General features: G+C 43.1%; 2 protein-coding genes and 1 long non-coding RNA gene across 5 annotated transcripts; 1 reads left to right on the top strand and 2 right to left on the bottom strand.

The window, feature by feature from the left end:
* Window positions 1-19,086: 19,086 nt before the first annotated feature.
* LOC118367211 (P2R1A-PPP2R2A-interacting phosphatase regulator 1-like) lies at window positions 19,087-31,250 on the bottom strand. 2 transcript variants are annotated; one of them, XM_035750377.2, is made up of 12 exons: window positions 30,946-31,250; window positions 30,177-30,430; window positions 29,589-29,667; window positions 29,421-29,474; window positions 28,585-28,628; window positions 28,336-28,390; window positions 28,156-28,215; window positions 25,947-26,048; window positions 25,743-25,828; window positions 25,554-25,618; window positions 21,474-21,582; window positions 19,087-21,279 (listed from the first exon to the last, which is right to left on the bottom strand). In XM_035750377.2, the coding sequence occupies exons 2-12, from the start codon at window positions 30,284-30,286 to the stop codon at window positions 21,135-21,137; spliced, it is 909 nt and encodes a 302-aa protein (XP_035606270.1). In that variant the 5' UTR covers window positions 30,287-30,430; window positions 30,946-31,250; the 3' UTR covers window positions 19,087-21,134. The 2 variants fall into 2 exon arrangements, with proteins under 2 accessions (XP_035606270.1, XP_035606271.1); XM_035750378.2 differs by lacking the exon at window positions 28,156-28,215 and having other exon boundaries at window positions 30,946-31,233.
* A 1,092-nt stretch (window positions 31,251-32,342) lies between these two features.
* On the bottom strand, window positions 32,343-46,097 carry LOC118366512 (uncharacterized). Of its 2 annotated transcripts, none has more exons than XR_004821973.2 (5): window positions 45,787-46,097; window positions 35,690-36,708; window positions 35,340-35,448; window positions 35,121-35,213; window positions 32,343-35,028 (listed from the first exon to the last, which is right to left on the bottom strand). It is a non-coding gene; the product is annotated as an uncharacterized LOC118366512 (long non-coding RNA). The 2 variants fall into 2 exon arrangements; XR_004821972.2 differs by having other exon boundaries at window positions 35,305-35,448; window positions 45,787-46,096.
* Window positions 44,790-56,656, top strand: LOC118367210 (ER membrane protein complex subunit 5-like). Its single transcript, XM_035750376.2, has 5 exons — window positions 44,790-44,887; window positions 44,987-45,151; window positions 49,798-49,850; window positions 49,986-50,089; window positions 51,809-56,656. The coding sequence occupies exons 2-5, from the start codon at window positions 45,073-45,075 to the stop codon at window positions 51,963-51,965; spliced, it is 393 nt and encodes a 130-aa protein (XP_035606269.1). The 5' UTR covers window positions 44,790-44,887; window positions 44,987-45,072; the 3' UTR covers window positions 51,966-56,656.
* The last annotated feature ends 6,580 nt before the right edge of the window (window positions 56,657-63,236 follow it).

Raw genomic sequence — 63,236 nt, 5'->3', positions numbered from 1 at the left:
CCAGACCAACATTTACATTTACATTTAAGTAATTTAGCAGACGCTCTTATCCAGAGCGACTTACAAATTGGTGCATTCACCTTATGACATCCAGTAGAATAGTCACTTTACTATAGGGCATCTAAATCTTAAAGGGGGGGGGGGGGTGAGAAGGATTACTTATCCTATCCTAGGTATTCCTTAAAGAGGTGGGGTTTCAGGTGTCTCCGGAAGGTGGTGATTGACTCCGCTGTCCTGGCGTCGTGAGGGCGTTTGTTCCACCATTGGGGGGCCAGAGCAGCGAACAGTTTTGACTGGGCTGAGCGGGAACTGTACTTCCTCAGTGGTAGGGAGGCGAGCAGGCCAGAGGTGGATGAACGCAGTGCCCTTGTTTGGGTGTAGGGCCTGATCAGAGCCTGGAGGTACTGAGGTGCCGTTCCCCTCACAGCTCCGTAGGCAAGCACCATGGTCTTGTAGCAGATGCGAGCTTCAACTGGAAGCCAGTGGAGAGAGCGGAGGAGCTGGGTGACGTGAGAGAACTTGGGAAGGTTGAACACCAGACGGGCTGCGGCGTTCTGGATGAGTTGTAGGGGTTTAATGGCACAGGCAGGGAGCCCAGCCAACAGCGAGTTGCAGTAGTCCAGACGGGAGATGACAAGTGCCTGGATTAGGACCTGCGCCGCTTCCTGTGTGAGGCAGGGTCGTACTCTGCGGATGTTGTAGAGCATGAACCTACAGGAACGGGCCAGCGCCTTGATGTTAGTTGAGAACGACAGGGTGTTGTCCAGGATCACGCCAAGGTTCTTAGCGCTCTGGGAGGAGGACACAATGGAGTTGTCAACCGTGATGGCGAGATCATGGAACGGGCAGTCCTTCCCCGGGAGGAAGAGCAGCTCCGTCTTGCCGAGGTTCAGCTTGAGGTGGTGATCCGTCATCCACACTGATATGTCTGCCAGACATGCAGAGATGCGATTCGCCACCTGGTCATCAGAAGGGGGAAAGGAGAAGATTAATTGTGTGTCGTCTGCATAGCAATGATAGGAGAGACCATGTGAGGTTATGACAGAGCCAAGTGACTTGGTGTATAGCGAGAATAGGAGAGGGCCTAGAACAGAGCCCTGGGGGACACCAGTGGTGAGAGCGCGTGGTGAGGAGACAGATTCTCGCCACGCCACCTGGTAGGAGCGACCTGTCAGGTAGGACGCAATCCAAGCGTGGGCCGCGCCGGAGATGCCCAACTCGGAGAGGGTGGAGAGGAGGATCTGATGGTTCACAGTATCGAAGGCAGCCGATAGGTCTAGAAGGATGAGAGCAGAGGAGAGAGAGTTAGCTTTAGCGGTGCGGAGCGCCTCCGTGATACAGAGAAGAGCAGTCTCAGTTGAATGACTAGTCTTGAAACCTGACTGATTTGGATCAAGAAGGTCATTCAGAGAGAGATAGCGGGAGAGCTGGCCAAGGACGGCACGTTCAAGAGTTTTGGAGAGAAAAGAAAGAAGGGATACTGGTCTGTAGTTGTTGACATCGGAGGGATTGAGTGTAGGTTTTTTCAGAAGGGGTGCAACTCTCGCTCTCTTGAGGACGGAAGGGACGTAGCCAGCGGTCAGGGATGAGTTGATGAGCGAGGTGAGGTAAGGGAGAAGGTCTCCGGAAATGGTCTGGAGAAGAGAGGAGGGGATAGGGTCAAGCGGGCAGGTTGTTGGGCGGCCGGCCGTCACAAGACGCGAGATTTCATCTGGAGAGAGAGGGGAGAAAGAGGTCAGAGCACAGGGTGGGGCAGTGTGAGCAGAACCAGCGGTGCCGTTTGACTTAGCAAACGAGGATCGGATGTCGTCGACCTTCTTTTCAAAATGGTTGACGAAGTCATCTGCAGAGAGGGAGGAGGGGGAGGAGGATTCAGGAGTGAGGAGAAGGTGGCAAAGAGCTTCCTAGGGTTAGAGGCAGATGCTTGGAATTTAGAGTGGTAGAAAATGGCTTTAGCAGCAGAGACAGAGGAGGAAAATGTAGAGAGGAGGGAGTGAAAGGATGCCAGGTCCGCAGGGAGGCGGTAGTTTTCCTCCATTTCCGCTCAGCTGCCCGGAGCCCTGTTCTGTGAGCTCGCAATGAGTCGTCGAGCCACGGGGCGGGAGGGGAGGACCGCGCCGGCCTGGAGGATAGGGGACATAGAGAGTCAAAGGATGCAGAAAGGGAGGAGAGGAGGGTTGAGGAGGCAGAATCAGGAGATAGGTTGGAGAAGGTATGAGCAGAGGGAAGAGATGATAGGATGGAAGAGGAGAGAGTAGCGGGGGAGAGAGAGCGAAGGTTGGGACGGCGCGATACCATCCGAGTAGGGGCAGTGTGGGAGGTGTTAGATGAGAGGGAAAAGGATACAAGGTAGTGGTCGGAGACTTGGAGGGGAGTTGCAATGAGGTTAGTGGAAGAACAGCATCTAGTAAAGATGAGGTCGAGCGTATTGCCTGCCTTGTGAGTAGGGGGGGAAGGTGAGAGGGTGAGGTCAAAAGAGGAGAGGAGTGGAAAGAAGGAGGCAGAGAGGAATGAGTCAAAGGTAGACGTGGGGAGGTTAAAGTCGCCCAGCACTGTGAGAGGTGAGCCGTCCTCAGGAAAGGAGCTTATCAAGGTATCAAGCTCATTGATGAACTCTCCGAGGAACCTGGAGGGCGATAAATGATAAGGATGTTAAGCTTGAAAGGGCTGGTAACTGTGACAGCATGGAATTCAAAGGAGGCGATAGACAGATGGGTGAGGGGAGAAAGAGAGAATGACCACTTGGGAGAGATGAGGATCCCGGTGCCACCACCCCGCTGACCAGAAGCTCTCGGGGTGTGCGAGAACACGTGGGCGGACGAAGAGAGAGCAGTAGGAGTAGCAGTGTTGTCTGTGGTGATCCATGTTTCCGTCAGTGCCAAGAAGTCGAGGGACTGGAGGGAGGCATAGGCTGAGATGAACTCTGCCTTGTTGGCCGCAGATCGGCAGTTCCAGAGGCTACCGGAGACCTGGAACTCCACGTGGGTCGTACGCGCTGGGACCACCAGATTAGGTGGCCGCGGCCACGCGGTGTGGAGCGTTTGTATGGTCTGTGCAGAGAGGAGAGAACAGGGATAGACAGACACATAGTTGACAGGCTACAGAAGAGGCTACGCTAATGCAAGGAGATTGAATGACAAGTGGACTACACGTCTCGAATGTTCAGAAAGTTAAGCTTACGTAGCAAGAATCTTATTGACTAAAATGATTAAAATGATACAGTACTGCTGGAGTAGGCTAGCTGGCAGTAGCTGCGTTGTTGACACTACACTAATCAAGTCGTTCCGTTGAGTGTAATAGTTTCTGCAGTGCTGCTATTCGGGGGCTAGCTGGCTAGCTAGCAGTGTTGTTTACGTTACGTTGCGTTAAAAGAACGACAATAGCTGGCTAGCTAACCTAGAAAATCGCTCTAGACTACACAACAGATATTGTTCTCCACCAGAGTCAACAAGGATGGCCCCCTGATTCACAATACATTTTCTATCAGTTGTCTCCCCTTTCTCAAACTTGGCCTCTAATCATTAGGATTTAAAGATTTATCATATAACTTATGTCTTCCTTTCTTGGATGAAATTAAAAATGCGGCCATTAAATTAGCTAAAAAGCCTACATTAGTCTAAATGATGAAGGCAAAGTGCTAGCTTACTTGAGCTGTAATTATTTCCTTAAGTTATGTACTGATTATTCAATACAAGATGCAAGGTAATGTTCATAATGTCTACTTCAGCTTGCTTACAGCTTCATTCAGTGCATATAGTGGTTCTTCCTGTAAAAGGTGTACGTCGTACTGCACCTTGCGGGCTGCCACAGAATTCTGTGGCGCGTTATTTGTCAGCCATAGGTTCCATTAATGCCATTTACAAGCATTTTGCTACACCTGCAATAACATCTGCTAATCACGTGTATGTGACCAATAAACATTTTATTCAATGCTAGTTTGACCACCAGAGGGCATATTTGAGAAGCATTTGACTGTTTTAAATAGTGGCTGCACTAGAGAATAAGAAATGTAGCTTAATTAATTTGATTAATATGGTGTTTCTATTCCAAGAAAAATTAAATGAAAACCTCAGGGTTTTTGTCAAGAAAATATGGCGCTGCACAACGTGACCGGTAGGGAGTAGGCTACAGTACTAAAAGCTAAATAATCCTAACATTTCCACACCCTAATTGTTGTCTAACCAATAACCAAATGATTTATCAAGACCAGTCCCCATGTTTGTCTCAGCAGCATGAAACAGAGCTGGAATAGTTGACCACACGCGGGTAGGCTATTGCTTCAAATCCTATTGCTTCCATCTTCAATTAGCTTTAAATTCCACAATGTCACATAATTGAACACACACAATTCTTAAAACTCTGAGAAGGGTAATAGGAAGTTATCTGCACTGCATATTAAACTTCCATTCTTATTGCTATATCCACGTGTTACTGTGTGTGTCCGATCCTCTCTCTCTCGCTCCCACGCACATGCTGTCTTGACCTCTGAATGCTATGAAAAGCCAACTGGCATTTACTCCGAAGGTGCTGACCGGTTGCACCGGTGATTATTAACCCTATATAAAAGGCATTTTGTTTATCACAAGCGTAGCAGGCTGTGAATTCTGCAAACAAGCCAACCTAACTAAGAAATACATTTCGTTGGTTGCCATGGTGAATAATACATAGATATATTTCAAATGTATTTCTATAGCCCTTCTAACATCAGCTGATATCTCAAAATGCTGTACCGAAACCCAGCCTAAAACCCCAAACGGCAAGCAATGCAGGTGTAGAAGCACGGTGGCTAGGAAAAACTCCCTAGAAAGACCAAAACCTAGGAAGACCCAGTCCTCTTCTGGCTGTGCCGGGTGGAGATTATAACAGAACATGGCCAATATGTTCAAATGTTCATAAATGCCCAGCATGGTCAAGTAATAATAATCACAGTAGTTGTTGAGGGTGCAACATGTCAGCACCTCAGGAGTAAATGTCAGTTTGCTTTTCATAGCCAATCATTAAGAGTATCTCTACTGCTCCTGCTGTCTCGAGAGTTGAAAACAGCAGGTCTGGGACAGGTAGCACGTCCGGTGAACAGGTCAGGGTTCCATAGCCGCAGGCAGAACAGTTGAAACTCGAGCAGCAGCACTGCCAGTTGGACTGGGGACAGCAAGGAGTCATGCCAGGTAGATCTGAGGCATGGTCCTAGGGCTCAGGTCCTCCGAGAGAGAATTAGAGAGGATACTTAAATTCACACAGGACACCGGATAAGACAGGAGAAGTACTTCAGATATAACAGACTGACCCTAGTCCCCCGACACAAACTACTGCAGCATAAATATTGGAGGCTGAGACAGGAGGGGTCAGGAGACACTGTGGCCCCATCCGATGATACCCCCGGACAGGGCCACCAACTTTGCCAAAGCACAGCCCCCACACAACTAGAGGGATATCTTCAACCACCAACTTACCATCCTGAGACAAGGCCGAATATAGCCCGCGAAGATCTCCGCCACGGCACAACCCAAGGGGGGGCGCCAAACCCAGACAGGAAGATCACATCAGTGACTCAACCTACTCAAGTGACGCACCCCTCCTAGGGACGGCATGGAAGAGCACAAGTAAGCCAGTCACTCAGCCCCTGTAATAGGGTTAGAGGCAGAGAATCCCAGTGGAGAGAGGGGAACCAACCCCTATATTTGCATTTTTTTGTTGGGGCAAACCTGTTTTTAGAGTACTTAACAATGCACTTGGTGGACTTGGTATGATGGACTCACTGATGGTTGAAGATGATGAGCGATCGGCAAAGGCAATCAACATCGCTCTAATCACATTCAGACGACAGTTGAAACTTGAGTGGACTTATGGAAAGGCTCTAAGACTATAGATACACATAATATATGCATTTTTTTCCCCCAGAACATTAACCATGTGTGTTCTCTTGTCTTGTACTGTTCTGTATTTGTTTCGACCCAATGATTCGGCTGACAAACAAAGAGCCTTGCAGGCCCAGGCATGGATCAAAGCTGGCGAGACATTCAATGAGATATGCTGTACCCTGTCAGAGAGGTGTTTTTGGGACCACATCGTGTCTATTGTCCTGCTTAATAGCCCTTGTGGAAAAACAAGTGTTTGAAATATTTTTTTCCACTTCCACTTGCCTCATTCATTTTTGCAGTAATGCTGCAATTAGTTGGTTGTAATTTTGTGTATAGCAGACATTTCCATATTTATGTTAGCTGCATGTGTGACAGGTCCACCAGTCCTATTTATGATGTAATTTACAAAGTGTTACCTTTCTAAAAAAATAAAAAAAATAAAGATTTTGTAAAAATGTTAATATATGATGTTAAACCACAATATTTGTTGTATTATTTGTTCTGTCTTCTGGTGGATTAAACTGAAATTGGAACCAACTTTCTATGGCTTGTTTAAAAAATAACGATGTTTTCGAGATTTCGATTTCAAAGACCCGGTTCACCAGCAACCCCTGATCCCCTTCGGACGCGGCCGTGCCTAACGGGGAAAGGGGGTGCGCCATGCGGCCGTGCCTTATGGTCAAAGGGAGTGCCTCATGCGGCCGTGTCTAACGGGGAGAGAGGAAATGGAGCCGGTCGGGGGCAACCCAGGCAACATGGAGATGCGGGGAACCGAGCTCAGGTGAGAGCCGAAGAACCCTGCGCAGAGGGAAGGTAGAAGCTTATAGTGTCTGCGCCATCTGTGGCCGCAGAGGACACACTGCCGGTCGGTGCCGTATTGGTTCCTCTGGGAGTTGAGGCAACAGGCAGGGCACTCTGGCATCACCCCAGGTGAGTTTGCACCACACTCATCCAGAGTCCTCTGTTGATCAACTGTTTATGCCTGTTTGTTTCCCTGAGTTTTCCCCACATTCCCAGCATAAGGAGCTCGCCGATACAGGCGCAGCTGGGAATTTTATCGACAGAGCATTAGCCATTAGGTTAGGGATCCCCATTTTTCCTACAGTTAGACCCTTCCTGGTACACGCTCTAGATAGTCAACCATTAGGGTCCGGGCTAATTAGGAAGGCCACTAATCTCCTTGGCCATGGTCAGAGGCCACCTTGGCCATGGTTATGCAGGGGAATCATGAGGAGAGAATCAGTCTCTTTCTCATTGACTCACCTGAATCTTCCCTGGTTAGCTCTGCATAACCCTACTATTTCCTGGCAACAGACGTCTCTCACGGGGTGGTCGCGAGAGTGCTCAGGGAGGTGTTTAGGGGTTTCTGTTGATGCTACCACGGTAGAATGTCCAGATCAGGTATCCACCGTGCACATCCCCCCAGAATATGCCAATTTGGTTCTCGCCTTCTGTAAAAAGAAGGCGACTCAACTACCACCTCATCGACGGGGGGATTGTGCAATAAATCTCCTGGCAGACGCTGTGCTTCCCAGGAGTCGTGTATCCCCTGTCGCAAGCAGAGATGGTGGCTATGGATACATATGTCTCTGAATCCCTGCGTCAGGGGTACATTCGGCCCTTACTTCACCTACCTCCTCGAGTTTCTTTTTTGTGAAGAAGAAGGATGGAGGTTTACGCCTGTACATTAACTATCGAGGTCATAATCAAATCACGGTGGGGTACAGTTACCCGCTACCTCTTATCGCTACGGCGATTGAGTCAATGCATGGGGCGTGCTTCTTCACAAAACTGGATCTCAGGAGTGCGTATAACCTGGTGCGTATCTGGGAGGGAGACGAGTGGAAGACAGCGTTCAGTGCCACCACAGGGCATTATGAGTGCCTCGTCACGGGTTGAAGAATATTCTATCAGTTTTCCAATCCTTTGTAGACGAGATTTTCAGGGACCTGCACGGGCAGGTTGTAGTGATGTATATCGATTACATTCTGATTTATTCCGCTACATGCGCCGAGCATGTGTCCTTGGTGGGCAAGGTACTTGGACGACTGTTGGAGCATTACCTGTATGTCAAGGCTGAGAAATGCCTGTTCTTTCAGCAGGCCGTCTCCTTCCTAGGGTATCACATTTCTACATCAGGGGTGGAGATGGAGTGACCGCATTTCAGCCATACGTAATTGGCTGACTCCCACCACGGTAAAGGAGGTGCAGGGATATTTAGGGTTTGCCAATTACTACCAGAGATTTATCTGGGGTTTTGGCCAGGTTGCTGCGCCCATTACCTCATTGCTGAAGGGGGGTACTGTAAGGTTGCAGTGGTTGGCTGAGGCGGACAGGGCCTTTGGACAGCTAAGAGCTCTGTTTACTTCGGCTCCGGTGGGCAGCGTTGGTGCCCTGGGCCGAGATGGCACAGAACTCGCTTCGCCACTCCTCTACTAACCTCTCCCCCTTTCAGTGTGTATTGGGGTACCGGCCCATCCGGATCCCTCTTTGGCATTCAAATCAAATCAAATTTTATTTGTCTCATACACATGGTTAGCAGATGTTAATGCGAGTGTAGCGAAATGCTTGTGCTTCTAGTTCCGACAATGCAGTAATAAACAAGAAGTAATCTAGCTAACAATTCCAAAACTACTACCTTATAGACACAAGTGTAAGGGGATAAAGAATATGTACATAAAGATATATGAATGAGTGATGGCACAGAGCGGCATAGGCAAGATACAGTAGATGGTATTGAGTGCAGTATATACATATGAGATGAGTATGTAAACAAAGTGGCATAGTTAAAGTGGCTAGTGATACATGTATTACATAAGGATGCAGTAGATGATATAGAGTACAGTATATACGTATACATATGAGATGAATAATGTAGGGTATGTAAACATTATATTAGGTAGCATTGTTTGAAGTGGCTAGTGATATATTTTACATCATTTCCCATTATTAAAGTGGCTGGAGTTGAGTCAGCGTGTTGGCAGCAGCCACTCAATGTTAGTGGTGGCTGTTTAACAGTCTGATGGCCTTGAGATAGAAGCTGTTTTTCAGTCTCTCGGTCCCAGCTTTGATGCACCTGTACTGACCTCGCCTTCTGGATGATAGCGGGGTGAACAGGCAGTGGCTCGGGTGGTTGTTGTCCTTGATGATCTTTATGGCCTTCCTGTGACATCGGGTGGTGTAGGTGTCCTGGAGGGCAGGTAGTTTGCCCCCGGTGATGCGTTGTGCAGACCTCACTACCCTCTGGAGAGCCTTACGGTTGTGGGTGGAGCAGCCCGACAGGATGCTCTCGATTGTGCATCTGTAGAAGTTTGTGAGTGCTTTTGGTGACAAGCCGAATTTCTTCAGCCTCCTGAGGTTGAAGACGCGCTGCTGCGCCTTCTTCACGATGCTGTCTGTGTGGGTGGACCAATTCGGTTTGTCTGTGATGTGTACGCCGAGGAACTTAAAACTTACTACCCTCTCCACTACTGTTCCATCGATGTGGATAGGGGGGTGTTCCCTCTGCTGTTTCCTGAAGTCCAGAATCATCTCCTTAGTTTTGTTGACGTTGAGTGTGAGATTATTTTCCTGACACCACACTCCGAGGGCCCTCACCTCCTCCCTGTAGGCCGTCTCGTCGTTGTTGGTAATCAAGCCTACCACTGTTGTGTCGTCCGCAAACTTGATGATTGAGTTGGAGGCGTGCGTGGCTACGCAGTCGTGGGTGAACAGGGAGTACAGGAGATGGTTCAGAACGCACCCTTGTGGGGCCCCAGTGTTGAGGATCAGCGGGGTGGAGATGTTGTTGCCTACCCTCACCACCTGGGGGTGGCCCGTCAGGAAGTCCAGTACCTAGTTGCACAGGGCGGGGTCGAGACCCAGGGTCTCGAGCTTGATGACGAGCTTGGAGGGCACTATGGTGTTAAATGCCGAGCTGTAGTCGATGAACAGCATTCTCACATAGGTATTCCTCTTGTCCAGATGGGTTAGGGCAGTGTGCAGTGTGGTTGAGATTGCATCGTCTGTGGACCTATTTGGGCGGTAAGCGAATTGGAGTGTGTCTAGGGTGTCAGGTAGGGTGGAGGTGATATGGTTCATAGTGGAGGTGGATGCGTCCGAGGCTGGGATAGGAGCTGTGCTCTCATAGCGATCGGGCACGCCACCGAAACTCCGCCCCTGTGCTTTATTCTCGAAGAAGTTCAGTCCAGCGGAGTGTAACTATGATGTTGGGGACCCTGGAGTTGTTGGCTTTGGTTAAAGCGTTGAAAGCGTGGAGATATTGGCTTGAGGGGGCTAAACACCCTTTCCTCATCTAGACTGACCACCGCAACCTGGAGTACAACCGGGCCGCAAGGAGACTGAATCCTCGTCAGGCAAGGTGGGCCATGTTTTTTACTCGTTTTGTGTTTACCTTATCCTACAGACCAGGTTCCCAGAATAAGAAGGCAGACGCACTGTCCAGACTTTATGACACAAAGGAGCGGCCCATGGATCAGACTCCCGGCCTCCTGCCTGGTAGCGCCGGTCATGTGGGATCTGGATGCGGACATTGAGCAGGCGTTGCTAACGGAGCCCGCTCCCCTCCAGTGTCCTGTTGGGCGTAAGTACATTCCGTCTGCTGTCCATGACCAGTTGATCTCTTGGGTCCACACATCTGCCTCCTCTGGTCATCTGGGGATCGGTCCTACGGTGCGCTGTCTTACTGGGAAGTACTGGTGGCCCACTTTGGCAAAGGACGTGAGAGTTTGTTTACTCCTGCTCAGTGTGTGCCCAGTGTAAGGCTCCGAGACACCTGCCCAGAGGTAAGTTACATCCCTTACCCGTTCCACAACGACCGTGGTCACATCTGTCAGTGGATTTTTTAACAGATCTTCCTCTCTCACAGGGAAATACCATGATCCTGGTCGTTGTGGATAGTTTTTCTATGTCCTGTCGTCTCCTCCCTCAGCCTGGTCTCCCTACGGCCCTACAGACTGAGGAGGCCCTGTTTACACATGTCTTCTGGCACTACGGGGTGCCTGAGGATATAGTGTCGGATCGGGGTCCCCAGTTCACGTCGAGAGTTTGGAGGGTGTCCATGGAATGTCTGGGGGTCTCGATCAGCCTTACCTCAGGGTTTCACCCCGAGAGTAATGGGCAGGTAGAGAGAATCAACCAGGATGTGGGCAGGTTTCTGCTGTCCTATTGCCAGGACCGGCCTGGGGGAGTGGGCAGTGTTCGTGCCCTGGGCCGAGATGGCACAGAACTCGCTTCGTCACTCCTCCACTAACCTCTCCCCCTTTCAGTGTGTATTAGAGTACCAGCCGGTTCTGGCATCGTGGCATCAGGGTCAGACCGATACTCCTGCGGTGGATGACTGGTTTAGGCGCGCAGAGGAACATGGGAGGCCGCTCTCGTCCATCTCCAGCGAGCCGCGCGTCGTCACCACAGTGAGACCCCTGTGTTCGCACCGGAGGACCGGGTCTGGCTCTCGACCCGTAACCTGCCCCTCTGCCTGCCCTGCCGGAAGCTGGGTCCACGGTTTGTGGGGCCATTTAAAGTCCTGAGGAGGGTGAACGAGGTATGTTACAGATTACAACTTCCCCCTGATTATCGTATTAACCCCTCATTCCATGCGTCTCTCCTCAGGCCGGTGGTGGCTGATCCGCTCCAGGATTCTGAGGTGCGGGAGGTCCCTCCGCCCCCGTTGGACATCGAGGGGGCCCCGGCGTACATCTTTCGTTCCATCCTGGATTCGAGGCGTCGGGTAGGGGGCCTTCAGTACCTCGTGGGGTGGGAGGGGTGCGGACCGGAGGAGAGGTATTGGGTTCCGGTTGCAGATATTTTGGATCCTGAACTGCTGCGGGAGTTTCATCGTCGGCGTGCCGAGGGAGGCGCACTTCAAAGGGGGGGGGGGTACTATCACAACTTCTGCCGAAGTTGGCTCCTCTCCTTGTTCGGGCGGCATTCAGCGACCGACGTCACCGGCTTTCTAGCCTTCACTGCTCCATTTTTCATATATCCATTTGTCTTGTCTTGTTTTCATACACACCTGGTTTGCATTTCCCCAATCAATCTACTTGTATTTAACCCTCTGTTTCCCATCATGTTTTGTGTGAAATTATTTTCATGTTATGTTGTGGTTGTTAAGCGCTTTACTTTATTGTTCCGTTTTTTTTTAGCGCGTTTGTTTTCGTTGTGCTCCCGGTTTGGAACTATAATACAGTGCGCTTTATTTAATCATACTCTGCTCTCCTGCACCTGACTTCACCTTCATACACAGCCTGACAGTCGCTCCAATCACAGTCAGAAGACAGTTGAAGAAACTTGAATAGACTTATGAAAAGGCTCTGTAAGACATACATGTGAAATGGCACCGGAGCAGAAGGCAGACGTTTTAAGTGCCCCCAACCGTTTGTGTTTTTTTGTTTGTTTATCTGCGTTGTTTTGTAACTTTTAGATTTTTTTACTATTTTTGTGCATAATGTTGCCGCTTACCGTCTGACTGAAAATAACTTCATCATCAGGACTGTGATTACTCACCACAGACTAGCAGAATCCTTTTTCTTCTTTCACGACTCTGACGAGCCCGAGGCGAAGGATATACAGCTCCCTCGGGAACAGAACCCATACCCAGTCATCTGCGTTTCGAGGAGGCGGAGAAAGAGAGGCCGGAGAGCGGGCTGCCTTCTGAGGAGTAGGAGGCGATCAAATAAACCCACTCGCCTCAATTCTGCTTGCAAACATGAAATCTTTGGACAATAAATGTTTGAGTTATTGGGAAGATTAAACTACTAACGGGACATTAAAAATCTAACATCTTATGCTTCACGGAGTCGTGGCTGAACGACGACAATATCAACATACAGCTAGCTGGCTGGTTATACGATGTACCGGCAGGATAGAATAGCGGCTTCTGGTAAGACAAGGGGCAGCGGTCTATGTATTTTTGAAACAGCTGGTGCATGATGTCTAAGGAAGTCTCGAGCTACTGCTTGCTTGAGGTAGAGTTTCTCATGATAAGCTGCATTACCACATTACCTACCGAGAGAGTTTTCATCGATATTCTTTGTAGCTGTTTACGTACCACCACAGTCAGAGGCTGGCACTAAAATAGCATTGAATGAGCTGTATTCCGCCATATGAAAACAAGAAAATGCTCACCCAGAGGTGACGCTCCAACTAGCCGGGGACTTTAATGCAGGGAAACTTAAATCAGTTTTACCTCATTTCTATCAACATGTTAAATGTGCAACCAGAGGGAAAAGAACTCTGGACCAACTATACTCCACACACAGAGATGCATACAAAGCTCTCCCTCGCCCTCCATTTGGCAAATCTGACCATAATTCTATCCTCCTGATTCCTGCTTACAAGCAAAAATTAAAGCAGGAAGCACTAGTGACTAGATCAACAAAAGAAGTGGTCAGATGAAGCAGATGTTAAACTACAGGTCTGTTTTGCTATCACAGACTGGAATATGTTCCGGGATTTCTCCAATGGCATTGAGGAGTACAACACATCTGTCATTGGCTTCATCAATAAGCGCATTGATGATGTCGTTCCCACAGTGACTGTATGTACATACCAGAACCAGAAGTCATGGATTACAGTCAGCATCCATAGCCGAGAGCTGCCCAGTGACACCAACCTACCGGACGAGCTACTTCTATGCGCGCGTCGAGGCAAATAACACTGAAACATGCATGAGAGCACCAGCTGTACCGGAAGACTGTGATCGCGCTCTCCGCAGCCGACGTAAGACCTTTAGACAGGTCAACATTCACAAGGCCGCAGGGCCAGACGGATTACCAGGACTTGTACTGCGAGCATGCGTTGACCAACTACCAAGTGTCTTCACTGACATTTTCAATCTCTCCCTGTCCGTGTCTGTAATACCAACATGTTTTAAGCAGACCACCATTGTCCCTGTGCCCAAGAACACTAAGGTAACCTGCCTAAATTATTACTGGCCCGTAGCACTCACGTCTGTAGACATTAAGTGCTTTGAAAGGCTGGTCATGGCTCACATCAACACCATTATCCCAGAAACCATAGACCCACTCTAATTTGAATACTGCCCCAACAGATCCACAGATTATGCAATCTCTATTGCACTCCGCACTGCCCTTTCCCACTCCACACTGCCCTTTCCCTGGACAAAAGAAACACCTATGTGAGAATGCTATTCATTGATGACAGCTCAGTGTTCAACACCAAAGGGACTAAACACCTCCCTCTGCAACTGGATCCTGGACTTCCTGACGGGCTGCCCCCAAGTGGTAAGGGTATGTAACAACACATCTGCCATGCTGATCCTCAACACAGGGGACCCTCAGGGGTGCGTGCTCTGTCCCCTCCTGTACTCCCGGTTCACTCATGACTTCACAGCCAGGCACAACTGCAACACCATCATTAAGTTTGCCGAGGACACAACAGTGGTAGGCCTGATCACCGACAACGATGTGACACCCTATAGGGAGGAGGTCAGTGACCTGGCCGTGTGGTGCCAGGACAACAACCTATCCCTTAACTTGAGCAAGACAAAGGAGATGATTGTGGACTATAGGAAAAAGAGGAACGAGCACGCCCCCATTTTCATTGACAGCGCTGAAGTGGAGCAGGTTGAGAGCTTCATGTTCCTTGGTGTTCACATCACCAACAAACTAACATGGTCCAAGCACACCAAGACAGTTGTGAAGAGGGCACGACAAAACCTATTCCCCCTGAGGAGACTGAAAAAAATTGGAATGGGTCCTCAGATCCTCAAAAGGTTCTACAGCTGCACCATCGAGAGCATCCTGACTTGTTGCATCACTGCCTGGTATGGCAACTATTCGGCCTCTGACCGCAAGGCACGACAGAGGGTAGTGCGAACGGCCCAGTACATCATTGGGGCCAAGCTTCATGCCATCCAGGACTAGCGGAACACCCACGACAACATTCTGCTGAAAAGGCAGTGCGTGAAATTCAACAACAAAAAATCTGAAAAATGTAACTTTCACACATGAACAAATCCAATACAGCAAATGAAAGATAAACATCTTGTTAATCGACCCATCGTGTCTGATTTCAAAAATGCTTTCCAGCTAAAGCACAACATATGATTATGTTAGGTCAGAGTCAAGTCACAGCCATTTTCCAGCCAAAGATTGGAGTCACAAAAAGCAGAAATATAGATAAAATTAATCACTAACCTTTAATGATCTTCATCAGATGACACTCATAGGACATCATGTTACACAATACATGTATGTTTTGTTCAATAATGTGAAAATTTATATCCAGAAATCTCAGTTTACATTTTACATACATGTTTTGATTCCAAAACATCCGGTGATTTTGCAGAAATACTAAAACATTGATAAAAGAGACAAGTGTTATTCACAGAATTAAAGATAGACTTAAGGACAATAAAAGTCAAGGTATTGGAGTGGCCATCACAAAGCCCTGACCTCAATCCTATAGAAAATGTGTGGGTAGAACTGAAAAAGTGTGTGCGAGCAAGGAGGCCTACAAACCTGACTCAGTTACACAAGCTCTGTCAGGAGGAATGGGCCAAAATTCACCCAACTTATTGTGGGTTCGCTTGTGGAAGGCTACCCGAAACGTTTGACCCAAGTTAAACAATTTAAAGACAATGCTACCAAATACTAATTGAGTGTATGTAAACTTCTGACCCACTGGGAATGTGATTAAATAAATAAAAAGCTGAAATAAATCATTCTCTCTACTATTATTCTAACATTTCACATTCTTAAAATAAAGTGGTGATCCTAACTGGCCATAAAACAGGGAATTGTTACTCCGATTAAATGTCAGAAATTGTGATTTGGCTAAGGTGTATGTAAACTTCCAACTTAAACTGTACATGTCAATCTCTCCTGGCTGAAAGTGGAGGAGAGACTGACTTCATCATTACTTGTATTTATGAGAGGTATTGGCATGTTGAAGACAGCTCGGTGCATATCTAAACGACTAGCACACAGCTTGGACACCCATGCATACCCCACAAGACATGCCACAAGAGGTCTCTTCACAGTCCCCAAGTCCAGAACAGAATATGGGAGGCATAGAGCCATGACTACATGGAACTCTATTCCACATCAAGTAACTGACGCAAGCAGTAAAATTAGATTAAAAAAAAACAGATTAAAAAAACACCTTATGGAACAGCGGTGGCTGTGAAGCAACACAAATATTGGCACAGACACATGCATACACACACACACATACGCACTATACATACACATGGATTTAGTACTGTAGATATGTGGTAGTGGGAGAGTAGACCTGAGGGCACACATTGTAATGTTTTAAAATTGTATAAACTGCCTTAATTTTGCTGGACCCCAGGAAGAGTAATGGGGTCCATAATAAATACAAAATACAAATACTTGAACTCTGTGAAGCATTTATTTGGGCTGCAATTTCTGAGGCTGGTAACTCTAATGAACGTATCCTCTGCAGCAGAGGTAACTCTGGGTCTTCCTTTCCTGTGGTGGTCCTCATGAGAGCTAGTTTCATCATAGCGCTTGATGGTTTTTGCGACTGCACTTGAAGAAACTTTCAAAGTTCTTGAAATGTTCCGGATTGACTGGCCTTCATGTCTTAAAATAATGATGGACTGTTGTTTCTCTTTTCTTCGCTGGTCATGGCAGACCACTGACATTCCTGTTTTGCAAAAGAATCACATACAGAACGAGCAGTATGGCTGGTGGCATTGTCATGACAGGATGAGCCTGCAGGAAGGGTACCTCATGTGGGAGGAGGATGTCTTCCCTGTAAGATTGCCTGCATTGACAACAAGCTCAGTCCGATGATGCTGTGACACACCACCCCAGACTATAACGGACCCTCCACCTCCAAATCAATCCCGCTCCAGAGTACAGGCCTCGGTGTAACGCTCATTCCTTCGACGATAGACGAAGTCTGACCATCACCCCTGGTGAGACAAAACCGCAACTCGTCAGTGAAGAGCACTTTTTGCCAGTCCTGTCTGGTCCAGCGACGGTGGATTTGTGCCCACAGGCGACGTTGTTGCCGGTAATGTCTGGTGAGGACCTGCCTTACAACAGGCCTACAAGCCCTCAGCCTATTGCGGAGTCTTGAGCACTGATGGGGGGATTGTGCGTTCCTGGTGTAACTTGGGCAGTTGTTGTTGCCATCCTGTACCTGTCCCGCAGGTGTGATGTTCGGATGTACCGATCCTGTGCAGGTATTGTTACACGTGGTTTGCCACTGTGAGGACGATCAGCTGTCCGTCTTGTCTCCCTGTAGCGCTGTCTTAGGTGTCTCAAAGTACGGACATTGCAATTTATGCCTCCTTGCAGCATACCTAAGGCACGTTCACGCAGATCAGCAGGGATCCTAGGCATCTTTCTTTTGATGTTTTTCAGAGTCAGTAGAAATGCCTCTTTAGTGTCCTAAGTTTTCATAACTGTGACCTTAGTTGCCTACCGTCTGTAAGCTGTTCGTGTCTTAACGACCGTTCCATAGGTTCCATCATTGTTTCATTGAACAAGCACGGGAAACAGTGCTTAAACCCTTTACAATGAAGATCTGTGAAGTTATTTGGATTTTTACAAATTATCTTTGAAAGACAGGGTCCTGAAAAAGGGACATTTCTTTTTTTATTGAGTTTACAATAATACAAAAAGGTTTGACATATGACCAAAAGAAAATGTCCTCTTCCCGTGAAAGACAATGGTTTACTTGCTGTACAATGTCAATGTTGTTCCATCAAATCAGCACAATATCAGTAGTAAGGCCATCTCCTTTATACTATTCTAAATAGTGATCAGTTCACCTACTCAGCATTTTCCTCTAGCCCAAGACTATGTTCAGTATATTGAGAAAGTATTCAGACCCCTTCACTTTCTCTTAAAAGGTATTAAATTGTTTATTTTCCTCATAAATTGTCAGTCAGAATATGAATGTCATCTGTTACTAGCAAATTATTGATTTTATGAACCTTGTTTCTTAAGCTGCCTGTTAACATGGGCTGTTTTTAACACTTTTCTTTGAGGATGCTTCATTGCTTTACTGGGAAGCTTAGCAGAAGTAGATATGCTAATGTTATTTATGTTAGTGCAGGGTGAGCTGCACACAGTGGACTTCCTACTCGGGCACACCACCTCAGTGCTAACAGTATAAATCTGGTTTATAGACACATGATTACTGCATACAATAACTATGGGATCAGCAGTCATTCAGGGCAGTTGGAGGGACATTTATTTAGGTTATTACATTGTGTCTACCAACTCCCCTGGGATAATGTACATTTTCTGAAGCATTATGACAGCTCTGCATCACAATGGTAGGGACAAGCTGAGTTGGGCTTGGGTCATTGATAAGTCATTGTCTCAATGCAAGCCTTATAATGCCGTGAAAGTATCCAGGAACCCAAATTATTTGGGTGGATTTTATCCTTGTAAATCAAAATTATATCAAAATTGTTAACACCCATTGAGCTACAATAATCACATAGCCAGTTGTGAAGAGAAAGAATCCTTCTAAAGAGTTCAATGCCACGATTCAGAGGGCACAGGAGCAGTGCCTTTTACTGAGGAGTACCTACAGTCTGGCCACTCTACCATAAAGGCCTGATTGGCGGAGTGCTGCAGAGATGGTTGTCCTTCTGTAAGATTCTCCCATCTCCACATAAGAACTCTGGAGCTTTGTCAGTGACCATTGTCACCTCCCTGACCAGGGCCCTTCTCTCCCAATTGCTCAGTTTGGCCGGGAGGCCAACTCTAGCAAGAGTCTTAATGGTTCCAAGCTTCTTTCATTTAAGAATGATGGAGGCCAATGTGTTCTTGGGGACCTTCAATGCTGCAGTATTTTTTGGTACCATTCCTCAGATCTATGCCTTAACATAATCATGTCTCTGAGCTCTACGGACAATTCCTTCAACCTTAGGGTTTGGTTTTTGTTCTGCCATGCACTGTCAACTGTGGGACCTTATATAGACAGGTGTGTGCACCTTTCCAAATCATGTACAACAAAGTTGTAGAAACATCAAGGATGTTCAATGGAAACAGGATGCAGCAGAGCTCAATTTAGTCTCATAGCAAAGGGTCTGAATACTTTAATACAACAATTTAATACATTTTAGAATAAGGCTGTAAGGTAACAAAATATGGAAAATGTGAAGGGGTCTGAATACTTTCCGATTGTACTGTGTTGCCAGTTGAGTTGGGACTTGCTACAAGGCCATCAAATGCATTATGACTAGATGGGCAGAAACAACTCCACTCTTCCGACCAATTGTCAATCCAATGGTTTATTAAGAGGGGGAAATATATATATATATATATATATAAAAAAAACATTAAGTCTATCAACAACAAAGCAAAACAGTCATTGCATGGAAATATTAGACAAACGTATTTACCCTTTCCTGTTTAGATGTCTTTGATATGAAAGGATCACAGGGGAAATGTTTCATTCCAGCAAGGGTCACGAGCAAAGGGTTGGTCTGTCTACACCCTCCCATCACGTACATAAACACTTTGATTTACTCTGCCCATCTCATGCCTTAGACATATTGCAGACATTGAAAAATGAACAGGACAAAATAAAACATCATGGACAAAAATAAATCACACCAATCATATTGACAGCAGGGCAAGCAGACCTGAATGACCCGGCTTGCCATTTTTGTATTCAAAACTTAATTTCAGAAAAAATAGATCAATGACTTACTTCCATAAAAAGGATTTACAATCACTCTTGCTTACTTATGACAAAGTGGAGTTTCACACTCCGTAAGATGGCACACCTTGTAATAAAACAGGAAAAATAACTAAGAAATCAATTTAAGAGACCATTCAAACTGGATTAACCGAAATGACTAGCCCCCAAATGTTTTACAATGGTCTAAAATCACATTTGTGAATCAGTGTACAACTGGATTTTCAGAGAAAAACTAAGTCTGCCTTTACATTTCCCCTGGTCAATCTTTGGTATTGCTTACGAATGTTCATTGCACATGTTATTCATAAACAACACATCCAGTGAAACATTTTGCACTAAAAGCTATGCCAAATGTTGACCACACTATATGGACACAACCATGTCCCTTTTTTAAATATAATGGCATGATTTTGTTCCATGCACTACAGTGCGTTTGGTTTAGGACATTCTATTGATTTCATTTCAGGGTAAAAAGGAGAACAAGATGCGCTACTGTAATATTTAGTATCAACCAATGCAATTATGTAGGCAAAAATCAATTCAATTTACAAAAAATGGCTCCAACAAACAAGAAAACAATTTATTTCATAAAAAGGTTCTGAAGTGAAAACTTGGCTGCACGTCTATGGCAATGTCTAGGCAAAGACACAGGATTCAGCGATCGGAGTCTACCGTGTTCTAATCCTGACAGCCCCCTCTTGTGCTGTTCCCCTCATACAATCTGCAGGGATGATGGGTGGACGTGACACTACCCAACTCACTGGCAACTATAGTTGCAGCATGCCAGTGAAGGACTAGATTAAGGGCTAACCAAAGGGTAGAGCATCAACTAGAATGACAGTTCCTTGATCCCCTACATCTAAGTACTACGGAGGATAACCATTTTCTTCTCTTACAGTACAAGGACGAGTAGAGAACGACCATATTCGCACCCCTGGAAGAGTAAGGAAACAGAATTTCTAATCCGATGTTTAGAGGGAATTGTCCGTTCACTGTTGAAGCTGTGCCGTTAATAGGGGCACAGGGCCAATCACAAACCTATAATAATAATAAATTGACAATTATGTACATACTTACAAAATTATGTAAATCAGGAAAAACAAGTTTAATCCTTTCATTCATACAATGTCTGCAGACAATTTCGTGCACATACACCAAAAGGCCTGGAGATTTTTTTCAGAAAACACAAACTTAGTGGGGGTCTTTCTCCATATCCAGGCAGTAATTTTCCATCCAATGCTGCAGCTGACATGGTCATGTGATACAGGGTAAACAACATGGTGGTTCTGACCACTGTGGTGCTAAGCAGCACCATGTAAAGGATCTATATCTAGCAGCTGGTGTACATAGCATCCACAATCACCCCCTACTCTTACTAGGGCCTACTACAGCATGGTGCGTCCACACAGCACATATCCAAGGCTTTGGTTTCCTTTCAATGAAAAACACACACACACCTCCTCTCCTCCCCTAGCAAACAGCCTTGCGAAAGCAAACAGCAGGGGAAGGGAATCCCACATTAACTAAAGAAAAGTGAAAGTCCAAAGGAAACTCATACAGCCAAGGTGGCTTTTGTGCCTCATCTTCACCCTTGTTTAGAGACTCGTGTTCCCTTGTTTATTTTGGGGAGTGGTCGTGGAGGGGGGTGAAGGGAGAGTTGCTGGAGGAAGGACACTCTGAGACTCCCTCCATCTTGGCTGGCGAGCCAGTGGAAGAACCCACGCTGCTGAGGCTGCCGTCTAGCACGTCTGGTGGACAGAGACTGGAAAGTGAAGAAGATGCATTTCAGCACACAAACTGTTAAGATATTCAATGACAGTGGGTCGCATTGTGATTCTGCTCATCATATGAAGGTGCAGGGTTTAGCCTAATGGCAGGGAGGGAACTGAAAGTGTTTAAATTGAACTAAATGGCCTAAACATGCAGTGGCTTTTATGAAGTTTGAGGAACATTCACCAGGAGTTGAAGTCTGTCAGTTGTTGGGGAGTAGGCAAATCAGAGGACAACATGGTGGTGGTCCCATGAAAGAGCCTCTTTGGCTGGCTCTCCATCTCCATCATCTCCCCTAGAGAAGGGGAGGCACAGACATTCATCAAAAGAGAACCAACATATCCATAGGACATAAAACACCTCACAAAATCCCCTTTCACCTAAACCTCCAAAACAGGAGTTCAAAGGGGCAAGTGAAGTGGCTCTAGTATAGTGTGTGTGTACAAAAACACAAAACAACTTCAAAGACTTTACTGAATTACAGTTCATAAGGAAATCAGTCAATTTAAATAAATTAGTCCCTAATTTATAGATTTCACCTGACGGGGCAGGGGGGGCAGCCATAGGTGGACCAGCCATAGGTGGACCTTGCAGGGCATAGGCCACCCACTTGGCAGCCAGGCCCAGCCAATCAGAATGAGTATTTCCCCACAAAAGGGCTTTATTGGAGCCAGAAATACTCTTCAGAATCTTTATTGAATGAGGGATTCAATAATCTGGCAACAGCTCAAGTGGCCATACCTGCAGTCAGGATGCCAATTACATGCTCCCTCAACTTCAGACATCTGTGGAATTGTTGTGACAAAACTGCACATTTTAAAGTGGTATTTTATAGTCCCCAGCACAAGATGCAAATGTGTAATGATCATGCTGTTTAATAATCTTCTTGAGAGCCATACCTATGAAGTCTTGGCAAAGGAGAAATGGTAATTAACAGGGATGTAAACACATTTGTGAGAAATAAACTGTTTGTGCACATGGAACACTTATTTCAGCTCATGAAACCAACAATTTACATGTTGTGTTTATATTTATGCTCATACCAGTCCAACGCTTGGACACCTACTCATTCAAGTAGCCACCCTTTGCCTTGAAAGATTTGCACACTCTTGGCATTCTCTCAACCAGCTTTATGAGGTCGTGAATGCATTTCAATTAACAGGTGTGCCTTAAGTTAATTTGTGGAATTTCTTTCCTTCATAATGCATTTGAGCCAATCAGTCGTGTTGTGACAAGGTAGGGGTGGTATACAGAATATGTTTGTTACCAAATAGGTCTAAGTCCATATTATGGCAAGAACTGGTCAAATAAGCAAAGAGAAATGACAGTCCATCATTACATTAAGACATGAAGGTCAGTCAATGCGAAACAATTCAAAAACTTTGAACGTTTCTTCCAAGTGCAGTCTCAAAAACCAATCAAACCCTTTGATGAAACTGGCTCTCATAAAGGACCACCACAGTAAAGGAAGACCGAGTTACTTCTGCTGCAGAGGATACGTTCATTAGAGTTACCAGCCTCAGAAATTGCAGCCCAAATAAATGCTTCAGAGTTCAAGTAACAGACATCTCTACATAAACTGTTCAGATGCCATCATGGTTGAATTGCTTCAAAGAAACCACTACTAAAGGACACCAATAAGAAGAGAATTGCTTGAGCCAAGAAACACAAGCATTGGGCATTAGACTGGTGGAAATCCAAATTTGAGATTTTTGGGTCCAACCGCCAAGCATGGAGGAGGTGGTGTGATGGTGCTTTGCTGGTCACAATGTCAGTGATTTACTTAGAATTCAAGGCACACTTAACCAGCATGGCTACCACAGCATTCTGCAGAGATACACCATCCGATCTGGTTTGCGCTTAGTGGGACAATCATTTGTTAAGGAAAATGACCCAGCACACGTCCAGGCTGTGTAAGGGCTATTTTGCAAAGAAGGAGAGTGATAGAGTGCTGCATCAGATGACCTGGCCTCCACAATCACCTGACCTCAACCCAATTTTTTATTGAACTAGGCAAGTCATTTAAGAACAAATTCTTATTTACAATGACGTTCTACCAAAAGGCGAAAGCCCTCCTACAGGGACGGGGGCCTGGGATTAAAAATAAATACAATACAGGACAGCACACACAAGAGAGACAACACTACATAAAAGGAGACTTAAGACAACTACCCTGGACCACAGAGTGAAGGAAAAGCAGCCAACAAGTGCTCAGCATATGTGGGAACTCCTTCAAGACTGTTGGAAAAGCATCCCAGGTGAAGCTGGTTGAGAGAATGCCAAGACGGTGTAAAGCTGTCAAGGCAAAGGGTTGCTACTTTGAAGAATCTAAAATCAAAATATATTTTTTTATTTGTTTTAACACATGATTCCATGTGTTATTTCATAGTTTTGATGTCTTCACTATTATTCTACAATGTAGAAAGTAGAAAAAATTAAGAAAAACCCTTGAATGAGCAGGTGTCCAAACTTGACTTGTACTGTACATAGTGTACAAAACATTATGAACATCTGATCTTTCCATGACAGACTGACCAGGTAAATCCAGGTGTAAGCCATGATCCCTTAGGGGTCACCTGTTAAATCCACTTCAAATCAGTGTAGATAAAGGTGAGGAGACAGGTTAAAGGATTGTTAAGCATCAAGATAATTGAGACATGGACTGTGTATGTGTGCCATTCAGAGGGTGACAAAAGTTAAGTGCCTTTAAACAGGGTATAGTAGAAGCCAGGCGCACCAGTTTGGGTGAAGAACTGCAACGGTGCTGGGTTTTCATACTGAACTGTTTTTTTAAAAAACGTTTTTTTCCCTCCCCAATTTTGTGTTATTCAATTGGAAGTGTGTCTTGTCGCTGCAACCCCCATACAGACTCAAGAGACGAAGGTCGAGAGCCGTGCATCCTCCAAAACACAACCCAGCCAAATCGCACTGCTTCTTAACAATGCCCGCTTAACCCGGAAGCCAGCCGCACCAATGTGTCGGGGAAACGCTGTGCACCTGGCGACCGTGTCAGCGTGCATTGCGCCCGGCCCGCAGAGAAGTTGCTAGTGTGAGATGGGAAAGCTGGCTGTGACAGAGCCTGGACTCGAACCAGGATCTCTAGTGGCACAGCGGCCACAGTGCCTTACTACTGCGCCATTCGGGAGGCAAAATAGAGCATATTCTGTTGTTGTAACGTATTCAGCTAATACTTGCCTCAAATAATCTTACTTGGTGTGGTTCTCTCTAGAGTGAGCAAAGCTTAGTTCCAATGTCGTAAAATCATTTGTACGTCCAATAAAAAATTAAATTAAGTATTACAAAAATAATTCTACCCCTCAAATGGGCTTTTAGTGTCCCAACAATCGGCAGTTTGTTTGTACACTCATATACACACACATGTATGCAACATGTAAAGTGTTGGTTTCATGAGCTGAAATAAAAGATCACAGAAATGTTCCAGACGCATAAGTTATTTTTCACTAATTTTGTGCACAAAATTGTTTACATGCCTGTTGGCATGCATTTCTCCTTTGCCAAATTAATCCCTACACCTGAAAGGTGTGGCATATCAAGCTGATTAAATGGCATGATCATTACAAAGGTGTACCTTGTGCTTGGGACAATAAAAGGCCACTAAAATGTTAAGTTGTCACAACACAGATGTCTCAAGTTGAGGGTGCGTGCAATTGGCATGCTGACTGCAGGAATGTCCACCAGAGCCGTTGCCAGAGCATTTAATGTTACATTATCTACTGTAAGCCACCTCCGTAATTTTAGAGAACTTGGCAGTAGGTTCAGCCGGCCTCAACTGCAGACCATGTGTAACCATGCCAACCCAGGACCTCCACATCCAGCTTGTTCACCTGCGGTACCGTCTAAAATCAGCTACCCGGACAGCTGATGAAACTGATGAGTATTTATGTCTGTAATAAAGCCCTTGTGGGGAAAAACTCATTCTGCCTGGCTGAAACAATTAACGATTTTACAGCGTTACAGTTCATAAGGAAAATTGGTCAATTTAGCTTTTTAAAATGATTAACTTGGATTAGCTAACAACGTGCCATTGGAACACAGGAGTGATGGTTGTAGATATTCCATAAAATCAGCCATTTCTAGCTACAATAGTAATTCACAACATGAACTATGTCTACACTATTTCTGATCAATTTGATGTTATTTTAATGGACAAAAAAAGCTTTCCTTTCAAAAACAAGGTCATTTCTAAGTGACTCCAAACTTTTGAACGGTAGTGTATATCTATATAAAAAAATAATACAGACCCACCTTTACGTTTGATGGGCCCCAGGATGCTGGGCCTGATGCAGTTAATGGGGCTTTGGCTCCGCCGGCTAGAGAAAAGAGAAAACCGACAAAGCAACATTTATAGCAGTTACTAAATAAGCATTCTGACCATCAGTTGTAGGACTATGAATGGGAGTTGTCAGTGATCAGAGCTTCCCTTAGAGCACTCACCTGAAGCGTCGCGTTGGGCTAGGTATAGGACTGGGGGATAGGCCATTGCTGCTCACCAGAATTTGCAATGAAGGGGAGAAGCACTGCTGCTCATTGGAGGAAGGAAATATATAATTATGAGCCAGGACTCTCTGCCAGAAAAACATTTGTGGTCCTAACTGCCAGGCATCCATACAAATTGCAGTGGCTGCACAATGCACATACCTTCTTCCCTATCCCTCTTGTAGGGGATGGTGCTGGGGACACAGGCACAAAGTCTATGCGCTTTGGGGACGACGAAGCAGATTTCTCAAAGTCATTGTCACTCTATGGGGATTAGCACAAGCAAAACTGTAAATCAGCATTAACCAAACTATTGTACCACCATTCATTCAACTGTAAAGTGGTGGTGGTGAGCATACAAATCATACCAATGAGGTGGTTGTTGCTAATATGCTACTGAATGACTTATTTTAATATATTATTTATTTATTCAGGCGAGACAAACATAAACCATACTTTCTTCTCTCTATTCCCACCCACCCCATCAAGAGGTAGGCATGCCAACGACCAATTTTCATTCATCAGTTCATAATGTGGCATATTTTTGATTATAGTTACCCCAATATTTCTATATCATTAATTATATTCTCAGATCATTATGTATCTAAGAACATGGATAACAAGTTAGTAGCCCCACCTGCTGACCACTGCAGGAATGGACCCCATACCCAGTCAGAGTCAGTGCCCTTAAGGGATACTTCAGGAGTATGGCAATGAGACCCTTTATCTACTTACCAAGAGCAAGATGAACTCAAGATATAATTTTTATGTCTGTGTCCCATATGAAGGAAGTTAAGAGGTAGTTTCACTAGCCAATGCTAACTACTGTTAGTGCAATGACTCGAAGTCTATGGGTATCTGTTAGCATGGTTGCGTTTAGATTTTTGTACAATATAAATACATTTATCAGAGCCTCCCAGGACGAGGAAATTGTTGGATTCTTCTGTGCTCCTGTAAACGTAGGGGTTAGGGCAGGGGTTTTCAAACGTTCCTTGCCCAGGGACGCCCGCACAGGCAAACCGGCGACCCCCCCATCATATGTTAAGAATTTTTTTTTTTTTTTACATAATCAACATTTTAAAATATATTTGGTAGACAGTTTCATTGTTTTAACTTCCTCTTGCCATTGAACTGTGGGGAAGTGACATTTTCTTACAAAAATATAAATACTAATTTCCTCCATATTAAAGCGATAGTTTTAGATTTTTTCAAAGAAGCCATTTATGCTAACTGTTCCTGTAAACGTCAAGTCATTGCACATACTAGTTAGCATTGGCTTGTGAAACTACCTTTAACTTCATCTGGGATGCAGAAACATAAAAACGGTATCCACAATGGTATTCTGTTGCAGCTAGCAATATAAAATACTTACCATAAAATCCCCCAAAACATTAAAAATAAAAACAATTAGAAAACTGACCCCCTGCAGTACTTTGGGGCCACGGACTGCAGTTTGAAAATCCCTGGTATAAGGTTGTCTAAGGTGAAAGCTATGATCCTTTATTGATGTCACCTGTTAAATCCACTTCAATCAGTGTAGATGGAAGAGACAGGTTAAAAGGAGAATTTAAAAGCCTTCGAGACAATTAAGACATGGATTGTGTATGTGTGCTATTCAAAGGGTGAAAGGGCAAGATAAAATATTTTAAGTGCCTTTGAAGTGCAGCACTGCTGGGTTTTTCACACTCATCAGTGTCCCGTGTGTAACAAGAATGGTCCACCACCCAAAGGACATCCAGCTAACTTTACAACTGTGGGAAGCATTGGAGTCAACATTGGCCAGCAACCCTGTGGAAAACTTTAAACGGCTTTTAGAGTCCATGCCCCAACGAATTGAGGCTGTTCTGAGGGCAAAAGGGGGCAAATCAATATTAGGACGGTGTTCCTAATGTTCTGAACACTCAGTGTATATGCAGCGGCTCAGATTTTCTCCGGATTCAGTTGAAATGGAGCATCTTATTTTGTGGTAAAACTTATTCAGCTCATACTGTACTTGCCTCGAATAATCTTACCCATTGTGGTCTCTAGAGTGAGAAAAGCTTAGTTCCAATGTCTTAATATCGTTCACCAGGTTAAAAAATAAATCATCACCAATTATCAATTCTGGTATAAGTGCCATGATGGGTCAAAAATATTAATAATAAATAAAAAAGTATTCACATATCATTCAGCCTTAATTCATTTACAGATTTGGGGCAAAGGGCTGGATCTGTCAACGTCTGTCTGAAATCTGATTAAAGTCACCGCCAGGTATTATAGGGGCGTCACCACATCCCAGTAGTGTTTGTACTATTGCATGAAAGAACTCAGGAGAGTCTGCATTTGGAGCATAAATATTGCACAATGTAACCGACACAAACTGTCCCCTCACCACAGCTGTCCCCCTGATTCTGTTCTTGAGAGACTGGTGGCCGAGTATGGGCCACACTCCCTACAAAAGAGACAGGTTCACTGGCCCGAAGGACACAAAATGCAATGATGCACTCCTAAATATTGGAGTGCGTAAGCCTAGTATTTTTTTTGTTACCATGGGAGCATCATCATTTCTCACCAGACTCAGACTCTCCTCCCAGGACTGACTCATCTGCATGGCTGCTTGAACCTCCCTGTGATGATAACACAGACATCTATGAATATGCTTTTTTCCTAAAAGGGTTGATCCAATGATACTCAAGCGCGGTTATTGACATAGTAAACCATCACAAGACGAGTGAGCAGTTAATAAATAAAATGCTTTCAAAGGCCAATAAACTGAATTTCATCATGCACCAACTTGTCCCAATCTATACACGTCTCTTACCGTTCATGGGCTGTCTCTCTGTTCATCACATCCACACCTTCCTCCTGTAGTACCAAAAACAAGTAGCAGACAATAACTAATAACAAGATAACTAATGTAAAACATACAGAGCCCGTAAAACATATATGTTAAGAACTTTTGTGAAAGAGCAGTTTGAAAGATATGGCAAATAGAAATCAAACTGGATGGACATCAGAAAGAGATGGGTGAGGTTGAGGGTCGACAGGAGTAAAAACAAATCAAATAGAACTATTGTAAAATAAACTGTCCATAAAATGTATATAGTATGAATAAGCTGGAAATAAAGGCCTAAGCGTTGTTGTTCACTAGTTTACTCCAATTGGGGGAGGGGTGATAGGGTTGGAGGGTAATAAAGGGAAATTAATATTTTTAAAGAGAGATCGATGTGCATGTTCATCACATGTATATATAATATTTTTTTGCAAATATAATGGGGTATTGGAAGTGACGCAGACAATTACATTTATGGAAGCTACAATCTGCAATATTGAAGCTGATCTAATCCCCCCACCCAGAAATAAACAAGAAGCATAGACATTTAGTTGGTGAGTGATATTACAGTATCTCACCTATGGATCAAACGGGCTGACAGTCAAAGAGTGAACGTTGTTGGAGAGTACTACCAATTGGTCTGCTCTGGGAAACCGTGAGCTCTGTGTACTATATCGGAAATAGGGTGCCATTTGAGAGGCAGTCTATGGCTCTGGCACGTCTGTCAGTCACTGACACACCCTATGGATGAAGGCCTGAAATGCAAAGCAGCTAAAATCATCGCTTGGTTCCATGACAAGTGCGTGCACTGCAGTGGTACTTACCCGCTTGATCTGATGAAGCCTTGTGCTGGGGACACGAATGGGCGATGAAGGGACCTGCATGTGTGTGTGAAGGTGAGCAAGATGAATTAAATGATTTCCCCAGTCTATAAGATATTTCTTAGTAAGAGTAGTATGCATACTATTTTGATTATACTCCAATTTCCATACCATATTAGGGCGGTTGACAACAGTGGTGCTGTTACGCCTGCTGCGTAGAATCTCTCTGTGGAAAACCTGGGAATTGTCACTAAAAATGGACAGAAAGATTAACACCACCACTTTGGAGTCTCAAATGGCACCCTATTCCCAATATAGTACACTTATTTTCACCAGGTCCCAAAATAGCCCACTATGTAGGCAACAGTGTGAGATTGGGCTCTAGTCAAAAGTAGTGCACAGTATTGTAAATAGGACGACATTTGGAACACATTAATCTACTACTATACTAGCATTATCCTACCAACAGCCTGATCTTGAGAAACTGGTGGCCTTGTTAACGTCGCTGGTCTGCTGTGGCATTAATTAATTGTCCACACTCCTGACATCAGAGAAGATGTGTAATTATTACAGACCCCCCTTTAGCTACTGCAGAGGTCCAGCGAAATGAAGGCACTTCAAAAAAGATATATATACTTTACATTTCACAGCCATGCAGTTTGACTAGATCAACATCTCAAGTCAGAAATACTGTGAGGAGCAGTGACCAAATTGACATTTAAAGTGATACAAGTGAGGTGAAAGACATTTTCTGAAAACCTTAGGCCATTAATCATTGGGGCGCTGTTGGATCGTCTCAGGTGTCCGTCGCTCTGAACTAGTGTTGATGGGATTACGAGGTCCAATTCCATCTTCTCTTGTTTGCTCATCCTGGTGTCCTTTCGTTTAGCTGGCTCGAGATGTCTTCAGAAACGCCTGCAACGTTCCAGGCCACCAGTATGTGAACCTACATGGTGATGCAAAGCAACGTTCTACGTAGGTAACGTTAGCTACTCCAATGCTGATTGATGGATCTGAAAAATATCATCGACATGTATAAAGTTAGTTTATATTGGCCCAAGTTCCAGCAAGTGACGCTCTTGAAGATTATTTCTTGGTTATTTGTCTAAACCGACGTAGTTGTTTCTAATAGGCTAGCAAATCACAGCTCACTCAAAGCCCTGGCCTGTGCTAGTTAGCCTAGCCACACAGACACAATGCCTAGTCGCTAGCTAGCTACTTGCTAATTAAACTAGCTAACAAGCGAGCTAACGTTACTAGTCTCGAGCAAGAAAGTGATGCGTAGTCAACTGTTTAGAAAGACCAGTTGGCCTAATTAAAACATGTCGACAATTGAAATCACCAATCCAACAGAACGGTGTACTTTGTATAACGTCGTGTTAGCTTGTAGTATAGCAAAATAGTATTAGTTCGCTACTATCTATTACGCGAGTTAGCTCGAATATTATGATTTCAAGCCAGCTGGCTAACGCCGTTATATCAAATGGTTATTGATGAAGTTGCTATGCTCGCTTTAAAGTTTCATTACCATGTTCAGACGATCATCAACCTACATAACTTGTACAGTTTTCCCTCAGCCATATATCGAGCATTTCCCTTCTTCACAATACGTTAACTCCGAGTCAAATTAATTCGTGTAGGTCGCTGAACTCAATGATCAATTGTGTTTATTAATCTGCTACTTGATCCGACGAAAAATCTCCAATACCAAACCTCCCGCCCCTGTTGATGCTTGCATGGTGACCGACAGCAGACGGATCCAATTAAATTGCCTCAATTTGCCGGTGTACCCGTTTGAAAGGCAGACAAGTTGCCAATGGTTGCAGCGGTTGTGAGCTATTTCCTGGTGGCGTCATACAGTCAAAATGTCGGTTAACTTGATGCTGCTGCTAGGTAAAAGAGCTGAAGGAGGTCTGGAGGTGTTGCCATAAATAACACTTTCAAGATCAGTTGGTTGAAAATATGTTTGGTCAACGCTGAATCAATTTGGTATTTCATTCCAAACAATGTGTTTAATAAATTGAGAGGTCCTCAATTTTTACTGAAATGTAATTATATTCCTGAAAGATGACCCGCTAAATTGTCATATTGTAAACTGTGTTTTATGTGTTAGGCTATTAGTTGGTTGTATTGTACTTGTACCAGTACCCAGTGTTCGTGGGGTCTGACATGCCAATCAAATTGTTATCTGCCGGGCATCCTGGTGGTTGGCAGAGTTGCGTGGAGGGGGGTTGGGCAGGGGGATGGAGCATTGGAAGTTAAAACCAGGTTTAGCCATTGTTCTCTCTCTTACATCTGGCCTTCACAAGAGAAGGTCGCGGTTGTTTTATAGGGTATCCTTCATTTATTTGGCGTGGGCTACGGCCAAACAGTAGCCTATGTGAAGTTGGGTTAATAAACCGTAAATTCGTAAACTCTGTCTGGATAATTGGTCCTTTATCATCTAGTCAAGTCATTACAATATGAAGAATTTATAACGTTGAATGAGTTTCCAATACCTTTCAGAGTTTATTTCTGTGATCAAAACCATTCCCAGTGGTCTGGACATGCTTATTCCTGACATTGTCTGTAAAAAAAGCTTGGTTAATGCCTTACGAATCTGTATACCAAACAAATTTAAGGAAGTGCACTTCAATATTCTACATAAAATATATCCATGTAATTATATGTTATCCAAATTTGTGGCTATTGATGATATCTGCATTTTCTGTGAAAAAGGTGAACATCTGACTCACTAATGTTAATTTGTGATAGAATTTTGTAAAAACCTGAATATTTATTTACCATTTTGAACACTACCCATGTTTTTGATATGAAGGATATATGTTACTATTGCAATGATAACAAGACCACTGAAATGATTGTGCATTTTTTATTCTTGTTGCCAAATACTTTATACACAATCAAAAATTCCAGAATGCTATACCCAAATTACAAATATTTTGGATTGATTTTAATCATCTTGTTAAGACGTTATTTCAGAGTGAATACAATTGCACTAGAATTTGTATTATTATTTATATAGATTTTTTGTATGTAGTATTTTCTTGTTTTATACCTGTGTTTTGTTTTGTTATACATGTTTGATGTAGCAATGTAGGGGCGGCAGGTAGCCTAGTGGTTTGAACGTTGGGCCAGTAACTGAAAGTTTGCTGGATTGAATCCCCGAGTTGACAAGTAAAAAATCTGTTGTTCTTCCTCTGAACAAGGCAGGGGCAGAATGGTAGGCTGTCATTGTAAATAAGAATTTGTTCTTTACTGACTTGCCTAGTTATATGAAAATTGTAAGTCGTTGATAATTTTGTATGTATAAAATTTTTTTAAATGCTGCTGCTAGGGAAAAAACTTTGGCCAGGTGGGAAAAGAGTCGAGAGAAGAAGGGAAGAGAGCATCTTTCAGCGGTCCTGGAAAGAAGCTTGATTGCCAGTATGTCAAGTGAATGTTAGGAGAGTACTGAATGTTTTGAAAACAGGTATATAGTATGGGAGTAATGGGGCCAATTTCACACAATATGTATTGAATTTCAAATAAAATAAATTGTAAACAAGAAAAGTAAAGTTAAAAATGTAAACAGGATATTTTCAAAGACAGTGAAATAATGGATGTTGAAATCAAAACCAAGCAATTGAAAGCAAAATGTATAAATTTGTTTTTTGCCATCGTAAGGTTTCTCAGCAACTGAGGATTTTATTTATTTAACTAGGCAAGTCAGTCAAGAACAAAGTCTTATTTACAATGACGGCAAACCAAAAGGCCTACTGCAGGGACGGGGCCTGGGATTTAAAAAAATGAATGCAATATAGATATAGGACAAAAAACACATCACAACAAGAGAGACACCTAAGACAACAACATAACAAGGCAGCAACACAACACAGCATGGTAGCAACACAACATGACAACATGGTAGCAACACAATATGGTAGCAGCACAAAAACATGATACAAACATTCACTGTAAAAAATAATGCCCCTTTTACTTACAACATTTTTGGTAACTATTTGCATCAGCTTTTTAAGTAAATCCAACAAGGAGGATATTTTAAGTATAATACACTTCGCTTTATGTGTATTACAAACTCAAATATATGAAGTGCAATCTACTAACTGGATCTCAAATTCCTTTCATTCAACTTAATTTTATCAGGTTCAGAACATTTTTGTTGTTGTTGACCTGCTTAAATCCTTCAAGTTCCAGAACTAATGTTATAAGTCTAATATACTTAATGTAATCAGTTACATAACTAATATTGTAGGTTTAATTTCCTGAATTTACTCAGTATCGTAATTGATATTCTATGTTTTATCAACAAATGTATTTTGCTCAGTTACTTATGGTACTCAGGTTAGTAAAATGTATTTAAATTGGGTTCCTACTACTCAAATATATACTCACAACTATACTTAAAAAGCTGATGCAAATAGTTACCTCAATATACTTAGGATAATTGACAAACATATTATTTCTATATAAGGGAATATGTAAAAGAAAACAACAGTGTTCAACTTCAAACTTCCACACCTTTATTTTGAATAAAATAAATGTTATCATTTTATAATTTCTTCAAACTTCAATCTCAAATTGTCCCTTAAACCCTACTCTTTAGGCAATCATATTTTGTCATCTGTAAGCATTCTGAGTATAACTACACCTTGCCTCATTAGGTAAAGTTACATCCAGATAGCTTGCACCTGACTGTAAATACTTTTAAATCTTCACAACTGCATAAAGTTTAGGTGATAGTTTGGGATTAGCACTTTGACCTCACATCTTGTACAGTTTGGCAAAACATTTCTGGTGGTCTATGTGCCCCTTAACAACAAAGAAATATTTTAACAGAAACATAAATTAACGATTTGTCTTAATAGACTTTACACAAAGCACAATATGAACTTTAGCTCAAATACAACCTCATTCAAACGGTTTTAGATTAATCAAAACATGGGTTTTCAAAACATACATTGCACATATTGTTACAAAATAGATGCCAAATTCTCCCTTAAACCTGACACCATATGCACTAGTGAAGCCCATATGGATATCCACTAGTGCATATGGACTCAGTTTTAAAACAAAGCTGTTTTTTAAAACAGGAATTGACAATGTCTTTTATGACTTCACCTGACAAAGAGCATCATGTGAACTGTAGCTCCTATACCACCTAGCAACTAGCTTTTCAGCTTACTGAGTAGGGTTTAGACCACAGTTTGTGAGTGGCCCTTTGAGAGTTCTCATAGGTATCTTTAGATATCTCTGAAAACAAGTAACTTCATCTTTAGAGCTTGGACGCGTGGGGAGGTCCTGAGATCACAAGTTCCAAGAATAGTTTTTGGAACACCTCAAAGGTATACTTCAGTTCTTTGGGGCACTTTAGATTTAAGCCATAGATGAGGCCCATAAGCAAGGTACATGACTGTGTAACACTGCGAATACCAGCCAGGACCTCTGCTCCTTCGATGCAGATCCCATGCTCTATATTCTGGTGCAGATCCCATGCTCTATATTCTGGTACAGATCCTTCACAGTGAACACCTTCATCACATGCTGAACAAGGTTCTCTCGGATCATGGTGTCGTCAGCATCCGGAGTGAAAAAAATAAGAAATAACAGACTAGGCTACTTGATTAACTGTGCAACTTGAGAGGAGAGAGAGGGAAGATCTCATTTAGAGATAAATAAGGATACAAAAATAAAAACCTTTACCTTGTATTCTGTGATAAGTTCTTCAACCCTCTCACCGAGGTATATGATCAGACCACGGATTAGACTGTCTCTTCTTTCCTGGCTGGTGTTGCACTGTAATATGATGTTATACAAATAATTGCATTTAATACCGGCAAATAAATACACAGTACAACCTATGTTGTGAAAGTGTTACTGTGAATACCCCATACAGAACTTGCATGTCCTCCTTTACAGCACCTCCTTTTGTCTTAAACAAGTCCAATAGTTTTGGTGTATATTCGTCCAGCTTCTGGATAAAGGTGGACTCAAGAGCAACAGTTGTAATTCTTCTGAAGTCTTCCTTAATCTGAGAGAGAGGAGACGGGGGAGGAAACATATTCTGATCAGATAAGGACAAAGGATGATCTGAGAGCCAGAATGCTATTAGGAAACCCCTCCCAAAGCATGTGCAGAGTGAGAATGTTTAGACTAATCTTTAATACATATTTAATTGTAGATTAGAATATTAGGTCAAGACAACACAAAATATTTAAATCTATATACATTTTTACCTACATTGACTATTTTCATTCAGCTGTGTTTTGTACCTGAATGGGTTCAAACAAGGCTGGCCATCTATCTCTGAAGTCCTTTACAGGAAGGGCCTGAATGACATCTTGTCTTCGATATGAGAAGGTCTTTGCCATTTTGGCACTCACAATGTTGTGGTTGTCACATATTTTTACTTATCCCAGTAGCCCCACTCGCTCCCTCTCCAGGGTCTCATCTGTTTCTCCAGCAGGGTGGGGTGGGAGGTAATTTACCACCGCCTTCTTTGTTTTGTTTATGTTCTTAGCAACGGGGTTGTCCTCTGGTGATTTTCTCTTGACAGAGTTCACTTCCAGTTCTAGGCAATCAATTCCTCTCAGTTTCGATCTGTAATTGCCCATCTTGTACTTTAGGCTGGTTTGCCATCCGTATACGCCTGAGAAGGACCCAAGCTCTTAGACATGGGTACTTTTTTACCAAAGCTTCTGCAACCTGACAAATTTGTAGACTTGACGGATAGGCTGTAAACTGGAAGATCCTTTCAGACAGTTTTTCCAGGATGTCTGATTTCACAGGCAGATTGTTGAGTAGTGTTCCATCCTTCATGTGTGCTTCATTAGCTGCCTCAAGAATGAGCTCTGTATCATAAGCAAAGCGAGGAAGTTCAAACTCAGATGGCCACGGACTGGAGCGTTGGGAAGAGGTACTTTCTGGAGAGGACAATATCACAGTATCACGTGATCCAAGGCAGCACCTCTCATCTGATGTATCTGTGGAGATGTTATTGAGTTCTTGTACATTTAAAGTAATAAGAGGTGGGACGTCAAGGTCAACCACTTTGATGGTGTCTTTATCCTTTAGGTCTTCAGTATCAAGCAAAGAAAATAACTGATCTCCATATGCACTCTCCATGTATTGTAGAACAAATTATTTTTGAAGCTGAAATGTCTTGCAGAATTGTGCCAAGCTCAGCCACAGTAGCAGGGATTCCAAAAGGCAATGTTAGCTTACGGATATCAGGGGCCCTCCAATAGGACCCGTAGCCTGACGTTTCTGTTCTGTTGTAGCGAAAGTGATCCTGTCAAGAAAAAAATGAATCAAAGTTATCAAATGGGTATGATGTCAAACATTGGTATTCCATTAAATCGATATCAAGTGCTGCTTACTAGATCTCATAATAATAAACATGCAAAACCAAGCATTTCTATTCTACACCAAATATTACATTCGGTATGAGCTCTATGAGCAATGCATTGTTTTTAAACCCATGTATAAATACACCACATTTAAAACTATTACATTTTAAAAGATTGCTACCTAATATTGCAGGCAAATATGGTGCTTCAGGGTTACCATGCACTTTTGGCCAACAGCGTATGCTGTTAGTGGGTAGATGTCTGCCAATTCCTTTTGCTCAATGACCATAAGCTTCTGTGTGGATTCCAGCTCAAACCCCCTAAGGTGCTCATTATACCAAGCATTCTGAACACTTTGCAATGAAAGCGAGTTCTCCATGAACAACGTTCATTATAAGTATTTCAACAAAGTCGGCTAGACCTCCAGTCGATCCGTAGGTTAGGATCATTCCAACCGAGTAGTTGGTACCATTGCAGGAAAGTGTGTTTGCCATCTGAACAAAAGTCTCATCTGGAAAAGAAAATTGTACCGCTTCCTTTGTCATCCTTTAACACTTCCAAAGCAACAGTGGACAGCTTTGTGGCAGATAGGGCAGGCTTGACAAGATTGGTGCCATGCAGATGGTACGCAAGCATTAGTTGATGCTTCACTGCAAGAGACAGCTAAATGTTTTGAAAGCTGTTGGTCTGTCGAACAATCCGCTTAAAAACTGTTTAGCTTCATAGCGCATAGTCCAAAAAGCTATAAGGGGTCCAAATGCCTTTATCAGCTGCGGGTAGGTAGTGTTCAATGAAATTACGTTTTGGGATAAGACTATCCCGAGGAAAAGCCTCTAAGAATCTATGCCTGTGCTCTGATATCTTGCTGTCAAGGTACCAAATTGATTATTCTGTGTGAATTGGCGAAACCACAAGTTCAACAATATCTTTGAGGTCCATAAGAATTTCCCATGATGGTTCACCTACAGGTATTTTAGTTCCTATAATGAATGGAAGCAGATGCAGTAGGGCAATAGTTTTCATGAGCATTTCCTCCAATACTTATTTTCCTTGGATTCATCAAGTCAAGAGGAATTGATTTTGGGCAGTCAGTTTTATCTATCCACTTACAGGGGAACTGTGTACTAAGATTGTTGAGTTCCAACAGAGTAAAATATGTATTATTGATTAAAACCTTTAAGCACAATGCTAGTTCCAGAGGCAGGATTCCCTCAAAAAAATCATACAGCACATCTGGTGGATAGCCAGACAGTACATCAAAATGTTTCAGTTTCTCAGTCAAAGCACACTGCTTTTTCACACCATAGCAATGTATTAAGGTTGGATTTTGTAAAACTGTCTGTATTTGTTCAGAATGTTGCTGCTTTGTTCTGGGTCGGAATGCCCCAGTTCTCACTCCTTTTACCTGGATCACAGATAGCTCTGCCAAACAGAACCTGCAGACATGCGTTGCACTAAAACCTTCTACAAATCCACCAATAGAGTGGGTTCCAAGATTATCTGCCGCCACACAAAAAAACAGTGCCCTTCAGTATCTTTCCCAGCACAGGAATAAAAAGTCCTTCCTCCTCTAATTGTGCAAGATCTTTTAAAAGTGGCTCTAGCACCTTCCCATATCCATATGTTTTAACATCAGCAGCCTTGCAGAGAACAGCTAAGTAAATAGACTTAAGTGTAGACCTAAACTGTAATGGGACATTTGCCAACACCCAATAGACTCCTGTAATTTTGTGATTTTTGTGGGATGTTCCAAGGGGATTGCACACAGCAAAGTCATCAACATAGAGAAGTAAAGATAGGGTTAATTCATCTCCTGATAAACAGTCATTTTCTTTGAAATGTGTGCCATCATAAAAATACTCGTATCGAGAAAAACTCCTTTTTAAAGCCTTCTCCTGAATGTCCTTGTTGCTCAATACTTGTAACAGTGACTGCAGAATAGGAACATACTGTAAACTTCTTCCTTTCTTTGCATCAAGTATATATTCTACCGGCTCCGTCACAGAAACATTTTCTTAAAAAACTGCTTCCTCTTGTACGGTGTGGCGAGGGGTCTATCCGGCCCGAAAACTGTGCTCATGGGATTTGTCTCACAGACATCTTGAACCAAATCTGAGATTATGTAATTGTCAATTACACAGCCATGTTTCCTTAAACAGGAATTAACTATGTATTTTATGACTGGACCTGACACAGAGCACGATATGAACTGCAGTTCCTCTACTCCCTCATTGATACTTGTTTGACACATTGTAAATACTTTCCAATTTTAGCAAAAGGTGACATTTTTTGCTCAGTGTCATTTTGTAATTCTTGTTCTTCTATAGTTTCCTCCTCATGGACTTGTGTATTTGAATGGTCAATGTGTTTTTGTATTATAGTTATAAAGTCGCCCAGAGAATGAGGATTGTGTTTTCGACTCCTATGAGATGCAAGCGTACCATATACATTTGTTCTGAATCCTGTCGTGGAAGATTCAGAATTTGTTGGTAACATATGTAAGATGTTTTATATTCATCAAATGTGTGTAAGTTACTTCTCATCAGAATGGTATTTTTGTATAATACTGTGGTGGGGTTGCAGTTATCTGTTCTATGTCAAGACTAAGTTGCATGGGCCGCAGAGAGGGGAGAGGTCAAAGTATCATCATGTGTAAACATATCTTTTACTCCCTACCTTTTTCTAGTGGGGAAAGGAGGGTGGCAGTGTTTGGAATCATTCTCCTGCTCCCTTTTATCTTAACCTATAGCCTCACTCTCCTCTCTGTGAGCTTGTCCAGGATTGGTTGTATTTAGAATTGGTTGTATCTAAATGACAATTTGATATATGCCTGTTGATATGGAGGATTGGTTTATGGTTCTGGGGTTTGAGTAAGGAGACAAAGCTGAACGATTTATTATGTCTATGCTGTCTGACTATGTGTGTTCTTTGCTATTAAAGGATCTCAGTTGCATTGTAAGGGGGCTCTCAGAGAATTCACTGAGAGACACGGAATTACCTGAGAGTCACAGGATTGTGATAGAGCTCATATAATTAAAGATGGACTTTGATAACTAACTCTGACTTGTGTGTGTGGTTTGCTCCCATGATTTGGTAAATAGAGGAAATGTCCACGACAATCCGCATTTGTCAAATATGCAGAGGACATGCTTCTACACCGTGCATCTACACCTGCATTGCTTGCTGTTTGGGGTTTTAGGCTGGGTTTCTGTACAGCACTTTGTGACATCAGCTGATATAAGAAGGGCGTTAGAAATACATTTGATTGATTGATTGACAGTTTCGTGTTTCTTTAGATGGTTTCCAAGGTGTTCAAGATTTTAAAAAATTTGTTGTAAAACGGCAAGCTCTGCAAATTTCACATTTTAAAGAAAAGACCTCTCCTGGCCTTACTGACTTGCCAGTTGCCTTGACAAATGTACCTTAAGGGAACCCCATGTTTTGAAGGAACAGATGCAATCTGGGTGGAGGCAGGGCAGTGTTCGATTATGTCCATGCCTCAGTCTATAGTGCTTCAAAAGTTCTGTTTATTTGAATGCAGCAAAACTGCAGATCATTGCATCTTACATTGCATGTGCCGCCTGATTCCTACGGAATTAAGATAAAAAATAATCGACTGTGTGTGTATATATAAGCTTAATTAAACCATTATCACATCCCATATGCTATCTCATTCTAAAATAAGGAAGACACACATTGTCAATACCTGCCTGGGCGACAACGCATTGTGTAAAACACTAATAGGGCCCTATGAAATACTTTTGCTGTTTTATTTTCTGAAATTCCGTGTTAACTTTTTGTTGCCTAACTTGTTCAATCCATTTGGTTTATTTAAAAAAAAAAACAGTATATATCTAATACCTATTTTTCACACTAATATTGGGAAACTGTAATAAAAATATCCTGCGTATCCTGTCCGAGGGGTACCGTGTATTCTGTTTAAATTTCTGGATTCCGTCTGAGTTTTCCGCATTGCAGAAATCATAGGGCTTTACAAGCCCTAATGTGAGCTACAATCCTTACTTGCCTCATGGCCATTCCAGAGGAGAAAGATCAAGACAAAGTCTGTTGAAATGTTCCAAGCACAATTGACATTCAGAACTAGATTCAGCATGTCAGTCCAATGTAATGATACTTTGAATATCATATTTTTAAATTGTTGGTTGTTACTTAGAAATATTCTTTCTAATTTAGCAGCATTATTATCTTGGATTTTTATTTGCAAATGACAGTCTTTTTCAACACATACATTAAGTATTATATTCCAAAATGTAAGGAAAACCAAAAACAAATTATTTTAAGAAAAAAATAATTGATTCCTTTTGCAATATTTACTAAACCCGTGGGTCATTCTTTACAGTGTTATTGGGCAAAGTCAACAGCACAAAGGTCAAGAAGGTAGAGACAACAATACATCATACAAAGCAGCCACAACTGTCAGTAAGAGTGTCCATGATTAAGTCTTTGAATGAAGAGTGAGATAAAACTGTCCAGTTTGAGTGTTTGTTGCAGCTCGTTCCTGTCACTAGCTGCAGCGAACTGAAAAGAGGAGCGACCCAGGGATGTGTGTGCTTTGGGGAACTTTAACAGAATGTGACTGGCAGAACGAGTGTTGTATGTGGAGAATGAGGGCTGCAGTAGATATCTCAGATAGGGGGGAGGGAGGCCTTAAGAGGGTTTTATAAATAAGCATCAACCAGTGGATCTTGCAACAGGTATACAGAGATGACCGGTTTACAGAGGAGTAGAGTGCAGTGATGTGTCCTATATGGAGCATTGGTGGCAAATCTGATGGCCAAATGGTAAAGAACATCTAGAGCACCCTTACCTGCCGATATATAAATTGTCTCCGTAATCTAGCATGGGTAGGATGGTCATCTGAATCAGGGATAGTTTGGCAACTGGGGTGAAAGAGGAGTGATTACGAGAGGAAACCAAGTCTAGATTTAAACTTAGCCTGCAGCTTTGATATGTGCTGAGAGAAGGACAGCACCATCTACCCATACTCCCAAGTACTTGTATGAGGTGAGTTCCTCAAGCTCTAAACCCTCAGAGGTAGTAATAACACCTGTGGGAAGAAGGGCCTTCTTACCAAACCACATGACCTTTGTTTTGGAGGTGTTCAGAACAAGGTAAGGGTAGTGTCACTTCCGTTTAGAGATGGATTGGACCAAAGTGCAGTGTCGTAGGCGTACATTTTACTTTAATTGAAATGACACTGGGGGAAAAAAACCTAGCGTAACTCTACATGCAGTGCAGAAAGCAACTACACACAAACAAGATCCCACAAACTAAAGGTGGAAAAAAGGCTGCCTAAGTATGATCCTCAATCAGAGACAACGATAGACAGCTGCTTCTGATTGGGAACCATACCCACCCAAATCACACCCTGACCTAACCAAATAGAGAAATAAAAAGGCTCTCTAAGGTCAGAACGTGACAGGTAGAGAAAGCTTGTTGGACACTAAGAAAGCTTTGTTGTAGAGCATTTAACACACAATTTGGGGAGGGGCCAGCTGAGTATAAGTCTGTATCATCTGCATATAAATGGATGCGAAGAGCTTCTTACTGCCTTACTGCCTATGTTGTTGATGTCAATTGAGAAAAGAGTGGGGCCTAGGGTTGAGACAGCAGATTTTCTGACTTTATACACTGCACTCTTTGAGAGAGGTAGTTAGCAAACCAGGCCAAAGACCCCTCAGAGACACCAATGCTCCTTAGCCGGAACACAAAAATGGAATGGTCTACCATATCAAAAGCTTTGGCCAAGTCAATAAAAATAGCAGCACAATATTGCTTAGAATCAAAGGCATTGAGGACCTTTAAGGTTGCAGGGACACATCCATAACCTGAGTAGAAACCAGATTGCATTCCCGAGAGAATACTATAGACATCAAAAAAGCCAGTCAGTTGATTATTGACAAGTTTTTCCAACACTTTTGATAAACAGGGCAAACTAGAAATAGGCCTATAACAGTTAGGATCAGCTTGATCTCTGCCTTTAAATAAAGGATGAACTGTGGCTGCCTTCCAAGCAATGGGAAGCTCCCCAGAAAGGAGAGACAGGCTTTGCGATGATAGGGGCAGCAACCTTAAAGAAGAAACGGTCTAAAGTTTGGGGTCAAATTTAAGGAGCTCCTTTAGCACCTTGGACTCAGTGACTGCCTGCAGGGTGAAACTTTGTAGCGGGGCAGGGGAAAAAGAGGGAGAAGCATCGGGGATAGTTGCATTAGAAGGGGTGGGAGACGAGGAAAGGTTGGATGGGCAAGGAGGCATGGCTGAGTCAAATAGGAATCCTGACTTAATGAAGTGGTGATTAAAGACCTCAGCCATGTGTTTCTTGTCTGTAACAACCACATCATCAACATTAAGGGACATGGGCAGCTGTGAGGAGGAGGGTTTATTCTCCAGGTCCTTAACCGTTTTCCAGAACTTCTTGGGGTTAGACCCACAGAGAGAAAACTGCTCCTTAAAGTAACTAACTTTGGCCTTCTGGATAGCCTGAGTGCACTTATTTCTCATTTGCCTGAACGATAGCCAGTCAGTCTAAGTATGCATGTGCCAAGCTTTTCGCCAAATGCAATTCCTGAGGTGGAGTAACTCTGCAAGATCACGATCGAACCAGGGTCTGAACCTGTTTTTAATTCTCATTCTCACGGGGGCGTGTTTGTTAACAATACCACTGAAAATAACAAAAAAGAAGGTCCAAGCTTCTTCGACAGAGGGGATCAAGCTGAAGCTATATCATTTTACAGAGGCCAGTTCATGCTTGCTTCAGGCTTGCTCATTAAAGTTTTGTAGCAAGCGTCTATGACAAATCAGGACAGGTTGTTTCACTCGCAGGCCTTACAAACACAGGCTGCAAAACAGTGATCACTAAGGTCATTACAGAAAACACCAGACTGATACCTATCAAGATTATTTGTAAGGATAACATTGAGGAGAGTAGCCTTTTCTAGGTGTTTGGAGTCATACCTTGTGGGATTGGTGATAATCTGAGAAAGATTTAGGGAGTCCCATTGCTTTAGGACTTGGTCCCGTGGTTTAAGCATGTCCCAGTTTAGGTCACCTAGCAGGACAAATTCAGACTTAGTGTAAGGGGCCAGGAGAGAGCTTAGGGCATGTAGGGTACAGGCCGGTGCTGATGGAGGACGATAGCACCCAGCAACAGTCAACAAAGAGCTATTTGAAAGTTTAATGCTTAAAACCAGCATATCAAATTGTTTGGGGACAGACTTTGTGGAGACAACCGAGCACTGAAGGTGATCCTTGGTAAAGATTGCCACTCCCCCACCTTTGGAAGATACGTCTTGCAGAAAAAGGTTATAAACAGAAAGGTTAACATCAATATTCAAAACACTCTTCCTTAACCACGTCTCAGTAATGACCAACACATCTGGATTGGAGCTGTGAACCCACACTTTCAATTGATCATTTTAGGTTATAAGCAGAAATCAGAAATCAGTGAAGCAGATATCAGAGCGCAAGTCAGAATTGGGGCTAGCAACAGTAGGTGGGCCAGGGTGAACATGCACATTTCTAGATATCATCAACAGTAATAGAATCAAGGCACGGCATAGTACAGGGAGAGCTCTGCAGTGCTGATTTATGACATCTGCATGTGCATCAGACGGCAATAAGATCATATTGTACAGCAATTTAATCAGGTAACATGAATACAAAGGACAGTGGGGCGGCAGGTAGCCGAGTAGTTAAGAGTGTTGGGCTAGTAACCGAAAGGTTGCTAGATTGAATCCCTGAGCTGACAAGGTAAAAATCAGTTGTTCTGCCCCTGAACAAGGCAGTTAACCCACTGTTCCTAGGCCGTCATTGAAAATAAGAATGTATTAAATTGCCTAGTTAAATAAAAGTTAAATAAAAACAAAGAATATTGAAATGCTACATGTTAAAAAGGTGGACGTTGTATTTTTATTGATATGGTAAAAAATTGTACAGCACAAGAGGAGAAGTAGAAGAAAATTGAATGCTGCTGAACGTTTTTTGAGTGTTGTGATTTCACAGCCGAAGCCAGTGCAGGAAATCCTGTCAGTGAATGTTCCGCAATCACAGGCCCCTGAGCATGTGTGTGGATGTATTTAGCAGTGGACTGTGATTGAAGAGGTGGGATGGTTTTTCTTAGTTGACGTGTTTAATTTTGTATTATGTCGTTTTTCCCATTTCCCGTAATGTATTTTTTGTCTTATTCAATACCCCGTCCAGCTGGTGGTGGTAATGCAACATTAACATTGGATGCCAACCGCACTTAAAACCCATCGAATAAGAAAAATTGATCACTTCTCTTGAACATGGTTTCGTCTTTTTGGAGAGATGTCGTAGGGGTTGGTCTATTTGCCCTGGCTCATGCTGCTTTCTCAGCGGCACAACGTAAGTGCGATACAATAAGATACACATATCTGGCCTTTTAGATCAAAATACAGTCAGATATCAACCATGCAGTGTACTGCGGCCTGTTATAACTAGCGCGTGCTAGCTAACTTTCGTTAAAGATAAACCAAACCAGTTTATCAAGCGATGAAGAATTATCCTTAAACCAGATGGCTAGCGATTTAGCATGTCATGTTATTAGCATAGTATGTAGCTTAGCTAGCTGGTACCGTCGGGACAGAACATGTTTTAGTTCACAGACACGTTTATGTGTCCCAAAGCTACTGACGTTACAGTAGCTAGCTAACAACGTATTGCTGCCAACGCGGTCTGTTAGCCGTACGTGACTTTCACGTATTCAATTGAAAACAAGGAATCAAATCAAGGTTTATTGGTCGGGTACACAATTTAGCAGGTTTTGTAGCGGGTGCAGCGAAATCGTTATCCTAACAATACATTTGAACTGTCTGACATTTTACTGCAAGGGAAAAAAAGACAGGGAATCAAGAACTGCGGGATGAATCTGATTAACACAAATAGCACCGAGGCAGTAATCCAATGCAATCTACGTATCTACTATGTGAGAATTTACACCAGATCAGCTAGAATTTAATGTAAAAAAGTTCATACACTACCGTTCAGAAGCTTAGAAATGTCCTTGTTTTTTTAAAGAAATTCGCATTTTTTTTGTCCATTAAAATAACATCAACTTGATCAGAAATACACTGTAGACATTGTCAATGTTGTAAATGACTATCGTAGCTGGAAACGGCACATTTTAAATAAAAATTCAAGCTATTTTTATGGAATATCTACATAGGCCCATTATCAGCAATCATCAATGGCACATTGTGTTAGCTAATTCAAGTTTATAATTTTAAAAGGCTAATTGATCATTATAACCTTTCTGCAATTGTTCGCACAGCTGAAAACTGCTGTTCTGATTAAAGAAGCAATAAAACTGGTCTTCTTTAGACTGAGTATCTGGAGCATCAGCATTTGTGGGTTCGATTACAGGCTCAAAATGGCCAGAAACAAAGACCTTTCTTCTGAAACTCGTCAGTCTATTATTGTTCTGAGAAATGATGGCTATTCCATCCGAGAAATTGCAAAGAAACTGAAGATCTTGTACAACGCTGTGTACTACTCCATTCACAGAACAGCGATAACTCTCTAACCAGAATAGAAAGAGGAGTGGGAGGTCCCGGTGCACAACTGAGCAAGAGGACAAGCACATTAGTGTCTCATTTGAAAAACGGGTGCCTCACAAATCCGCTACTGGCAGCTTCATTAAATAGTACCTGCAAAACACCAGTCTCAACGGCAACAGTGAAGAGGCGATGCTGGCCTTCCGGGATGCTGACCTTATAGGCACTGTCTGTCAATAATCCAGTGTAAATAAAATACAATGTACAGTAGAAATATTATGAGCTATGTCGGGGATACAGTATTTAAATACTGTGTGAAATGGTGGTTTAATATCTATAGCGTGGGACAGCATTGGCTTTGTGTATGTGTTTGTGAGTATGTAGTGTGTGTGATAGCTTGTGTGTTTTGTGTGAGTAAGCATCACCTGGTAGATGGCTAGCGATAGCTGTTCAACAGTGATGGCCTGGTAATACAAGCTGTTTTTTAGCCTCTCGGTCTGAGCGAAGATGCAGCTGTCCTGTCTCTGTTGGGCAATAGCTGAGTGAACAGTCAGTGGCTCGGGACAGTCGGGTGGCTGAGGTCCTTAATGATCTTCTTGGCCTTCCTTTGACACCATGTGCTGTAGATGTCCAGGAGGGCAGGCAGCATTGTGATGCGATGGGCTGCCTGCACCACCCTCTGGAGAGCTGTGTGGTTGAGGGCAGATCAGTTGCCGTACCAGGCGGTGATGCAGCCTGACAGAATGCTCTAATGGTGCAGCTGTAGAGTTTGTGAGGGTCTTAGTGGAAGTGTTGTGTTCAAGACCACCTAAACTGAGACTGATTCAAGTCAGAACCGGGAGACCGGCTAGGGGTCTGAGACTTTCCCCAGTCACCACTTATTAATAGTGAGCATGCAACTTTCAAACAATGTACCCCACTCTTCCCTACCAGCGAGTCAAGGAAATTCTGATGAACTTGAGGATTTTTTTCAACGTAAGTAAAGAACAGTAATGTTACAAGTAAAGTAGGAAGCCCAGGTCTCAATAGACAATAAGATATTGTGTCGTGAAGGAGTGTGACTACATTAGCCTGGCGAAGTGGTTTTATGGGCTGGCTGAATGGGAGATGATAATTATTAGTTTTCACTCTACTGGTCTCGGTAAGAAATGACTAGTTGTCATTTTCTGAGACCAAGTCAAGACAGGGTAAAAATGTATTCAACACAGAGACAAAACCGAGACCGGTCTCGAGTACTACACCACTGGTTAGGGGCCATGGCTAATTTTTTTAGCTGCCTGAGGTTGTAGAGGCACTTTTGTGCCTTCACCACAATGTCGGTGTGGCGAGACAATTTCAGGTCCTCAGTGATGTGCGCTCCGAGGAACTTAAAGCTTTTGAATAGAGGTCGACCGATTATGATTTTTCAACGCTGATACCGATTATTGGAAGACAAAAAAAAGGTCTGATACCGATTAATCAGCTAATTTAAAAAAATGTGATATATATATTTTTTTTGTAATAATGACAATTGCTACAATACTTAACGAACAATGACCACTAATTTTAACTTAATATAATACATATTGTGGGCTTTTGGATGGGTGTTCTTAAGCTTATTCCACAGGTTGGTGGTATTTCTTGATTTAGCCGTTGCTGACCCCATGCTTGTCCTTATCACAAACAAGACACCTTGCTTTCCCTGGTGCCAATTCCATGTAATAGTCCCACACTGGTCCTCTGCTTTTCTCTGCCATCTGTAAAACACGCACACAGCTCTGAAGTGACAATGATACTGGAGAGTTTTTAGATTAACTTAAAATAAGGTCTGTGTTTTGTGTATGCTTATACCACCTTGCCAATTTTATAACTGTGTAGATATCCATAGGACAAGGTAACTGATCAATATTGGCTAAATATAAGCGAAGATCTTTTTTTTTTTTTTTTGTAGAGTAGATTTATGAAAATTATTGACAAATGTTACCTTATCCTAGTGAGATTTACACGGGTATCAAAACGCCTAGGCGGTTTAAGCCTGCACAAAACACAGACCTTATTTGAATTAGATCAAAACATTCTCTATGAAAGACATGAACGGTAAAATAACGAAGGAACCCCTTCAAGTTCAGCCACAAGTTATTACAGAGATTATAACGCGTCGACTATTTCTCTCTAAACCATATACCTTTGACTATTACGAGCCTGCTGCTGCCTACCACCCCTCAGTCAGACTGCTCTATCAAATATTAAATCATAGGCTTAACTATAATAAACACACAGAAATATGAGCCTTAGGTCAAATCCGGAAACTTATCACCTCAAACAAAATGTTTATTCCGTTCTGTAATTTTTACAACGGGTGGCATCCATGTGTCTAAATATTCCTGTTACATTGCACAACCTTCAATATTGTGTAAAATTCTGGCAAATTAGTTCGCAAAGAGCCAGGCAGCCCAAACTGTTGCATAAACCCTGACTCTGTGTGCAATGAATGCAAGAGAAGTGACACAATTTCACCTGGTTAATGTTGCCTGCTAACCTGGATTTATTTTGGTTAAATATGCAGGTTTAAAAATATATAATTGTGTATTGATTTTAAGAAAGGCATTGATATTTAAGTACACATTGGAGCAACGACAGTCGTTGATTGTTTTTTATAAGATAAGTTGAATGCTAAGTTTGCAACTTACCTTGGCTTACTGCATTAGCGTAACATGCAGTCAGTCTCCTCGTGAGGCAGGTGGTTAGAGCGAAGGACTAGTTAACTGTAAGGTTGCAAGATTGTATCCCCGAGCTGACAAGGTAAAAATCTGTCGTTCTGCCTCGTTCCTAGGCCGTCATTGGAAATAAGAATGTGTTGTTTAACTGACTTGCCTAGTTAAATAAAGGTGTAAAAAAAATAAAAAAAATAATCGGCGCCCAAAAATACCGATTTCCGATTGTTATGAAAACTTGAAATCGGCCCAAATTAATCGGCCATTCCGATTAATCGTCCGACCTCCACTTTTGACCCTATCCACTGCGGCCCCGAGGATCGGGTGTGATTTCTCTTCTGTCTCCTGTAGTCCAGGATAAGCTCCTTCGATTTGTTAAGATAGAGGTTATTTTCCTGGCTCTGACCTACTCCCTGTAGTCTCTCATTGTTAGTATTCAGGCCTACCACTCTTGTGTAGTCAACAAACTTGATTGAGTTATAGTCGTGTATGGCCACACAGTCATGGGTGAACAGAGAGTACAGGAGGGGGCTAAGCACATCCGTGGAGGAGGGGGTGGCTCTGTGTTGAGGACCAGTGTACGGAGTCATTTCCTACCCTCACCCCCTGGTGTCGTCCCGTCAGGAAATCCAGGATCCAGTTGGAAGCTATGCTCCAAAAGCCAAAGTACTAACAGTTACGCAAGTTAGCTTGCCGCTTGCAACATCTGCTATGGATGCAATGAGACTAGCTACCCACTTGATTTTGTCTCAGCTGTAGCCACATTGATTCCAGTGTGCTAAATGTTGTTCTTTTCCCCCACCAGATCGATCCTACATGCGTCTGACAGAAAAAGAAAATGAAACCCTACCAATAGATGTAAGTTATTTAATACTAAATAGAAAGTAAGTTAATCCATTCTTTGATGTAGATCCATTTTATTAATTGTACCGTTTTGACTAAACATATTTCAAAAGAAAAATATATATCTATTGTTTTAATTTTGTTTTGCAGATTGTTTTACAGACTTTGTTAGCTTTTGTTCTGACCATTTATGGTATTGTCCACATCTCTGGAGAGTTTAAAGATATGGATGCATCCTCAGAGCTGAAAAACAAGTAAGCCTTCATTTCAGTAATTATATTTATTATGGATCCCCATTAGCTCAGCAGAATTGAGACATTTATACAATTTTAAAAACATTACAATACATTTCACAAAAGATTCCACAACACATTAAGTGTGTGCCCTCAGGCCACGCCACTACTCTACCACATATCTACAACTCAAAATCCATGTGTGTGTGTATGCGTGTGTGTCTTCACAGTCCCGACTGTTGCATGTGGTGTATTTGTATCTTTTTTTTTATCTGATTCTACTGCTGTATCAGTTACTTGATGTTGAATGTAGTCGTGGCTTTATGTAGTACTGTGTGCCTCCCATAGTCTGTTCTAGACTTGGGGACTGTGAAGAGACCTCTGGTGGCATGTCTTGTGGGGGTTTGCATGGGTTTCCGAGCTGTGTGCCAGTAGTTTAGACAGACAGCTCGACGCATTCAACATGTCAATACTTCTCACAAATACAAGTAGTGATGAAGTCAATCTCTCCTCTACTTTGAGCCATGAGATTGACATGCATATTATTAATGTTAGCTCTCCGTGTACATTTAAGGGCCAGCTGTCCTGTTCTGTGCCAATTGTAATTTTCCGAGGTCCCTTTATGTGGCACCTGACCACACAAATGAACAGTAGTCCAGGTGCGACAAAACTAGGTCCTGTAGGACCTACCTTATTGATAGTGTTATTAAGAAGGCAGAGCAGCACTTTATCATGGACAGACTTCTCGCCATCTTTAGCTTCTGTTGTAGATACACTACAGTTGAAAAGTTTGGGGTCACTTAGAAATGTCCTTGTTTTTGAAAGAAAGGCAAAACATTTTTGTACATTAAAATAACATCTAATCGATCAGAAATATAGTTTAGACATTGTTAATGTTGTAAATGACGATTGTAGCTGGAAACGGCCAACTAAAAAATAAATAATAATAAAATAAAATTATGGAATATCTACATAGGTGTACAAGAGGCCCATTATCAGCAACCATCACTCCTGTGGTCCAATGGCACGTTGTGTTAGCTAATCCAAGTTTATCATTTTAAAAGGCTAATTGATCATTAGAAAACCATTTTGTAATTATGTTGGCACAGCTGAAACTGTTGTTCTGATTAAAGAAGCAATAAAACTGGCCTTTAGACTAGTTGAGTATCTGGAGCATCAGCATTTGTGGGTTCAATTACAGGCTCAAAATGGTCAGAAACAAAGACCTTTCTTCTGAAACTCGTCAGTCTGTCCTTGTTCTGAGAAATGCGAGAAATTCCCAAGAAAATGAAGATCGCGTACAATGCTGTGTACTACTCCATTCACAGAACACCGTGAACTGGCTCTCACCAGAATAGAAAGAGGAGTGGGAGGCCCCGGTGCACAACTGAGCAAGAGGACAAGTACATTAGTGTCTAGTTTGAGAAACAGACGCCTCACAAGTCCTCAACTGGCAGCATCATTAAATAGTACCTGCAAAACACCAGTCTCAACATCAACAGTGAAGAGGTGACTCCAGGATGCTGGCCTTCTGGCCACCCCATTCTGAAACCGACTGCAGCTCTTTGTTAAGTGTTGCAGGGATTTCACTTGTTGTTGTAGTTGGCATGTATAGTGTTGCAAATCAGCATAATAATTGACTTGCCTATATGAGCAGCCCTATTGTTATTGACCTATCGCACTGAAAACATAATCATGAGAATACTTCAAACTACTCACTGCCCTCTTCTCATTTTTTAGGACGTTTGACACATTGAGGAACCACCCGTCTTTCTACATGTTCAATCATCGTGGTAGGGTGCTCTTCTGCTCTCCCAACCTAGAGGTCTCCAACATCCCAAACGCAGAGGCCCTGCGAAACCCCCTGCGGCTACGCAAGCTGAAGCATTTGCACTGAGACTTGCCTTCCCCACCCACATGTCTTTATTTCTGTGCACAGATAAGCTTTTTGGTTAGAACCCACAAAGTAATTTCTTCTACTTTTAATTTGCCTTAGTACATATATTAATATGCTGTACAAATGTGTATCTCCTCCCATGAAAGTGGTTACCATATTTAACTCCTGACAGTCAACCAACCCTACAGTTTTTCGGGCAGATTTGTTTGTATATAATTGTAATTGCTTAGAAGTAAACGGATTTGACACATCTTCCCCTTAGGGTAAGCTGTATGTCAAATCCTTTAAGACTTCCGAAGCAAGTGTTCCCCTTTTTTGGACAAGGGGCATGATGTTTTGTTTGCCACAATACAGCTGTCTGGAACTATTTAAAAAAAAAAAAAATGTATCTCCAAATATGAGATTTTGTTTTATCTAGTCAAAAGTCTACACTTCTGTTGAGATAATTCATGACGTTCTCCTGGAGTTTAAAATTAGGCTTTGGTGCTTATTCTGTATGCAATAAAGTTACCACGGTCATTGAAGTCACAAAGGTCAAGCCTGAAGGATGCAGAATAAGTCAGTGTTAAAGCAATGCTAATTATACTGTGAACACAAAGTAGAGACTAATGGTACATTTGTTTGGGCAGTGTTTTTTTTATTTGGCCTTTTAAGATTCAACTATGTTTTAACTTCAAATCTATGATGTTGTCAGTGTGTTAGATGCATTTCTGCATTTATTGGTTCGAAGATAACCGAATGCATTTAATGTCTTGCAGATATACGCTACATGACCAAAAATATATGGACACCTGCTCATCGATCTCATTCCAAAATCATGGGTATTAATATGGATTAATTTGCTGCTAAAACAGCCTCTACTCTTCTGGATGTTGGAACATTGCTGCTGGGACTTGCTTCCATTCAGCCACAAGTGCATTTTTGAGGTCGGACAAATGTTGGGTAATTAGGGCCTGGCTCGCAGTCGGTGTTCTAATTCATCCCAAAGGTGTTCAATGGAGTTAAGGTCAGGGCTCTGTGCAAGCCAGTTGAGTTCTTCCACACCGACTGATACAAACTATTTCTGTATGGACTTTGCGTTGTGCATGGGGGCATTGTCATGCTGAGACAAGTAATGCCCTTTCTCAAACTGTTCCCACAAAGTTGTAAGAACAGAATTGTCTAGAATGTCATTGTATGCTGTAGCGTTAAGATTTTCCTTCACTGGAGCTAAGGGGGACCTAGCCCATTATTCCTCCTCGATCAAACTTTACAGTTGGCACTATGCATTGGGGCAGGTAGCACTCTCCTGGCATACGCCAAATCTCAAATATATTATTATTATTATAAATCCCGATTTGTCCGTCGGACTGCCGGATGGTGAAGTGTGATTCATCACCCCAGAGAACGCATTTCCACTGCTCCAGAGTCCAATGGCAGCAAGCTTTACACAACTACAGTCGACGCTTGGCATTGCACATAGTGGCTTGTGTGCGGCTGCTCGGTCATGGAAACCCATTTCATGAAGGCCCTGAACAGTTTTTGTGCTGATATTGCTTTCAGAGGCAGTTTGGAACTTGGTAGTGAGTGTTGCAACCGAGTACAGATTTTTTACGCGCTTCAGCACGTGGCGGTCCTGTTCTGTTAGCTTGTGTGGCCTACTACTTCGCGGCTGAGCTGTTGTTGCTCCTAAACATTTCCACGTCACAATAACAGCACTTACAGGGCAGATCTAGCAGGGCAGACATTTTATGAACTGACTTGTTGGAATGGTGGGGTCCTGCCACATTGAAAGTCACTGCGTTCTTCAGTAAGGCAATTCAATGTCGTTCTATGGAGATTGCATGGCTGTGCTCGCTTTTATATACCTGCCAGCAATAGGTGTGGCTGAAATGGCTAAATCCACTAATGTGAAGGGGTGTCCACATACTTTTGTCTATATATATAGTGTGTCTGTGGGTTAGGATGCATTAGTTTGTGCATACTTTAGGGCTCCCAGTGAGCTTAGTCCCAAATGGCACCCTATCCCTATATAGTGCAATACATTTGCCATTGGGCACGTACATAATGACTACATCAAAAGCTTGTCTTTACAAGCTTGTTGGATGGATGCATTTGCAGTATGTTTTGCCCAATATGAACTGAATGGTGAATAATATCTTGTACCATTTTGGAGTCAATTTTATTGTAAGAATAGATGTTTCTGATCACTTCTATATCCATGCGGAGGCTACCATGATTATGGATAATATGGATAATCATAATCATTGAATTGTGGATAATTTTGTTTGAGAATGTTAGAGACACAAAGAACACCCCCCCCCCAAAAAAAAATGCTACCCTCCCCTGTTATTTGTAGGGGCCCTGAGTGGTGCAGCGCCTTAAGGCACAGCATCTCAGTGGTAGAGGTGTCACTACAGACACCCTGGTTCAAATCCAGGCTGTATTACGACCGGCTGTGATTTGGAGTCCCATGGGGGTGGCCCGGTGTAGGCCGTCATTGTCGATATGAATTTGTTCTTAACTGACTTGCCTAGTTTAAAAAAGGTTACATTTACAGTGGGGCAGAAAAGTATTTAGTCAGCGACCAATTGTGCAAGTTCTCCCACTTAAAAAGATGAGAGGCCTGTAATTTTCATCATAGTTACACTTCAACAGACAAAATGAGAAGAAAAAAAATCCAGAAAATCACATTGTAGGATTTATTATGAATTTATTTGCAAATTGTGGTGGAAAATAAGTATTTGGTCACCTACAAACAAGCAAGATATCTGGCTCTCACAGACCAGTAACTTCTTCTTTAAGAGGCTCCTCTGTATTAATGGCACCTGTTTGAACTTGTTATCAGTATAAAAGACACCTGTCCACAACCTCAAACAGTCACACGCCAAACTCCACTATGGCCAAGACCAAAGAGCTGTCAAAGGACACCAGAAACAAAATTGTAGACCTGCACCAGGCTGGGAAGACTGAATCTGCAATAGGTAAGCAGCTTGGTTTGAAGAAATCAACTGTGGGAGCAATTATTAGGAAATGCAAGACCACTGATAATCTCCCTCAATCTGGGGCTCCACGCAGCTCTCACCCCGTAGGGTCAAAATGATCACAAGAACGGTGAGCAAAAATCCCAGAACCACACGGGGGGGACCTAGTGAATAACCTGCAGAGAGCTGTGACCAAAGTAACAAAGCCTACCATCAGTAACACACTACGCCGCCAGGGACTCAAATCCTGCAGTGCCAGACGTCCAGGCCCGTCTGAAGTTTGCGAGAGAGCATTTGGATGATCCAGAAGAAGCTTGGGAGAATGTCATGGTCAGATGAAACCAAAATATAACTTTTTGGTAAAAACTCAACTCGTCATTTGGAGGACAAAGAATGCTGAGTTGCATCCAAAGAACACCATACCTACTGTGAAGCATGGGGGTGGAAACATCATGCTTTGGGGCTGTTTTTCTGCAAATGGACCAGGACGACTGATCCATGTAAAAGAAAGAATGAATGGTGCCATGTATAGTGAGATTTTGAGTGAAAAACTCCTTCCATCAGCAAGGGCATTGAAGATGAAACGTGGCTGGGTCTTTCAGCATGACAATGATCCCAAACACACCGCCCGGGCAACGAAGGAGTGGCTTCGTAAGAAGCATTTCAAGGTCTTGGAGTGTCCTAGCCAGTCTCCAGATCTCAACCCCATAGAACATCTTTGGAGGGAGTTGAAAGTCCGTGGTGCCCAGCAACAGCCCCAAAACATCACTGCTCTTGAGGAGATCTGCATGGAGGAATGGGCCAAGATACCAGCAACCAAACGTTTGACCTCTGTCAACAAAGGGGTATATAACAAAGTATTGAGAAACTTTTGCTATTGATAAAAATACTTATTTTCCACCATAATTTGCAAATAAATCCAACAATGTGATTTTCGGGATTTTTTTCCCCATTTTGTCTGTCATAGTTGAAGTGTACCTATGATGAAAATTACAGGCCTCTCTCATATTTTTAAGTGGGAGAACTTGCACAATTGATGGCTGACTAAATTTTTTTCATTACTTTTCTTAATCATGTCATAAGGATTAATGAGAAGTGTTCAGAAACAGGAGTCATTTAAGAAAATGACTCAAGTCCTCATTCACCATTCAGTTACTATTGGGGGTAAAACGCAACCCAAACAAACTAAATGCATCCAATGACTTTAGTCACAAGCTTGATGTTGCCAATGCATTCAAGGAATATGGGACCAAAAACTAATATACTTTTGACGACTTTAATACACTTTAAGTGTATATGTCAAACTAGTTATGACTTCTTCACATGGGGGGACTAGATACCTAGTGGTTTAATTTCTAAACGGTAAAATATTTATGAAAATCCCTCAAATAAAAGGTGCGGGGGCCGGTGTACTTGTAGTATTTATATGGGCTACAGTAAAAATCTAATTTGGAATTTTAAGCAATTGGACATGACAAACTTTGTCCGTGCACAACATTTAATAAAGCACTTAGAACCTTTTGAAATCTGTTTGTTTTTGTTTCTTTAAAAAAAAAGCATACAATTTAAAATTGACTGTATATAAGTTTACAGTTTAATGGGCTTTATACAACTTTTACTTTCAAAATATATATATATTTGTTATGTTCTGGTTTGAACACCATCCACAAATATGTTTTTTTTTTTACATTTTCATTTAAAAAATAAACTGTGTAAGAAAATGGGTAACTTGTGTATGTATATTCTCTGAAAAATTGTTCAACTGTGCTAGTCAAGATGACTGACGAAGGGGGAGCAGAGATTTTGGTTGACCACACAGTTCTTCCAGGAGAGCGTCAATGGGGACACCCAAATGCCACCCTATATACAGTACTGCACTACTAGAGAGGGGAGGGAGTTGGCCAAGCTCCAGTTCAAAACCTCAAGATGGGACCCCAACAGCTGGCATCCTCAGTCACTGCGCCAATGTTTGGTTGCAAGCCCACAGGTGTTCCTTAATCTAGTGGTTGCCTGGCTGACCGGTGTATTTTTCCACTCAAAGTAGTCGCTTGGTGGTTGCCCACTTGTAGAAATGCCTGTTGGTTGGCCTTAAAACTGTCCGTCCGTAGGTTTAAGGGATGGTTAGGGTTGAGGTTAGGGTTAGGTTGAGAATGGTTAAGGTTAGGGTTAGAGTGGTTAGGGTTGAGGTTTCGAATGGGTAGGGTTAGGTTAGGTAGGTCTTTCAAGGTCTGTTTGTCAACAGAAGTGAAAAGCATAGTTCAACCTAGGAGTTACTCCCCATCGGATCCTTCTTTTTTGGCTTCACGTTGTCTATGTATTTACTTCCGTGTCCGTCTTTCTGTAGTCCTGGATGTTTTCAATCATAAGTAGAATTAAGAGTTATTCCCTTCCAGGATCCTAACTCTGAATTTACCCATGTCTAGTCAAATCCAGCGGGTCTTTTTGGGTATACTCGGCGCAGGATCAGGCAAAAGCCCTTGAGTTGCGTACCTTATGCAGGTCCGGCCCTCAGTTGGTTGCCATGTGTCCCTGTCGAGTGGTATAGTCATTGAACTTCCATTGGTTTGAGCAGACAAAAACCCAGAAGGCAAGCCCTCTCTACGGTTGTCATGCATCCGCCCTTGGAGTTCCGTCCAGCGTCCTTGTAGATACATTGTGGGTTTAGGGTCAGGCAAACTCCTTGAGTCTCGTACCGTATGGTGTCTTAGTTGATTGCCATGTGTCCCTACCCGCCGTGTCAGTCTGTCCCACTTGCGAGTTTTGGCAGACAAAAAAAACAAAAGGGAGGAGACCTATACGGCTGTCATGCATCCGGCCCAAGTGTAGTCCTAGGTAATCCAGTGGTTTGGATGGCAGTGACCCATGGGGCTACTCCCTTACAGGATCGTAGTGTTCCAGTGTTATGTCATCCCTAGACAGTGAATTTTTTCATAGTCAAAAGGTCAAAAAGTGAAAGAAAGTTGCTCTGAGATCCAATGCTCCGCCAGACATCATCTGAGCACACCAGGGATCTCCCGGCCCGGGGATAATTTCAGCGGCAGCGCCTCCCCCAAAGCACTTTTTTACATCTATTGAAAAAAAAACTCCCACCCACACGGAGAAAACACGCGCTACCGGACATACTGCCAATCCAATTCTAAACTGGGGTAGGTAGTCGTCCAGCGCGGTATGTGAGTCTTCATTGGACGGGCCGGAGACGTTGGCCGATTGGTGTATCGTGTAACCAGTAAAATGCTGTACTTTATTATGGCACTGGAAGATTTTGACTTTCAAAAACAGTGGTAAGATGGCCGACTGCCACCGCACAGGACTTGTTATCTGAGTGGTGAAGGCGATGAACTACATGTGTGAATTATAACACCAACTTATCTTATTTCCTCTCTTACATGGCCCCACATTAATGTAGAATCCCTGCACAATCCTAGAGCGACTGATAAGATTCAGGTATTGAAGAATAGCATTAGCAAGGGCAACCTCAATGGTAGGATTTGAACCGACACCTCAACACACTTATTCAAGCACTTGAGGCCACTCGGCCTGACAACACATTTGTCAAATGTCTCGATGGGATCGACACATGGCCCTGCCATTGCTCTGCCTAACAACTAATCCATTATGCTCTGCATGCATGGGTTCAAATCCCATCCTCATCGTGTAACCAGTACATTTCTCTACCTTATTATGGCACTGGAAGATTTTGACTTTCACTAACACTGGTAAGATGGCCGACTGCCACCGCGAGAGCACAGCACTTGTTATCTGAGTGGTGAAGGCGATGAACGACATGTCTGGATTATAACACCAACTTCTTCACGAAACATTTGTTATTTCCTCTCTCGCATGGCCCCACATGAATATAGAATCCCTGCGCAATCCTAGAGCATCTGATAAGATTCAGGTATTGAAGAATAGTTGAGCAAAGGCAACTTCAATGGTGGGATATGAACCGACACCTCAACACACTTAATTCAGGTATTGAATAATAGCTTTACCAAGGGCAACCTCAATGGTGGGATATGAACCGACACCACCATTGGGGGCCAGAGCAGCGAACAGTTTTGACTGGGCTGCGGGAACTGTACTTCCTCAGTGGTAGGGAGGCGAGCAGGCCAGAGGTGGATGAACGCAATGCCCTTGTTTGGGTGTAGGGCCTGATCAGAGCCTGGAGGTACTGAGGTGCCGTTCCCCTCACAGCTCCGTAGGCAAGCACCATGGTCTTGTAGCGGATGCGAGCTTCAACTGGAAGCCAGTGGAGAGAGCGGAGGAGCGGGTGACGTGAGAGAACTTGGGAAGGTTGAACACCAGACGGGCTGCGGCGTTCTGGATGAGTTGTAGGGGGTTTAATGGCACAGGCAGGGAGCCCAGCCAACAGCGAGTTGCAGTAATCCAGACGGGAGATGACAAGTGCCTGGATTAGGACCTGCGCCGCTTCCTGTGTGAGGCAGGGTCGTACTCTGCGGATGTTGTAGAGCATGAACCTACAGGAATGGGCCACCGCCTTGATGTTAGTTGAGAACGACAGGGTGTTGTCCAGGATCACGCCAAGGTTCTTAGCGCTCTTAGCGCGCTCTTAGCGCTCAGATAACAAGTCCTGTGCCTTAGTGGTGGAAGTCGGCCATTTTTCCAGGGTTTTTGAAAGTCAAAATCTTCCAGTGCCATAATAAAGTCCTGAATTTTCTTGGTTACACGATGAGGATGGGATTCAAACCAATGCATGCAGCACACAATGGATTATCAGTCCATCGCCTTAACCACTCGGCCCCCTCATCCTGTAATATCCACGTGGCAAATGACCTTAAAAATCTGTAGTTGCTGTATGTAAACCCTTGATTGAAATCGATGAAAGTTAGGCAGAGCAATGGCAGGGCCATGTGTCGATCCCATCGAGACATTTAACAAATGTGTTGTCAGGCCGAGTGGTCTCAAGTGCTTGACTAAATGTGTTGAGGTGTCGGTTCAAATCCCCACCATTGAGGTTGCCCTTGGTAAAGCTATTCTTCAATAACTGAATCTTATCAGTCGCTCTCGGATTGCACAGGGATTCTATATTCATGTGGAGCCATGTAAGAGAGGAAACAACGAATGCTTCGTGAAGAGGTTGGTGTTATAATCCACACATGTATTTCATCGCCTTCACCACTCAGATACCAAGTCCTGTGCTCTCGCTTTGGCAGTCGGCCATCTTACCAGTGTTTCTGAAAGTCAAAATCTTCCAGTGCCATAGTAAAGTACATAATTTTCTTTGTTACACGATAAGGTGTGTTCTCCTGATATCCATATATCCATATGTCCCCATTGTTGGAGGCGGTGGTACACACATGTTCTGTAAAACACATCAACACATTTTCCAAATTGTTAGTATTATTATCACAGTTGAAATACAATGGTTGTTTACTGTCTTTAATTTCGTTGAATTGAAGTGTGTACCTCAGCCTTGGGCTCAGTTTTGTTAACCGATCTGTGTAGAGTTGGATCCCAGACAATCTGAGGAAGAAGATATTAGCAATGTGAAGCAAGCCACCATTTTAAAAATGTTAATCCACTCAATTGTCTCTACATAGAATATAGTGTTAATAACCAGTTCCTTACAGATCTCTCTCTGTCCTCAGGTAGATGAACCTCCTTCTTATTAACTGAACATCATAGCAGGATACTCATCTGTAATAAGTGGGATAAATCAGGCCACTCAGCTCATGTCACCATACAGAACAATTACTAGCTGACAGGTAGGAACGTCTCGCTCTGATACTCTGTTACAACCCAATCTTAACCTACACGCAGTCACAGGGATTACTGGGAGGTTACTCCAGGACTCTGCCATCGCATTGTTTTCCCTGCATATTATGTGAGGGCTTACAAATATGACCAATCACCAAACTATTTCTGCATAAAATAGTCACAGTATCACAATATTATCACATAGAACTGACCCATTACCACAGTACAAAATAAGGGCTCGCAATTTCAACCAATCACTGCACATTTAATGCATAATATGGTTCAATCAAGCTACACGTCAACACAGTTTTTCCCTTGTCAGTGCATTTTTGCAACAAATTGGACAAAACAATTGCATACTGCTATGCAAAATGACATAATTGTCGCTGCAAAATCTATCATATTTATCAGCTTTTATAAAGAAAATGCGAAATCCTGGAGAGATTAAAATGTATACACAAATGTAAGTCGCTCTGGATAAGAGTGTCTGCTAAATGACTAAAATGTCAAAGTAAAATGGAGCTAAACCTGTTTTATGTAGAAAATGCATGAAAGTAGTACAGCTATACACTCACATGAGCCATAGATTTGATCTATCAGAACTAATTCTCACGCGATCACAATGGTAATTTCTTTACTAATTAGGTAAGGCTAAGTGACCTCTTCTCTTGGAATAGAAATCCACAGGTGGAGTACACGCTCCACCATCCCATTTCCACAATGGTGCCACCGTGGGAATGATGGGAGGTGGTTGTGGATGATTGGTTCCATTCTTCACAGGGACACTGGCTGTTAGGAGGATCTCCTCCCTGCGCGCAGGGATGCTGGCCGTTGGGATGATTCCCTCCCTCTTCGCAGTGACACTGTCCATCAGGAGGATCAACTCCCTCTGTGCAGGGATGAGGCCTGATGCTCGGAGGATCTTCTCCCTCTGTGCGGTGGTGCTAGCTGCTGGGAGAACCCCCTCCCTCTGTGCAGCGACACTGGCTGTTTGGAGGATCCCCTCCCTCTGTGCAGGGACACTGGCTGTGAGGAGGATGTCCTCCCTCTCTTCAGGGATGAGGCCTGATGCTCGAAGGATCTCCTCCCTCTCAGCAGGGACACTGGCTGTGAGGAGGCTGTCCTCCCTCTCTTCAGGGATGAGGCCTGATGCTCAAAGGATCTCCTCCCTCACAGCAAGGACACTGGCTGTGAGGAGGATGTCCTCCCTCTCTTCAGGGATGAGGCCTGATGCTCGGAGGATCTCCTCCCTCTGCGCAGCGATGCTAGCTGCAGAGAGAAATCACTCCCTCTGTGACAGGATGAGGCCTGATGCTTGGAGGATCCCCTCCCTCTATGCAGGGATGAGGCCTGATGTTCGGATAATCCCCTCCCTCTGTGCAGGGACACTGGCTGTTTTGAGAATCCCCTCCATCTGAGACGGGATGAGGCCAGATGCTCGGAGGATCTCCTCCCTCTGCAGGTATAATATAGAGCATAGTACAGTGGGGCAAAAAAGTATTTAGTCAGCCACCAATTGTGCAAGTTCTCCCACTTAAAAATATGAGAGAGGCCTGTACTTTTCATCATAGGTACACTTCAACTATGACAGAGAAAATGAGAAAAGAAAATCCAGAAAATCACATTTTATGATTTTTCATGAATTTATTTGCAAATTATAGTGGAAAATAAGTATTTGGTCAATAACAAAAGTTTATCTCAATACTTTGTTATATACCCTTTGTTGGCAATGACAGAGGTCAAATGTTTTCTGTTCACAAGGTTTTCACACACTGTTGCTGGTATTTTGGCCCATTTCTCCATGCAGATCTCCTCTAGAGCAGTTATGTTTTGGGGCTGTTGCTGGGCAACACGGACTTTCAACTCCCTCCAAAGATTTTCTATGGGGTTGAGATCTGGAGGCTGGCTAGGCCACTCCAGGACCTTGAAGTGCTTCTTACGAAGCCACTCCTTTGTTACCCGGGCGGTGTGTTTGGGATCATTGTCATGCTGAAAGACCCAGCCACATTTCATCTTCAATGCCCTTGCTGATGGAAGGAGGTTTTCACTCAAAATCTCACGAATCTCACGATCATTCTTTCCTTTACACGGATCAGTCGTCCTGGTCCCTTTGAAGAAAAACAGCCCCAAAGCATGATGTTTCCACCCCCATGCTTCACAGTAGGTAGCACGCGCTCCAGCAGGTGTATCTCACTGATCATCCCTAAAGCCAACACCTCATTTGGCCGCCTTTCGTTCCAGTTCTCTGCTGCCTGTGACTGGAACAAATTGCAAAAATCGCTGAAGTTGGAGACTTTTATCTCCCTTACCAACTTCAAACATCTGCTATCTGAGCAGCTAACCGATCACTGCAGCTGTACATAGTCTATCGGTAAATAGCCCACCCAATTTTACCTACCTCTTCCCCATACTGTTTATATTTATTTACTTTTCTGCTCCTTTGCACACCAATATCTCTACCTGTACATGACCATCTGATCATTTATCACTCCAGTGTTAATCTGCAAATTGTAATTAGTCGCCTACCTCATGCCTTTTGCACACAATGTATATAGACTCTTTTTTTTCTTTTTTTTCCTACTGTGTTATT

The sequence above is a fragment of the Oncorhynchus keta genome, chromosome 34 (genome assembly GCF_023373465.1).
Source record: "Oncorhynchus keta strain PuntledgeMale-10-30-2019 chromosome 34, Oket_V2, whole genome shotgun sequence".
NCBI lineage: Eukaryota > Metazoa > Chordata > Actinopteri > Salmoniformes > Salmonidae > Oncorhynchus > Oncorhynchus keta.
The sequence above is the reverse complement of the archived record's forward strand: the minus strand, read 5'-3'. Positions and strand labels throughout refer to the sequence as shown.

Coding starts and splice junctions, on each gene's coding strand:
- LOC118367211 (XM_035750377.2), bottom strand. CDS start 30,286: ATGAGCAAACAAGAGAAGATGGAATTGGACCTCGTAATCCCATCAACA. Junction 29,475..29,588: donor TTGTCAACCGCCCTAATATG/GTATGGAAATTG, acceptor ACACACATGCAG/GTCCCTTCATCGCCCATTCG. Junction 25,829..25,946: donor CAAGAGGGATAGGGAAGAAG/GTATGTGCATTG, acceptor TCCAATGAGCAG/CAGTGCTTCTCCCCTTCATT.
- LOC118367210 (XM_035750376.2), top strand. CDS start 45,073: ATGGTTTCGTCTTTTTGGAGAGATGTCGTAGGGGTTGGTCTATTTGCC. Junction 45,152..49,797: donor TGCTTTCTCAGCGGCACAAC/GTAAGTGCGATA, acceptor TTCCCCCACCAG/ATCGATCCTACATGCGTCTG. Junction 50,090..51,808: donor TCCTCAGAGCTGAAAAACAA/GTAAGCCTTCAT, acceptor CTCATTTTTTAG/GACGTTTGACACATTGAGGA.